Source organism: Prosopis cineraria, unplaced genomic scaffold (assembly GCF_029017545.1).
Source record: "Prosopis cineraria cultivar Desert tree isolate PC_DT_omini unplaced genomic scaffold, ASM2901754v1 PC11, whole genome shotgun sequence".
NCBI classification, from domain to species: Eukaryota; Viridiplantae; Streptophyta; class Magnoliopsida; order Fabales; family Fabaceae; genus Prosopis; species Prosopis cineraria.
The window spans coordinates 43,796,684-43,868,772 of NW_026555342.1; the positions used below are offsets into that span (position 1 = coordinate 43,796,684).

General features: G+C 29.7%; 2 protein-coding genes and 1 pseudogene across 3 annotated transcripts in view; 1 reads left to right on the forward strand and 2 right to left on the reverse strand.

Moving 5' to 3' along the window:
- The window catches only part of LOC129287165 (probable disease resistance protein At1g61300), a 4,618-nt gene extending 3,701 nt beyond the window's left edge, over positions 1–917 (reverse strand). The window contains 1 exon segment of the mRNA XM_054923337.1: positions 1–917. This exon segment is cut by the window's left edge and continues 1,448 nt beyond it. Within this exon segment, the coding sequence (XP_054779312.1) occupies positions 1–823 (823 nt within the window). The 5' untranslated portion in view covers positions 824–917.
- Positions 918–14,853: 13,936 nt separating this feature from the next.
- LOC129286533 (probable disease resistance protein At5g63020) lies at positions 14,854–17,528 on the reverse strand (annotated as a pseudogene).
- Positions 17,529–53,817: 36,289 nt separating this feature from the next.
- LOC129286014 (MACPF domain-containing protein NSL1-like) lies at positions 53,818–59,916 on the forward strand. Of its 2 annotated transcripts, none has more exons than XM_054922050.1 (7): positions 53,818–54,375; positions 54,741–54,979; positions 55,774–55,969; positions 56,653–56,736; positions 56,869–57,052; positions 57,721–57,893; positions 58,915–59,916. In XM_054922050.1, the coding sequence occupies exons 1-7, from the start codon at positions 54,073–54,075 to the stop codon at positions 59,599–59,601; spliced, it is 1,866 nt and encodes a 621-aa protein (XP_054778025.1). In that variant the 5' UTR covers positions 53,818–54,072; the 3' UTR covers positions 59,602–59,916. The 2 variants fall into 2 exon arrangements, with proteins under 2 accessions (XP_054778025.1, XP_054778026.1); XM_054922051.1 differs by having other exon boundaries at positions 54,190–54,331.
- Positions 59,917–72,089: the final 12,173 nt, after the last annotated feature.

Below are 72,089 nucleotides of genomic sequence, written 5' to 3' on the forward strand. Positions count from 1 at the left end.
CCCCCAATTTCAACAGATCAATTCTTTTCCACACATCATCTAATAACAACACAAAGTTTTTCTTCTTTAAGATATTGTACAACAAAAGAGCCCTTCCTTCCACCGTGTTGTTATCCCAATTATCATCTAGGACATGCAATTTCTTCCAAATGTCCTCTTGAATTTTTACAAGATCTGCATCTTTAGACGCCACAACCCAAATGATTACACTTTGTTTTTTGGTTGAAAGGACCTCATTGTTGAATTTTCTAAGTAGAGTGGTTTTGCCCACCCCGCCCATTCCATACAAGCCAATGATGCCCACTTGATTGTCCTCAAAACACGAACGTAGCTCCTCAAATGTTGACTCTATACCCACAGCCTTATCCACAGGAAGTTCATCAAACCGATCATGAGCAAACTTCTCTGCTACGACACTAAATTGCCCTTTGCTTATAATATCATTGACGTCATTCAACTTCTTGGTAACCACCTTATAGAGCTTGTATCTGGCTCGACAATTCTTGGGACAGCGACCTCCAAAGCACTTAGATTGCATTGCTTGATCACCTTCATGCAGAATGGTCTGGACTTCTTCTAGAAGGTCTTCAACTTTGCCCATCCAATCCTTTACCACATTCAAAACCATCAGCTCCGGATCTGGATCTTGTTGTGCTGTTTCTACCTTCATCTTGACGTCAAGGTACATGCTATTGAGTTGATTTGAAGCATTTCTCAAAGAGTTGAGCTCCTCTCCAAGCTTGCGTATTGATTTTACTCGTTTGTCGCAATAACCACACAAACAAGTTAGGATCTCAAAGACTGGATTAATGAAGTCAGCCATGTTTTGTTGGATGCACCAAATTGAAAAAGTACTGAAGATCGAAATTGAGAAGGAGAGTATAGAAATGCAATGAGTAATGTTTGAGGTTGGCGTAGAGAAATGTTTGACTATCTCCTGTGGGATTAGTTTCACTCTTATGTTTTATTTTTCACAATTAAATTGAAAGCCCCAACCATGGAAAAATTACAATAATTTACATTACTTACGAATTATACAAAATAGTTTTGCCATTATTTGTCTAAAACACCGCTACATAATTTCTATCAATTTTATTTGAATTGATGGTTAGCCTTGCTTGTAAAAGAAAATCATATTTCTATATATAAAATTAATTGATCATTCAATTACTTTTATGAAATTGAATATATATGGATATATTAAATCTAATTCTCCTAAATCATAAGAAATTGAAAGTGTGTTACACTTGTTTATAATTTATATATATATATATATATATAATATGATTTCATTTAATTATTTTTATATTTTATATTGGTAATTTATTTTTGACAATTTTATTTTAATATTTTGGCCTCCCTGCTGTGCTTTATGTGTTGTTTTATCATATTGGTGTCTTGTCTCTTCTTTTTATAATTTGAACGCGTACGTTGAAAGGATGTTTGAATGTCGTGTAGGGCAATGAAGTTGGGACGCCCAACATGAGAAAAAGCGAAAAACGACAATTAAGGATGGACAATGCCAATAATAAACTTTGAACTATTAAAATCTTACTATAATTTTTGCTTATAATAAATTAATTTTTATTGATGGACTTAAATCACAACATATTTTTATAAATTTTTAATTAATACTATAAAATTTTTTAAGTATTTTTTTGTTAATTTTTTAAATGATGCCAAAAAATAATAAGTAATTGGTTTTCATAATCAACTTTCATAAATTCTTAATTAACATTATAAATAATTCTAAATATATTTTATAAATTTTTTAAATAATTTATTTATATATTAAAAGTAAAAAATTATAAGTAATTGACTTGTGACTTGTAATTAACTATCATAAATTTTTAATTAATGTTATACGTAAATTTAAATATATTTTCATGATTTTTTATGATGTATGATAGGGCTGTGCAAAGAATTAGATGACACAAGATTTTGACTTAACCCAAAGTTTGGTCTCTTTTGTAAAAAAGATTAGGTTAGACAATCCATAGTTCAGCCTCATCTAGTGATAACTCAAAAATTAACAGGACCAAACTTGATTTATAAGATTGGGAGACTGATCTTGTTAGTTCAATACTCACTTATTTTTTTTTTTTTACTTTTTCTCCATAAGAAGCAACAATTTATTTTAACTTAATAAACTCAATTAAGATAATAAGATCACTTATAATCATAATAAATTTAAAATAATTTTTAATAAGAAAAAGATATCTCAATTACAATCTAAATAATTTAAATTTATAACTTTAACAAAAGCAATATTCAACGAACTTCAACAATATTATATTATAACAACAATTTAAAAACAAACTCAACAAATCTTCATGCAATTATTTTCTTGACATAATTTACATTTGAAGCATTTGTTAAAAATAAATTAATTATAATTATATTAAATAAATTAATAAAATTAAATTAAATTAAGTAATTTAAATACTCAATCTTCTATTTAGTTTAACCTAAAAAATAGTCTGATTTTTTTAATATTTTTAGTTTTAAAGGATCAATATTTAAAAAAACCGAACAAGATAAGATCATCTTTAGTTCGACTTAATCGGATGTGACACGAGGATTTTTGTACAGGCATAATGCATGGGTTGGCCACCCTGCTTCATGTACTGCTTTATCATATTGGCGTGTCGTCTCTTCTTTTTATAATTTGAACGTTGAAAAGATGTCCAAATGCCATGTACGACAATGAAGTTGGAGGACCCAACGCTAGGAAAATCAGTCTGACTCCTATTTCTATATATTTTATTCGTGTTTTGTTTGGACCAACTCAGTATTTTTATGGTTATTTTTAAATTTAAAAGAATTAATGTTATCACTAAACACAAAACATGATTAAAGTAGATTAACCAAGAGTTATATGTTTCCAATATTAAATTATTTAGAAAGCACTTCAAGTATTTACTAATTAGTGTGTATTTAGTTTTTAATTTGTCAAAAGTTAGTTTGATAAAAGTTCATTTAATAAAAGTTAATTTAAAAAAATCACTTGCTGTAATGAAATTTGTGTTTTAATATATTTTATTAAAAGTCAGTTTGACAAACTAAAAATTGTTTGAATTAATAAAAATTTGAGCTTTTAAAATATACTTTTGAATATGCAATAACTAAAAAGGACATTGATTTATGATAATTAATAATTTTTATTATACAATGTAATATATTAAAAATGTTTAAAAAATGCAAGGATAAAAATATAAAATTTAATATTGGAATAAATTATGTAATCATTTTACTATTTATGTATTTTACTTATTTATTTATTATTTATTTTATTATTTATTATTTACTATTTATGCATTTTATTTATTTATTAATTTTCAATCTATAAAACCTTTTCGTTTTGATTTGTTTCCTAGTGCTTTTATTTTTCCTTCCGTCAGAGATTAATATTTTGGGTGTGGAGGTGAAAAAGCCAAGCCTTTGAAAAAACTCAAGTCTGGTAAAAAAATGAGGAGTTCAAGTGAAGATGGGAATGAATTAGTGAAGACAAAGGCGGTTGCACGGTAAGAATAAGAAAATAATTGAGGATATTATAGTCAAATATAGAATTAGGTATCAATCTTTAATGCTTCATATCTACGTTTTTGTTTCAAAAGCTACCCAATAAAACTTTCAAAATTTTATGTTTCAGCTGGGTTGAAAAGTCATTTTAAAAAGTACATGTACTCTTATAAAATTATTCCAAACAACATTTTACATTTCAAAAGAAAAAAATTACTTTTGAAATGCAAAACGGTAATTACCCAAATGGTGCCTTACTTTATATGCTGAGAGAAAGTACTTTTTTTATAGATGATTCATTTATAGATAATGTAATTATCTGTGAGATAGTTTTAGCTGATTTAAATATAAAATTAAAAAGAGCATGCAATAGTTTTCTCAACCTTGCCAACATTAACACTAAACTTATTAGCAAGCTTATAATTAAGAATTAAATTACATTTTTGATCCTATACTTTTCTTTGAGGAGAGTTAAGCAGCTTGTATTAATAAGTTAAATATTTTTTAAAATTATTTTTAAAAGAAGCAAAAATTTCCTTTCGTTTTAAACTATTGAGGTCATTTTTTCTAATATTTTCAATAGGAATTCATACATGAACTTTTTTTCCTTAATTTTATTGATTGTGCGAAGGTGTACATATACTAGACTCCTCTCTGCTCACATGTGATGGGATAATCGGATCAATATGAAAAGCAAGGTATTTTCGCCCGAAAAGCAATGCAATAATGGCTGCCAGCTTTCATAGAGCATGCCTTGTTAAAAGTGTATAAATTAGATTTCCCCTTCACTTTAAACGCATGCATCAATAATTTCCTCTATATTAAAGTGAAGGAGGAATCTCTTCATTCAAAAAAAAAAAAGTTAATAAGTCAATAAAATTTTGAATTCTTGTTCGAAAATTACCGTAAATTCTAAACTCTTAATATATATAAAATAAATTTTAAATTTTTAAATTTATAATAAATAAATTCTAATCATTAACTTTTTTAATATTATTACTGGTTACATGGATACTATAATAGTCATGGTTAAATTTGTAAGAAAATAAATTCTGAACAATACCTGTGTAAACAGTAAAAGTGTTAAAAAGTTAACTGTCAAAGTTTATTTTGTTATGAATTTAAAAGTTTAAAATTTATTTTATATATTTTAAGAGTTCAGCGTTCACAACGAATTTTGAGCAAGAGTTCAGAGTTCTATTCACTCATTGACTCTTAAAAAAAAGAGTCTCATAATAAAAATATTTTGAAACTTTTTTTTCAAGAGCGCCTAATATCATAAAATTTTTTACTTTGAAAGTTTCAAAAATAAAACATTTTTGCCCATTGTTAAATATAGGAAACATTGATCATTAATTGAAATTTGATAGGGCATTTTACAATTTTACCCTTCTTCGTTATTGCATTTTTCGATCTCAAATATAGTGAATGGCCTAAATCTACTCATTCAATAAGTACCTCAAATATAGTTATTGAATATTAACAATGCTTAAGAGCTAATAAAATATATTTCTTTTCAAAAGTTCAAAACAATCCTTATAATCAAAGAATTTTTTTACATATAAACAATGATCTTGAAAATTTTGAGATTTGGTGACAAAATACTTTATCACCGTTCAGTTAAATTATCACATTACATAAGATAATCATTGAATGAGTGTAACTTAATTAAGGCACTTACTGAATCTAAATTCCAAGTGGTATATTGATCGGTTTCAACAATGAAGTCCCAAAAACATGTGGCTCACGGCTGTCACTTATACCACAGCCAATAACCATCACAATATAACATACTAAGTTCATACTGAAACTTGTACCATATTCATTTCTGACTTTGATTTTTCATTATAAATAATTTGTAAGCTCCGATTTTACTTTGAAATCAAATTTTTTCAAATTGTCTAAAGTTTTTGTTTTTTTCCTTCGATCCCAACTAATACTCATAATTTTCTTTGTATAATTACTTAGCGCACACTAACTGACACAGGAGCAAAAAAAAGAAAAAAAAAACCTCAAAATGTCATATATTTTTAACTCGCAAGCTTGTAGACATTGTCTAGCACATTAATTCATTACTTTAAAGCCACCATCATACTTATTTATTTGCCTTTCTTTCTTTTTATTTATTCTGTCATTTTTTTAATTGAAATCAAATAAATTCTTATTCTGTCATTTTATATTCACAATAATATAATAATAAATTAATAATTTAACATATAAAGTTGTAATTTATTATTATACTATTACGAATATAAAAAAAAATTTGTGATTATTTAAACTAAATTTGTGAATTATTTTATTTTTAACAAGGATAATTTAACCATTTATATAAATTCAATAATGACAGAAAATTGTTATAAAATTGTTATTTTAATTTTAATAAAAATATATAAATAAATTTGACCTATTAAGATTTGATCTAAACAGTTTAAAACTAAAATATTTTATGTAAACTCATGATAATAAGTTTATCAAAAATTAAATCTAACCTTTGAAGGGCTTCGATTTAGCCATGAAGAAAGGAAAATGAGAGAAATGAAGAGGAAAAAAAAAAATGAGACACCCTGATTCGGTGATAAACGTAGACGATGGATCTGAACACTGTGAATGATACCTTGGCACCGTTGAATTTTTATGAGCATTAATTTGGTGTGCCCGTTGGAGTATCCCCTCCGCTCGGAACTCTGCGAACGGCTAGAGCCGGAAATAAGGGTCGGGTCTGAAGGGTCGGGCCTGAAAGTCCTGTTTAAATAAGGGTTCGGGCTTTAAAAATAAATTTTTTTTAAAGTAATCGGGCTTGAGGGCTTGGCCCTGATAAGCCCTGTAAAATAGGGCTCGGGCCCGGGCTGCCCTTCAAGCCCTGTTATATTATTTTTATTATTATTTTTTTTAGTAAAACACGTGTTTAAAATCAATGACCTGCTCACCTGATCCTACACACATTATATTATTATTAATTTTAATTTATTCTAAAATTAATTTAATCTAATTTAATAAATATGAGTGTATAGTATAAAGTTTATGATATTTTTTATTTTTCTATAATTATTATGTTTGTATATTTATAAAAAAAATGAACTATTTTTTAAATGAAGATTTAAATTTTATTACTAAACTTCTAATGTATGTTATTTAATTTTTAAAAAATTATGATGATTTTAATTTTTTTAATTTTAAAATATTTTAATTTATTTATAATGTTTAATTTTATTTTAATTTTTTTATTTTTTAAGAAAGGGCTTACGGGCCTGGCCCTGAGCCCTGAGTATGAGGGCCGGGCTTGAGAAATGGGGGTCAAAATGGGAAACCGAGCTTTAGGGCTCAGGCCCTAAAGGGCCGAGCCCATAAGGGCCAGGCCCTTAAGGGCCGGGCCCGCCCGTATTCCCAGCTCTACGAACGGCTCGGTGTCGGTGCACTGTGGCGCTCAGCACCTAAACTGTGCCGTTTCACAGTTATTATTATTTTTTTTTTGAAATCACAAAATTGTTATTGTAATAGTAAATAAAATTAAATAAATAAATAAATAAATTTAACATGTTAAAATTTAACCTGAATAGTTTTAATACATGCTGAAACAGTTTAGAACTATAATAAAATTAGAACTGTAATTAAAAATATTTTATAACTATTTTTTAAATTTTATTGATTATGCATAGGTATCCATTTATTAAAGATAATTTTATTCATGGCATGGTCGAGTACAAAATGTTGAGTCTACATTTTGGTTTAAATTCACCTTACATTTTCTCTTGTAGTTAATATTACAAAAATATTGCAAAAATATAATTAATACGATATTAAGTATCTTATATTAAAGATTTAAAAATTCTTTTAAAATATGCTCTATAATAGGCACGCGGAGAGAGTAGATTTCATCCATTTTCATTCAAAAATGATACATTAATCATTGGAGTTGATGATATACATTCAACTGAAACTTACCATTGCAATCCATCATAACATATATAAAAGAAAATAGTTACCCCATATAATATATATATATATATATATATGGTACTGTTTATGGGGACAAGTATTGAAACTCCAAGACAATAGTGCTGTAACAATATCCTTAAAAGGTACTTGAAAGGATACATAATAATACAAACTGACAGGATATAGCAAGCAAGCACAGGCATTACCCACACACTTATTTCAAGAAATTTTATTTTCAACATAGAGCCTCGTGTAAAATCTTAGACTCCTTCTGCAATATGATTTAGAATGATCCATCCCTGCATGCAAAGTTTAGCGGGAGAAACAAAAAACTAATTAGTGAAGGCTCCCCATAAATTAAAAATGTACATATTGCAGCACATGCGAGTAATTAATCCTTTTAAATTGTTTTTTCTAGATTATATAAAGCAATAAGTTTGTTATTGAACAGTTTCTTTTGGCCAAAATGAAAGATATCGTAAAAACAAAATGTCCCAATACAACTACAAATTAATAAACTCGGGATGGATCCTCAAAATTAAATTTGGTAAATGTGAACTACTCCATTTCTTATTGTAAGGGCATCTTCTAGGGGGGAAAATTGATGGTCTTTAATACTTCTTTTGTTAAAAAATGTAAGGTATTTTTAATCAAATATCACCCTTTAATAAAGTCTATCTACTTTCAAACTAACCCTATCTTTTCATATTTACTCCTATTAAATATCCTATAATAAATATAAAGTTACTATTAATAGGGATACTTTTGTGAAAAAGGTAATGATTACACCTCGAAAGACTAAAAATGTCTTACATTTTTTAACATTTAATTTTTCAAAAAATGTCTTATATTTTTAAACAGAGGAAGTATAAAATAATTTATGGGGTTTGATTTTTTTTTTCAATATTACAGCTCTATTTAAACCCATCAATTGAGAGAATCTAATGCAAATTTTTTTAAAAAGAAATCATTTAGATATGGATAAAATAGAAAGTTTATTGTATTTTCAGACAAACTAAATGATTTAACCACTTTTTATTGATTTCTATGAGATGGTTAACATTATCTTATAATAGACATTGGAGAGAATATACTTACTAAATGTATCCAAAAGATAATAAAAGTTCATTGAAACAAAGCAACTAACAAGAAACTTAATGAACAGTACACTGCTCATTGATCTCAGCTCTACATATAAAATTAATTGATCATTCAATTACTTTTATGAAATTGAATATATATAGATATATTCAATTTAATTCTTCTAAATCATAAGGTATTTTAGCTAAAGCGGGGGCGCGTGTTTTTACTTTTTACACAAAAAATTGAAAGTGTGTTACACTTGTTCAAAATTTTTATACATGTTTGTATGATATGATTTCATTTAATTATTTTTATGTTTTAGATTGATAATTCACTTTTGACAATTTTATTTTAATATTTTGGCCTCCCTACTCTGCTTTATGTGTCGTTTTATCATATTGATGTCTTGGCCCAGTGACTCTTCTTTTCATAATTTGGACGCGTACGTTGAAAAGGATGTATGAATGGATGCAGGGCAATGAAGTTGGAATGCCTGACATTAGAAAAATGGGAAAATGACAATTATAGGATGGAGAAGAACACTAACCATAATCATAGACTTTAAACTGTTAAAATCTCATTATAGTCTTTATCTTTTATTGATAGGCTTAAATCATAATAAATTTTTATAAATTCTCAATTAATATTATAAAAATTTTAAAGTATTTTTTATTAATTTTTAAAGTGACAACAAAAAATTACAATTAATTAATTTTCACAACTGACTCTTATCAATTTTTAACTACTATTATAAATAATTTTAAATATATTTTATAAATTTTTAAATAATTTATCTATCTATTAAAAATAAAAAATATAAGTAATTGAAAAACGATTTATAATTAATTCTCATAAATTTTAAATTAATATTATAAATAAATTTAAATAAATTTTCTTAATTTTCTATGGTGTATGGTTGGCCTCCCCACTTTATGTATTGCTTTATCATGTTGGTGTCTCGTCTCTTCTTTTTATAATCTGAATGTTGAAAAGCATGTCCAAGTGCCATGTAGGACAATGAAGTTGGAGGACCCAACATTAGAAAAATCTGTGTCACTCCTATTTCCACATATTTTATTCTTGTTTTATTTGGACTAACAACTCGGGATTTTTATGGTTATTTTTCAAATTAAAAGATTTAATGTTACTGAACACAAAACATGATTAAAGTATATGAACCTAGAGTTATATATTTCCAATATTAAATTATTTAGGAAGCATTTCTCTAATTCTATATAAAAGTATTTACTAGTTACTTTATAAGCGAGAACAAGTTTTCTTTATAGATAATTAATTTATGGATAATTTAATTATCTGTGAGATAGTTTTAGGTGATGTACATATAAAAGTAAAAAGAGCATACAATAATTGAGGTTTTCTAATACCCAGTTGGTGCCAGCTTTCATTTTTTATTTTATTTATTTATTTTTTTGCCCATTTTATTTGGCCGGCGTTTTTCTGTCATTCAACTTCTCCAGGTTTTAAGAAAGTTCATGCCGATACGGCAATTTGAACGGATGGGTTGGTTTCAATACCTCTTCATGATTTTTATGGTGGGGCCTCGTCTTCTTGTTTTTATTATAATAAAAATATTCCCTTTGATAATGTCCTTGTTCTAGCATGTTTTATTTATAACAAGAAAAGTTTTAAATTTTATTAAATTTATTCACAAAAAAACAAATCAAAGATATTTTTTACTTTACCCATATTAAATTAAAATTCTTTTCTGAATTCTTTGAGTCTAGTTACTTGATTTTTCTTTTGTCCTTGAACTTTTTTGTCATTCTTTTTTCACCACCATGTTTGATCTCAACCTTGCAAATATTAACACTAAACTTATTATCAAGCTTATAATTAAGGGTTATCTTACATTTTTCTTCTCATACTTTCCTTCGAGAAATACTAAAGATACTGTACTAATAAGTTGAATATTTTTTTAAAATTATTTTTAATAGGAGTAAAAATTTCCTTCTATTTTCTATTGAGGTCTTTTTTTTTTTCATTAGAAATTCAAACATGAATTTTTTTTTTCCTTAATTTTATTGATTGTGCATAGGTGTACATATATTGGAGTCCTTTCTGCTCACATGTGATGGGATAACCAGATCAATATGAAAAGCATGGTGTTTCTGCCTGAAATTCAATGCAATAATGGCTGCCGGCTTTCATAGAGCATACTTCGTTAAAAAGTGTATAAATTAGATTTCCCCTTCGCTCTACACGCATGCATCAATAATTTCCTATATATTAAAGTGAAGGAGGAATCTCTGAAAAAAAAAACAAAAAAAAGTGAAGAAGGAATCTTTTCATTAAAAAAAAAGGTTAAATGTTAAAAATGTTCTGAAATTTTTTTCCATAAGTGCCTAACATCTTAAATTTTTCTTGAAACACTTTTGTTCTAAAATTTTAAAAAACAGAATATTTTTGCTCCAATGTTAAACATGGAGAAGGTTGATTGTTAACTAAAGTTTGATCAGGACATTTTATAATTTTACCCTCTTTCGTTTCTACATTTTTCGGTCTTCATTTTCATTCATTGAAAGAAGATAAGTTAAAGGATTTATTGAAGAACGAAATCAAAGACCAAACACAAAAGAAAGGAGGGAAAATTTTTTTTAAAAAAAATTCTTGATCAAATTTCAGTTAAAGATCAACGTTTGCAATTTTTAACAGTAAGATGAAAATGCTTTGTTTTTTAAAATTAGGGGAAAAAATGCTTTAAAAAAAGTTTAGGATACTAGGCATACTTGAAAAAATTTTTTTAAGGTATTTTTGCTCTTTAATCCAAAAAAAAAAAACAAACTGAAAGGAGGATTGGAGGAATCTAATTATGCAAATTAGCATGCTCTATGAAAGTATTTGCAATCTGTTCATATTCATTCCTATATACATTCATACGTAGTTCCTAGACAGCATTGAAATCAAGTTCTATAATTAACCACTGCTTAGCATATAATATAGATTCCTTAGTGTGTGTATTTCTGCTAATTTCTGACAAGATTCATTTAGTGTTGTTCTAAAAAATTCATGTCAAGCCATCAAGGATTGACCATATTGAGTCAAATAAAATTGAACATTCCTTAATGCTTATCCTTAACAATTCTTATTGTTCCAATGCGAATAAATATGATTATGGATATTGAAATTAAGATAAGAATAATCTAATCTATGGATACAAATAAAGTGACGCGGATAAACCCCAAATAATCTAATCTATCGATTCAAATAAAGTGATTGCATAAAACCATATTTTTATGCAGTGGGTCCGGTATTGAGCCACCTGTCCCAACAAAGGCTCCAAAAATGTTCAGCTTTGTGGATGCCAAGGAAAATGTTAAAATGTCCAGAAGACACGCCAGTATATTGAGTTGTCACTGGAGCCAAACTTCGTACAGAGGGAGGCAAAATCTCCATCAAGGCCAGATTTTCATTGTTATCTACTGTATGTCAAGAGATTTCATGCTTGCTTGAGAAGACAAATATCTTGTTGTACAGTTTGATACTTTGTAAATCTGACTTGTACCTTCATTTATTATTAATCAATTCCCATATTGGTCCTTCAGTTGCAGGTCATGATTCCTTGTTTTCTAATGAATTCTTGCATGAACAAAACTCTGTATCTGTCTATTCTATTGAAACTAGTTAGTTTTTGCTTGGTGCTGCCATTAGGCTTCCTTATGAATCATTTGGATGTTGGGTCGTATTGGAAGTTTAGCATTTTGATATGATTGGCAAAATAGAGAAGGATAAAAGTTAAAAAGGGAATTAACTTATACGAACCTTGGTTGGAGTTTTCACAGTAGATACACAATATTTTTCTGAGAGAAAAGGGGGGGGGGGGAGGGAGAGAGAGAGAGGAGGAGAGAAAAAGCCTTTCGTTACACACCAAAAATTTAACAGCTAGTTCCCATATTTCACGATTACCTTGCAGCTCATAACTCGAAATTATTTAAGTAAAATAACTTACCCAATTTGTGGACCGCATTCAACCAACATATATATATATATATATATATCAATTGTTGGACTGGTAATAGTTTCATATTCACATAATTAGCACTTGAAATTGAGAAAATCAACATCACAAGGGTGGAAGAAGGGAACCACTACTTGATGGCCAAAATGAGAGTAGAGAGGCTTGTGGGTTTGGTTAATGGAAAAGAAAAATTAGAACAAAAGCATGAATGTAATCGTGAAAGACTAAAGACTTACTAGTTAAGATGTCAATCATTTTGATTCAAAAATTAGATATTAATCATTGGAGTAGTCGATGATATATATTCAAATGAAACCTAACATTGCAATAAATCCATCATAACATGAAATGAAAATACTTACCATCTCACAATACTGTTTATGGGTAAACAGTGTTGTGAAACTCCAAAACCATAGTATTATAGTATCAGTAAAAAGTATTTGAAGGACACATAACAAATACATTCTGAGAGAATATATCAACACATACAACAACATTTACTCATTATTAACAGAAAAGAAATTTTGTCTTCAATATACACTCTGTTTTTGACGAGCAAAGAAAATATCTGACACCTCTTGCAACATGATTTAGAATGATTCATCCCTGCATGCAAAGTGTAGTGGGGGGGGGGGGGGGAATTAATTAGTGATGGCTCCTATTTAAAAAGAAACAAGAAGAAGGATGTTGCAACATATAAACACAAGTAGTTAATCTTTTGAGGATAAATCCAAAGTAGAGAATATGTGAATTTCATGAAATATATCTTTTTTGAGAATGAGATATAGAAAGATAGATGGATATATATATATATATAGAGAGAGAGAGAGAGAGATTATGTTTTATAAGAAAAAAAATAAAAAGTATTGAAGAATAAAAAATTTAAAGAAATTTATGAACCTCAACTTCAAAAAATTTGATTCTATAAATCAATAAATTTGTTTTGGACTGATTAATGCTCATTACTCTTTTCTAAATTATCTCTTATGTATTGCTTTTCAAATTAAAATAGTGTTTTATTATTTTTATCTATAGTTGAATAGGTGTTTAATTTTCTTATAAAAAAAAGTTGATGGAATTTTTTTGAAAAACATAAGCAAGAATTGTGCGCATAAATTATTTACTAAAATTCGCATTAAGCTCTTTCCAAAATGAAATAAAAGAAACGGCCCATACAAAAAAGTCCAAGTTGAAACAAACTCAAAGGAGACAAAGCCCACTATTACTAACCTACAAAGAATGGGCCTAAATAAATAACCTTCAAAGACTATAACTTAAACAATTCAGTGGAGCACAAACAAATTAAATGTCAAAAAAATATTCACAAATTTTACTGTTTCACTTTATTTATTTATTCAGTTCTATGCTAGTCTACAAAGAATATGTGCAGCTAAGCATCACAATATCAAAATTTTCTTATTTTCTGTTCTTTAGTTAAATATTCAACAAATTTTAAAAAGTCTAAAACGTCAGTTAGACGCAAAATTACAAATAAAATTTCATGAATTTTATCTTTTTAAGAGAGAGAGAGAATTTATTTTTTATAATAAAATAATAAAATGAAAAATATTGGAAAAAAAAAGTTTACAGAAATTTATGAATCCCAACTTCAAAAAATTTGATTCTATAAATCAATAAATTTGCCAGTTGAATGCTCAGTAGTCTCTTCTAAATTATCTCTAATGTGTTGCTTTTCAAATTACAATGGTGTTTTATTATTTTTATAAAAAAGTTGATTGAATTTTTTTTATGGAATTAAAATTGTTTACTAAAAATTCCTAGTAATCATTTTCCAAAATTAAACAAAAGAAACAGCCCATACAAAAAAGCCCAAGTGGAGACAAAACAAACGATGCAAAGCCCACTATCAAAAACCCACAAAGAATGGGCCTAAATAAATAACCATCAAAGAGTATCAAGTAAAATCAGGCCCAAAAACCAAAAACAAAAGACTATAAAAGTAAACAACATAATGGAGCACCAAACAGATTAAATGTCAAAAAATTATTTACAATTTTTACTATTCCACTTTATTTATTTTTGCAGTTCTATACTAGTCTACAAAGAAGACATGAGCAGGTAAAGATCATAATATCAAAATTTTCTAACTTAATATACTTTAGTTAAATATTCAACGAAGTTTAAAACGTTTAAAAAGTCAATTAGAGGAAACACTACAAATAAAATGTTGGGAAAATAGATTCTTCAAAAATATAATAATCGCATGATAAATATTTATATGCATGCACCGCTTGGATCGATGAGAAAGCATTAACATTTATATGGAGTTGAGAATAACTTTAAAACTTACCTGATGGTGATGACTACTTGGGAGAAATCATTGGTGCGGTCATTTAAGTTTTAAAAAAAGTTGTTTGGCGGCTTCGTCTTCCCATTGCAATTGATCCAACCAATCATATTCTCCCATGAAGGTCTTAAGATTTTTCAATGCACTTTGAGAATTAAATGGAAGCTTCTTCAGATTGGGGCAGTTGTCTACTTCAATATACTTCAAACAAGGAAATTGTAATGGCATTCTACAAATACTCCTCATGTTGCTCAGACTTTGCAGCCGAAGAAGAATGAGACTAGAAAAAAGATTACTTTTAACTCTCTCTGAGTCAACATTCCCAAAGTCTTCTGTTATAACTTCCTCCAATGAATTACATTCCTGTAAATAAAGGAATTCAAGGTTTGGAGCATGTATAAGCCAATTTAAGTTAAATATAGTATCACACCCCCGAAGACCCAAACAGCGAAGGTTGATTGTACATTCGTGCCCCCAAGATGATACCCTTGGAATATTTTCTGCTTTAGAATCCTCTGATACTATGAGACCAACAACGTATAATAATTCAAGATGCTCCATGTTTACAAGTGATGAGAACAAGTCGTGGAGTGAGCTTGCATCAGGTTCAAATCCAACCACCAAATGATACATGCGCATTTGCAATTTTGAGGAGGTCAATATTTTTTGAAGAGAGGGGCGGCTATAGATAGAAATGCATATATCTTGAAGGTGGTCTAAGCCTTCTAACTCATCCAACAACATATTTTCATCAATCACTCCACCTCTAAGAAGTGATTCCAAACTAAAAACTTGAAGAGATGACAAACTGGGTATAACTTCCCTTGGCAATTCAAGGTGTTCATCAATTTCATCCAACAACAAGTTCCTCAACTTCTTCAAATTCTTCAACTTCTTTGGCATTTTTGCTATGCAAGTAAAGGATAGGTTCATATGTTCCAAGTTTATGAAGTCCCCGATTGTTGATGGCAGACTTCTGATTCCCCTATTACATGACAAGTCTAGCACTCTAATAGCACTTGGGAGGACAAATATCTCAGTCGGAAAGTCTTGTACCAGAGTATCCCGCAAAAGCATAGTGTTGAGATTAGGGCAATGAGGTTTTTGGGAGAAATTTTGAGTGATATCAACCTTGCCCCACAGAGATAACCTTTCTACCTCATTCCACTTGGCATGATTGTATGCTTCAAGGTCTCTAGTATTGGAACAATCTTTTACAAAGAATCTTGTCTTCTTCCCATGATCACATGCTATCCAAAGAGCCATGTCTCTTATCACATCGTGCATCTTAAGTTTATTTTCTTCATCACCATTTTCCAACAAGCAAGCATACTTCAAGCTTGATATTATATCTTCTCCTTCCTTACGTGCTTCATATATATTATCATTATATTCAGCCAAAAATCCCTCTGCTTTCCATAGTAAAATAAGCTCTTCTTTTTCAATTTCATAATCCTCAGGGAATAGAACACAATACAACAAACAATTTTTGTGGGTATCACTTGGCAATCTATCATAACTAAATCCAAGCATGTGATAGACATCGTCAGCCATACTTGAGACCATTGAGGGATGACTCCTCAAAACTTCCATGGCACGCTTCCATTCTTTGGGATTCACCTTATTAGCCATGGCACGCCCAACATAACAAAAAGCAAGTAGCAACCCTTTACACTCATCCACCACTTGTTTTGCAAGATTTAATATATGATGTCCTTCAAGAGTAGTTTCACCCACTTTTTTTTTGAATAACTCAAATGCCTTATCTGGTGCGAGGCAATTTACCCTTATGATTCTTTGTGCATCCATTTGGCCACATACCTTTACGGACCAAGTAGTGAATATTATCTTACATTTAGGATAATTATTAGGGGAAGGAACCCCTAATTTCAACAGATCAATTCTTTCCCGCACATCATCTAATAACAACACAAAGTTTTTCTTCTTTAAGGAACTGTACAAAAAAAGAGCTTTACCATCCATCGTCCATTCATCCCAATTATCATCTTGGACACGTAATTTCTTTCAAATGCCTTCTTGAATTTTTCTTGGATCTGCATCTTTAGACGCCACAACCTAGATAATTACACTTTGTGTTTTTGTTGAAAGGAACTCATTATTGAATTTTCTAAGTAAAGTGGTTTTGCCCACCCCACCCATTCCATACAAGCCAATGATGCCCACTTGATTGTTCTCAAAACACGAACGTAGCTCCTCAAATGTTGACTCTATACCCACAGCCTTATCCACAGGAAGTTCATCAAACCGATCATGAGCAAATTTCTCTGCTACAACACCAAATTGCCCTTTGCTTATAATATCATCGACGTCATTCAACTTCTTGGTAACCACCTTATGGGGCTTGTATCTAGCTCGACAATTCTTGGGACAGCGACCTCCAAAGCACTTAGATTGCATTGCTTGATCACCTTCACGCAGAATGGTCTGGACTTCTTCTAGAAGGTCTTCAACTTTGCCCATCCAATTCTTTACCACATTCAAAACCATTAGCTCCAGATCTGGATCTTGTTGTGCTGTTTCTACCTTCATCTTGACGTCAAGGTACATGCTATTGAGTTGATTTGAAGCATTTCTCAAAGAGTTGAGCTCCTCTCCAGGCTTGCGTATTGATTCTACTCGTTTGGCGCAATAACCATACAAACAAGTTATGATCTCGAAGACCGGAGTAATGAAGTCAGCCATGTTTTTGTTGGATGCACCAAATTGAAGAAGTACTAAAGATCGAAATTGAGAAGGAGAATATAGAAATGCGACGAGTAATGTTTAGGGTTGGCGCAGAGAAATGTTTGACTATATCCTGTGAGATTAGTTCCACTATTATGTTTTATTTTTCACAATTAAATTGGAAGCCCCAACCATAGAAAAATTACGGTAATTTACATTACTTACAAATTATACAAAATAGTTTTGCCATAATTTTCTAAAACACCGCTACATAACTTCTATCAATTTTATTTGAATTGATGGTTAGCCTTACTTGTAAAAGAAAATCATATTTCTATATATAAAATTAATTGATCATTCAATTACTTTTATGAAATTGAATATATATAGATATATTAAATCTAATTCTCCTAAATCATAATTATTTGTAGTTGACGCAAGAAATTGAAAGTATGTTACACTTGTTCATAATTTATATATATATATATATAATATGATTTCATTCAATTATTTTTATATTTTATATTGATAATTCACTTTTGACAATATTATTTTAATATTATTCTCATTATTATCAATAAATTAAAGATTTAACCAGAATGTGTGTGTGTGTAACCAACAATTACATCACAAAAAACCGAGACTGAAGCAAAGCATAGTTCTTTTTTCTCCTCTCTCAGTAACGCAAAGCATATTTCTTCATTAAAAGAATTAAATATGTTGCTTTAGCATCTTTTCATTTATTGAACAAAACATATTCGCTTTTATGCTCGCTTCATTGTCGCTCCCTTGCTTTATTCTTTGCTGCTGCTGCTTCTCGTGTTTTTTATTTTTTGGGTGAGCTTTATTCCTTACTTTTATTTTTTAATTGCTTAAATGTATCCTTCTATTAAAAGTAATCATGATCAAGGTACCATCGGGTATAGAATGTAAGCATACCTTCTAAAGAGAATCCAAAGTTTAGTTCCTCACGTTGTCAGTAACTAGATCATTTCACTGAATCCAATCCTACTTGATTTCTTACTTTTGCTATTACTATTTGCCAGTAGCAAGAAAGAATACAAAGTAAGGACTAATATATGAAGGATGGTTTGTTTTAAAAAAATTACTTTAAGGTTCCTCATAACATATAAATACTTCAAGCTTTGTTGACAACTTAATAGAAAATGAAAACTAAATAAAGTTGTGATGGACAAATAATGCATGGGTTTAAAAATGCTTAACATTTCATTGTATTTCTTGCGTTTTAGGTATTTTTCTAGTTATATTTTGTTTGTTTCAAAAGGACTCAATTTTAATGTATACAAAAAAGTTCCCTCTGTGCTAGGTGCGTGTGGGTGAGAGTTCTCTCCGTGCTCTGGCACGTGTGAGTGTTAGTTGAGTGCAACAGTTTTTTGGCGGGAAAGTGGTGGTGGAGCGAGCCGGTGATCGGAGGCATAGCAGTAACTGGTGTCTATCTGTGGTAGAGGTGAGTGACGACGACGATGACGGCATCGTCGTCAGTTGTCAATGATGATCTGGATAACATTGTTGTTGAGCCATTGATATGGAGTTTTGAGGATTCGTCGAGAACCTTGATTGGAAAGATTATCTCAGATAAGGAGATTAATAAACCAACGGTGGAATCGGTGGTAAGGAAAGCTTGGAATATGTCGTCTGGTTTAGATGTTGTTAATATTAAGAAGAACGCTTTTCTTTTCAAATTCACTGATGAAGTGGAATGCAATCGAATCCTAAGAGGGCGACCATGGCCTATTAATGGTCACTTATTGAATCTTCAAGAGCGGAAGAGGTACATGTTAGTTGAGAGTTACGATTTTGGTTTTTTACCTTGTTAGATTCAGATTCATAATATGCCGCTAGAAGCTATGTATCTTAAGAATGCAATTTGTATTAGTTGGCGTGTGGGTGAAGTGGTGATGGCAGAGGATCCAAGATATAATGGCAGATTGTTAAGAAGTTATTTACAGGTGCGAGTGATTTTGGATCTGAGGAAGCCTCTTATGACTGGTTTTTGGATTCTTAAGCCTAATAATGATCGGGCTTGGGCATTTGTGAGGTTTGAGAAGTTATAGAGCTTTTGTTTTTATTGAGGTAAAATTGGCCATGATTTTCGAGGTTATGGTGTAGAGAGGTTAATGTCAATTATTAATCCTCATGAACCTAGATATAGAGCTTGGCTTTCTACTAGTCAAGTAAGGACTTGGGAGGAAGCTCTAAATGTAGTTAAGGATGGTTGGTCAGAAATTAATTTGAAGTGGTAGAGACAAATGAAAAGAAGATCCAAGGATGATGGTGGGAGTGAGGTTAGTCTTCGAAATCCTTTTTTTTTTGTTATAAATGATGATATATTTGTTATAAAATCTAAAAATAGATCAGTAGAGCAGCATCAGATGGGACGAAGTAGAAATGCTATGTTAGATGAGAATTCTGATCCAGATGAGACATTTTGGTGTGAGTCTTGTGGTTTGAAGGGAGACTGTCCTCAAAGTGCACATTGCAATTATCCTGGGTTACTAGATACCGGAACTCATGATGTTAGTCCTAGTTGTACTAATGCTTCTAAGAAGTTGCATCGTCAGGAGGTGGTGGAAGATTCTAGAGTAGCTCAGAATTTGGATTCTACTCCGGAGTTGATTAATCCTCTGTATGATGATTTGGCTATGAAGACAATTGTTCCTTATGTTGGTAAGGAGATAGTGGAGGTGGCTGATTGTATTAGTAAGCTACAGTTGAAAAGGAATGCTGATGATTTGGTTGAAGCTGAGTGTAGTAAAAGGAGAAAGGTTATGGTAGATGTATAGAATTCAAAGCCATCTATTTCTTCTTATGCTGAAAATTTGAGGAAAACTAAAGCTAGGATGAGGAGGAGCATGTTGAAAAAAGAGCGAAGAGGTAGAATGGATGATTGTGAAGTGGCTGAGTGCTTACCTCAAGCTCAGGATTCTGGGAATGATGGTCATATTGGTTTTGTTATTGGTGCAAGTAGCAAAAAAGGAAGGAAGTTGGTGAAAACTGAAGGCATGGGTGGCTGGCCTGTAACAGCCCCTATAATGCCATGAGGTTAATTTCTTGGAATTGTCAAGGTTTAGGTAGATCCTTGACGGTCAATAACTTGAGGGATTTGGTGTGGAGATATAATCCCTTTATTATCTACCTTATGGAAACTAAGATGAAAAGGAGGACAGCTGTGAGAATTATGAGAAGATGTGGGATGGTTAATGATATGTATATTGAACCTAAGGGACTTTCTAGAGGTTTGGCTATTTGGTGGAATAATGATGTGGTTTTGAATGTTATTTTCAGTTCTAAGAATTTGGTACATGTTGATTTAACTACTGTCGAGGATAATGTGCCTCAGTTTATTACTTTTATCTATGGTTCACCAGAGGAAAGGGAAAGGAATGTGGTGTGGAATCAATTAAGGAGATTAGCTATTGGTGTGACTGGTTCTTGGCTGGTAGTTAGTGATTTTAATGACTTGTTAAGTCAATTTGAGAAGGAGGGAGGTAGGCCAAGGGCTTTGAGAAGAATTCTGAATTTTCAGAGTCTTTCATCTGACTGCAATATTATGGATCTAGAGTTTAAAGGCTCTAAATTCACATGGTGCAATGGGAGGTAAGGGGAGGCTTTTGTAAGGGAAAGGATTGATAGGGCTCTTGGTAATGTGGAGTTTAGAGAATTTTTTGAGAAAGCTATGGTGTTTCATACAAAACCTAATGGTTCAGATCATCATGTAATTGCTGTGGATTGTTGTTATTATGATGAAAAACACCATGAGCTTTTAAATTTGAGCTAAACTGGATCACTTATGCTGATTACAATAGAGTTGTGAGGGATGGGTGGAACAGTGTGAATGGTATTATGGATTCTGGGTTTTGTGACTTAGTGAGAAGGCTGATTGCTTGCAAAGAGGCTCTGGTTAAGTGGAGTAGGCTTGTTTTTCCTAATAACAAGAGGCTGATTGATGAATTAAGAAGGAAATTGACTAACTATCTAAATGAGCCTTTAACTGAAGCAAGCGTGAAGGAGGTAGAGGAGATTATGGGTGAAATTGAAGCTGCTTGGTATAGAGAAGAAGTTTACTGGTGGCAAAGATCCAGAATTAGCTGGTTGAATTTTGGTGATAGGAATACAAGGTTCTTTCACAATACGGTTATACAGAGAAGGTAAAGAAATAAGGTTTTGAAGTTGAAAAATGAGGCTAGTCAATGGATAAAGGATAGAAAGGAGATTGATGATGCTTTCTCTAGATTTTATAAGTCTCTCTTTACTGCTTCTGATAGTCAAAATTTAGATGAAGTGCTGTGATATGTCAAGGAAGTTGTATCTAATGATGATAATAGAAGATTGACATATGCAGTGATTGAATATGAAATTGAGGAAGCAGTATTCAGTTTGAGTTCTAATAAAGCCCCTGGTCCTAATGAATTTTCTACTTTATTTTATCAATCTTCTTGGCCTGAAGTGAGGAAGGAAGTCTGCAAGATGGTAATGGATTTTTTAGTAACAAGGATGGTCTTGATGTTATTAATGCTACTAATGTTGTTCTTATTCTTAAGGTTGACAAACTTGAGGATGTTGGTCATTTTAGACCTATTGGTCTTTGCAATGTTTCTTATAAGATCATTGCTAAAATCTTGACTAGTAGAATGAGTTATTAATGGATAAAATAATTTCTGCCTTTCAAAGGGCCTTTATTGTTGGTCGTTTAATTCAAGACAATGTTATTATAGCTTATGAAGCCTTCCATTATTTGAGGAATAAGAAGGATGGTGGTAAATGGGAGTTTGCTTTGAAGATTGATATGAATAAAGCATATGATAAAGTGGAATGGGATGTTTTAAAGGTTGTAATGTTGAAAATGGGGTTTTGTGAAAGTTGGGTTGCATGGTTGATGAAGTACATTACCTCTGTTCAGTTTTATCTTCAAGTTTCTAGTAGAGAGGTTGCTTGCTTTGATCCTGGATGTGGTGTGAGGCAAGGAGATCTATTATCTCCTTATCTCTTTATTATTGCTGTTGAAGTGCTTTCTTTAATGATTTAGTATCATGTGGAAAAGAATGAGTTAAGGGGCATTAAACTTGCACGTGGAGCTCCAATCTTGTCACATTGTCTTTTTGCGGATGATGCTTTGCTCTTTTTGAATACTAATAAAATTAATTGTCAGGTTATTAAGAGGATTTTGGAGACTTATTGTATAGCTTCTAGGCAGAAAATCAATTATGATAAGTCATGCTTGTTCTTTTCAAAAAATACCTCACATGACAAGAGAGTGGAAGTGTCTAAATTGATGGGAGTTCAGTTTTCTGACCAACCTGGAAAATACCTCAGCTTGCCAATTGTTTAGGGAAGATCAAAGGCGGCTGCACTTGCTTTTGTAAAGGACAAAATTGGTTTGAAGTTATAGGGCTAGAGACAAAAAATGCTAACTTTTGTTGGGAAAGAAGTGCTGATTAAAGCTATGGCAAATTCTATCCTAATTTATCCTATGACTTGCTTTTCTTTTCCTAAGAAAGCTTGTAAGGATATTGACAGGTTAATTGTTGACTTTTGGTGGTGTAAGGGTGGTGGAGGGAGGTATTCATTGGAAAAATTGGATTTCTCTTGCTAGTCCTAAAGCTGATGGGGGAATGGGGTTTAGAGATTTGAAGTGCTTTAATAAGGCTTTACTTGCCAAGACAGTGTGGAGAATTCTGATTAGCCCTAATGATATATGATGTAAGTTGTTGAAAAGCATTTATATTTTCAAGTGTGATTTTTGGCAAGCTAAGAAGGGTGGAAGGGCTTCTTGGTGTTGGTCCAGTATACTCGAAGGTAGGGATTTATTGAAGGAGGAATTTTGTTGGAAAATTGGTGATGGTATGAGTGTAAGGGTTTTGGAAAGCTATTGGATCCCTAGACTTGTGTCTCATAGACTGAAGGCTGATGCAAGGAATGATGAAGAGAGGAAGTTGAGGGTCTCTAACCTCATTTGTGATGGGAGGTGAAAACTTGATGCCATTAAAGATAGAATTTTTGACAGGGAGAAAGGAGCTATTATGAAGATTCCTCTTCCTTCTAGATATTCTGTTGATTCTTGTATTTGGTTGGCTAACAAAGATGGTGGTTATACTGTGAAATCAGGTTATATGGTGGCTAAGAGGGAAGTTGAGGACATATTTGCCAAGTCTGATATGGGTCGTAGTTGTTCTTATCAGATTTCATCAAAATTATGGAAGGCTATTTGGAAGATTTCCATTACATCTAAGGTTCAACATTTCTTATGGAGGGTTTTTAATAGAGCACTTGCTGTAAAAAGTGCGTTGTATAAGAGGAAGTGTGTTAGGGATCCTATATGTCCAGTTTGTGGGGAAGAAGTTGAATTAGTAGAGCACTTACTCTTCTTATTTCCTTGGGTGAAGAAATGTTTGGTTTGGATGCTCTTTGGGTATCCATTTCAATAATGAAAGGGTAGTTGTTGTAGAGAAGTGGCTTGAAGAAATGTTGATTGACTGCAAAAGCATTGATGAATATGGTAAATCTATGTTGGTTACCATGTGTTGGTGGATTTAGAAAAGTAGATGTAATTGGGTGTTTAATGATGAGAAGGTTAATGCTAAGAGGGTGATTAATTTAGTGCATGCACAAACTAAGGAATTTTGGAAAGTTAAGGAAGCGAAGAGGAAATCTGATAGGAAATTAGTTCTTGTCAATTCTGCTTGTTCTAAAAAGTAGATAGATCCGGAGGAAGGGTGTGTTAAAATGAACTGTGATGGTTCATTTGATATGGGTTCTAAGAAGGCGAGAATTGGGGTTATTTGTAGGGCAATGATGGTGTGTTTTTTAGGGGCTTTGCCAAGTCAGTTGTTGCTAATTCTTCCTTTATGGCTGAAGGTTTGGCATTGACAGAGGCTATGTTATTGAGAGAACGGTTTGTTGAGGTTCATGTTTGTTTTGAGGTTGACTGTGAAGTGCTGTACAAGGCTGTGATGCAAGGATCTACTCAAGGGTGTAACTGGCAGTGTAAAGATTTGCTGCATGATCTCTTTGACCTAAAGCGTATTATGCAAGATGTTTCTTTCTCCTTGGTTTCTATACTAGGAAATAGAGCTGCAGATTTTTTAGCAGTTGGTGGAAAAAAGAGGATGTTCCAAGCTACTTGGCTGGAGTCTGCACTATCCTTTTTGTTCAATATCCTGCATAATGATACTGATGGGATTGAAAGTTCCAGATTCATGAAAGTAGGTATTGGTTAATTTTAGTTTGTTTTGTTCTTAGCTTGTTTTGTTATATTTGTATTCTATGTGTAATTTTTGATTGGTTATAAATAGAATTGTCTCGTATTTGGCCCCAAAAAAAGACTCAATTTTTATTTAATGAGAATGAAATGGTTTTTAGCAAAATACAAAATAGACAGATCTTTATTTGCAAGTTTTCTTGGAGAAAATTTAAATTTAAAAGGAAATTGAAAAAGAAATTTGCTAAATCTGAACAAATATATATATAAAAATCTAGATAAACATTATACGCGCACTCTTGTTAAGCACTTTAAAAAGGCAATTAAACAAGGGTAATAGGGATTTTCATTTGAGAGAATCTCATCCAGAGCCCCCAAGGAAAAAAAAAAGAGAAAATTGCATTTAGATACCACAAAAAAAAGTTTATTACCCCGAATAAATTTCACAAAATACTCTTGAATCCTAAATCATGTGCATTAACAACTTGATTGGGCATTGACAATTGAGCAATGATAATTTACAATTTATAAAGGAAAATGATAACTTATTATAGCAAGTTGTAAATAATCGTTGCTCAGTTGTCCATGCTCTTAGTCAAGTTATCAATGAGTATGATTTGAGACTTGAAAGTATTTTGTAAAATTTATGGAATCTCTCGATAATAAATTTTTTTCTGTGGGACCTGAATGTATTTTTTTCAAAAAAAAAAAGAAGAAGCACTTATGGCCTAATGTGTTTTGAAATTAGTTTGCAAGACCAAAGGTCTTTTTTGCAAAAATGTTTTAGAGTGAAAGGACATAATTGCCTTAGTGAGAAAAGACAACCAGTATAAGTTTAAATTTTTATAACTACATGTTCATGAATTTACAATTTTATATTCACATATTAATAAGTAATTATTCATTGAAAGTGAAATTTTTGTTTAGAGTTGACAAGTTTGTCTTGACCAAATTTAATAAATTTATGATTTAAAGTTTGAATATTTATAGGTACATGTACATTTATTCACAAGTCAAAGTATAGCATTTATGACTTCATATATTCAAAATTAAAGTTCATCATGACAGCAAGTTCATATTTTTACAACTAGATATTCACAAGTTCACAACTTTAGATTTACATATTAATAAATAATTGTCCATTGGTAGTGAAATTCTTCTTTAGGGTTGACAAGTTCCTTTTGGCTAACTTAATAAATTTATAACTTACAGTTTGAATATTTACAAATACATGTTTTTTTACTCACAAGTCAAAGTACATAATTTATTACTTTATATATTCAAAACTAAAGTTCATCATTACAGCAAGTTCAAATTTTTACAATTAGATGTTCATAAATTTATAATTTTAAATTCATATATTAAAAAATAATTGTTCATTGGTAGTAAATCTAAAGTTCTTTTTTTTCATTAAGGAAAATTTTATTTTTTCTTCCTAAAATATACTCCTTTTGGTCCTATTTATAAATTATTTATACAAATCTCATTAATATCAATACAACAAAAGTACAAAAAATAAAATTTAATAAAATTACAAATATTACTCTCAAAAAGTAAATAAACTATATAATATTATTTTTTTATTTTTTTCTCTTACTTTTTAAGAATAGTTTAGATATTTTATTTAAAATAAAATATTACTATCAATTTAATAATTTATAAAGTGAATTATTTTATCCTTTTAAAAGGTGATTAATAAAGTGAACTGAGGGAATATTTAAAAAAAAAGCATTTGACATTGCAAAATTATTTTAGAATAATATAATTTTTTATTTTTTGGCAGGCATAGATGAGATTCTCCCTTTTTGAGGAAAATCCCCACTCCTCACGCTGAGCCTAGATCCATCCCTAAATATAGGTCAGCTTGAATAATCCTAAACATGAAGAACGGGATTAGCTGCAACTATTACCATACTTTTTTTTTTTTTTTAATATATGCTGGTGAATCAGGTATGATGATCTTTATAAACTAATTTTATAATTTTATATAGACAATTAAAATATTTATTATATTTAGCTAGATACTTTTCATTTGATTTATTTTATTTAAAAATGTTATAAATATTAAAATAACTAAAACATTATTTTACACTATTGTATTCTATGAAGTAACTAGATTTTTATACCAGTGCATCTACGTGGGATATTAGCCCTCAGTTTCAATACAAAAAAATAATGAAAAGGAGAAATTTTTTGATGAATTTCATTATTTTAAAAAGACTAAAACGCATAAAATTTCTCTCAACTTTAAAACAGTTGTACAAACACCTTTTACCTTTAAAAATTTAAAATTAACCCCTAACTTTTAATTTTATTTTTCAAATCCCCTATTGTTAATTATGTTATTTTTTCATGGGGGTTAAAATGTCATTCAACTAAAAAATATTATTAAACAAATATATTATATTGTATAACTATTTATGGTAAATTTCTTATATTTTTTGAATAATTAAGGCATTGATAACAAAAAAATATTGTTATCATTGTATAAAGTTTTAAATATTTATGTTTATATTAGTTTTATCCATTTTTTTGTTAATTTTATTTTTTTAAAAATATAAATTTTTATTTATATTCTCATATTAGATTAATGTAATGCACATGGCTAAAATATTTAAAATTTTAAATATTATCATGTTAGATTAATTTATATTTTAATACTAGAAAACTATGCACTATTGATAACCAAAAAAAAAGATAAAACTAACATAAAAGTAAATATTTAAAATTTTATATTATAAATATTATATTATGGATATCCATAACTCATAACCCTAAAAATTCCTTTATCTTTAATGTACTCATAAATGGCATGAAAGAAGTAGGGCTGCATAAAGGACTGGACGGCACTGGACTTCACCCTAACCCGAAGTCCGGTCTCTTTCATGAAAAAGACTGGGTTAGGCAACCCGTAGTCCAGTCTTGTCCAGTGATAACCTGAAGATTAACAGGACCGGACTTGGTCCATAGGACTGGAAGACTGGTCCTGTCAGTCCAGTACTCACTTAGCTTTTTTTCCCTCTTTTTATTCTATGAGAGGCAATAATCCATTCCAACATAATAAACTCAATTAAGATAGTAAAAATACTTATAATAATAATAAATCCATAATAATTTCTAACAATAAGAAAAAAAATATTTTTGTTATAGTCTAAATTATTTAAATTTATAAACTTTAATAAAAACAGTACTCAAAAAATTCAACAACACTATATTACAATAACAATTTAGAAACAAACTTAATAAATCTTTATGCAATTATCTCCTTAGCATCAATTACACTTTAAACATTTGTCAAAAATAAATTAATTATAATTATAATAAAAAAAATTAATAGGACTGGACTGGACCAAGTGGTCCGGATGCCTGGTTTCTTGTCCAGTCCAACCCGAAAAAATAGTCTGGTCTTTTTAGTCCTTTTGGTCCTGAAGGATCAGTGACTATACAGACCGAACAAGACTGAGACCATCTCGGGTTGGACTGGACCAGACAGGACTGGGAGACTTTTGCACAGCCCTAAAAAGAAGTTTCTTACTTTTAATAGCTTATAACCTTTAAAGGTTACATAATGCACCATTATATACCACGTTATATCTTTGTAACATTCTTAAATGATTGAAGGCTTATAAATAAAGGTCATGTCTAAAACATATGTATACTAATGAATAAGAATTCTCCTCCTTTATTTTCTCTTCATTTATTGTATTGTCTTGTCTTTCTTTACTCTTTATATTTACTATATTTTACAACAATATGGTGATAATAACATTTGTTTTGGCTATTACCAATGCCTCAACTATCTAAAAAATATAAGAAATTAATTAGCCATAGTTCTACAATATAATATCTTATTTAATATCATTTTTTAGTTGAATGACATTTTAACCCTTATGAAAAAGTAACATAATTAACAATAGGGGGTTTTGAAAAATAAAATTAAAGATTGGGCAGTTAATTTTAAACTTTTAAAAATGAGGGGTGTTATATATAACTGTCTTAAAATTTAAGGAGGTTTTATATATTTTAACCTTAAAAATAGAATGAGTGGGGTTGGTAATTTTCAATACAATATTTGTCATCCGTATAGTAATATGATTATGAATTATTTTATTTGACAGTAGAATTCTCGCCCATTTAATTGACAAAATAGGAAATGTTGGTAATAATTATAAGCTATAAATAAAAAAAATTTTAAACCAAAATATTAACAATATGATTCTATTTTTTAAAAAAATTAAGATTTTAACTAATTTTTTCTTGAAAAACATAAATTAATAACAATGACTTGTATTATTATTTAGAGAGATATTACAAATAAAAAATTACAACTACAAAATTTATTAGGTATAATTACGTTGAAGTTTTATAAAAGAAAATTAATTATTATAAAGTTTATTAATAATTAAACTAAGACAAATGTGTTGTCAATAGCTAATAGCTTTAATTTAGTTGTTAGTAGACCTTACAGTGATTAATTCTCTTATGTAAAACCTAGGTGTAATTCTACCAATTTATTATCTTAATAGTTATTTTATTTAAAAATAATATGTTATTACATATTTTAATAAAAACATGATTTAAAAAATGAATATTATTGATTTTTAGAAAATAGAATTTTAATATTGTGCCATTAACCGTAACCTATAGCAAAAGCAACATTATTTATATAGTGTTTTTATTAAAAAATATTATAAAAAGGAAAATTTACTGTTGATCTATAAGATAATTTTGACGGTAAATACAAAGGATTTAGATTAAGATTAAGGACTTATTTCTCTAAGATTAAAAAATAAGTAATTTTTAGATAGTTTAAAGATTCTATAAAGAGAGGTTTATTTTGTAGAAATTTTATAAAAAGAAGATAATATTTTATGTTTGGTTGCAATAAAAAAAAGTGATTATTAGTTAGTTATTTTTAAATTTTATAATATCTTCCTTATTTTTGTTTTATAAAAATAATTTATTATTATATTATTTAAAAAAATTATTTTATTTTCATTTATCCTGCCTCTTTAAAACACTCTATTTCATCTATCATATTAGATTATTTTCAGGAGCTACTAAAAGAAACTTCTTAAAATAATCATAAATATATTTTTTTTATCCTGATTATTTTCAAAAGTTCAAACAAACATCTTATAAACTCACAAAATAGATTTTTTCTAAAAAATGTAATTTTTTTCATGAAATAACCTAAAACAAATGAGCCCTAAGATAAGATTAAGATTATAAAAACTGAAATAACAAAAACAGCATAGTTTATTTTTATATTGGGTTAAAGTATATTCTTCATGTACTTTCTTTTGAGAAGTATTGGGCATCATGTACTAATAAGTGTAACATTGTTTCCTCGAAGCTATCTTTCAAATGAGTAAAAATCCCCTCCATTAGTAAATTATAGAAAATTATATGTAAAGATATGTAAATAATAATAATAACCATAATATTTTCAAATCAATTATAAAAAATGATGAAAATTAATAATGATTAAGTCCTTTAAATATTTTAGGTTATTCTCTTTAATTTTTTTGATTAACAAACAGTCTTTTTCTAAAACATTGTACCACCCAAATTTAATATTTTAATATTTTATAACTTCATATTAAAAAGGAGGAAATAAACCCCTAACTAAGTGGATAAAATTAATATTATTTTGTTGACTTTGTAACTCCTTTTTCTAATTTTAAAATTGGAAACATATTTTTTTTTTGGCAGTACAGAGGCGAGCAAAATCTTGAGAGAAACAAAGCAAAAACTAGAGCTTGACGGGCTCAACCTGCCTATCAAATAGTGGAAGGTAAGTTGGCAAAAATGATTTCGTTTATATGTGAGTCAATTGACTCGCATTACATAATTTAAACTCCCAATAAGCTAATATATTAAAAAAAAAAAAGAAAGAAGAAGAAGACTCCTTCTCATTTACATTCAGCAATTAGCTTCACTCATCATTAACATCAACTTGTCTGATATAATTAAATGATGTTATTTAGTGTATATCTATTATATGTTCTCCTATTTTTAATAATACAAGTATACAAACAAATAACCATGCACTATGCATCAAAAGAAGAGAAGCTTTAAAGTACAGTACATGTAAAAAAAATATGTTTACATCCTTGCATATTTGAAGGATTCTATTGTGTTATATAAAACGCGCACAACATATATGTGATAATAATTAAGATTATTTTATGCTTATGAAAATAATTGTTAAAATTATTGGACGACGCTCCACAGCTGAGCGAATGATGTAACAAATTAAAATATAGACGATAGGCATTATGTTTGTTTGTCGTGAAGCAAATATTTATTTTAAATTGTATTAATGTATTTAAAATTTGTAATGAATTTTTTAATGATCTAAAAGGAGTTTTATTATTATTTGAATAATTAATTTTTAAAAAAATGAAAAAGAGGTGAATTCATAATTTTCAAAATTAATGTGTGTGTGTATTTAACTGGTGTTTAGCTCACCAACCCAGCCCTGCGAATTGCAAGCGGAGTAGAAATATAACTCGTCAGAATGTAGGTTATGGCAACTTGTTATGCACAACTTGTAATTTACAATTGAACTTATATTATCGGCTCTAATAAAAACTAAAAACAAACCAAGCTAATTAAGCAGAAACGGGGGGCACAAGATGCCGATCATCCCAAACAATTTAGGCGCAACTGGGTAGGATACTAGAAATCCATTGAACATTAAATAAATCTAAATGCGCGTTTCCAGCTAGAGAATCCACACAGAGAAGAACATTACGTGGGGACTGTCTAATCTGAACTTCCCATTGGTCATGGAAAAGGTCACGAACATTAGACAAGACCCCACGAGGTGGGTGATCTGTCGAAATATCACGAGACATGAGAAATATTGAAAACATATTACATTGTATAAAAATCTTAATTAAAAGCAAATGGCACTTTAATTTTAAATATTTATTAATTTAATTGTTAGTTAATTAAAAAAATTATAGAGAACTACGTGAAAAATTTAAAAGAGTTAATCAATATTAATTTTTTAAAAGAACATTTTCATAATAAATATTAAATAAGGAGAATTTCATTTAAAGATATGGGAAAAAACAAATTTTCTGACGGGTCCTAAAAGATTCTAAAACCCCAGTTCAGTCCTCAGGGGTTAAATTAAAAATAAGTTAAATGTGAAAAAGATAAAAATACCCTTAGTTTAAATATTAAAAAAAAAACCGCCAACCACCGTCGTTAAAGTACCGTCATCGGTGATTAGAGCCTCGTCAGCAATGATAGCCACTAAACCTCTATCATCAGAACTCTGGCCACTGGCTGGACCACCACCAACGATGGCTGGAGAATTATGGAAAATTTCATTCTCCAAATGAGGCCAAAGTAGGTGTAGAGCTCATGATCCCTTGGCTCACTAAAAAGCCTTAGACCACCAAGCCACTCAACTCATTTTATCATATGGTGCATAAAATTATATATATAATAAACTTTATTTTCAAACCACTTGATTATTACGTTAATTATTAATCGTGTAACTTTACTTGTTAATATATTAACATGACTTATTAATTACTTAACTTTCCTTGTTAACCCTATGACTCCCGTAATAGAACTAAATTACTTGTTAATCGCGTAACTATACTTGTTAATACCTTAACAAGACTTGTGAATTACTTAATATTCGTTATTAAGTCCGTAACCCCTATAATATAACTACATTACTTGTTAATCACGTAATTGTACTTATTAATACCTTAACGACTTGTTAATTACTTGAATGTACTTGCCAAATTTATAACTCTTTCAACTGAACTGCATCACTTGTTAATCATATAACTTTACTTGCTAATTATGTAACAATACTTGTTAATTGTATAACTTGACTTGTTAATTACACAACTTTACTTGTTAATTTTGTGACTCCCTCAAAATTATTTGTATAATAAATCTTATTTTCAAACCTCTTGAGTATTATGACAAGAAACATACTTTTTAAAAGCCTAATATAGCTTATCATTTCTTCAATTTTAATGTTAATATTATATTTGTTTTTAGGGTATTGCTTTCTCTCTCTCTCTCTCTCTCTATATATATATATATATATATGCTTATATAATTGATTATCTAGTTTGATGAATATTGACAAGGGAGACTCGACTATCGTCGCTTTCGTTATTTGTCAAACTCAATTTTTTATGTAAATTATATGTTCATTTAACAAGTGATAACAGATAATTAACAAATATTGTTGCGGAATTAACAAGTAAAGTTATACAATTAATAAGTAATTTAGTTGCTTTTTCGAAACAATAGTTAAACAAGTCTTGTTAGGTATTAACAAGTCAAGTTGCACAATTACAAATATTGTTGCGTAATTAGTAAGTAAAGTTACATGATTAACAAGTAATACAGTTCAATTGAAGGAATTATGGATTTGATAAGTACATTCAAGTAATTAATAAATTCTGTTAAGGTATTAACAAGTATAGTTATACGATTAACAAGTAATATAGTTTTGTTATGGGAGTCACGAACTTAACAAGAAAAATTAAGTAATTCACAAGTCCTATTAAGGTATTAGTATGTATGGTTATGCAATTAACAAGTAATTAGTTTTGTTGCGGGAGTCATAGGGTTAACAAGAAAAGTTAAGTAATTAATAAGTTCTGTTAAGGTATTAACTAGTAAAGATATGAGATTAATAAATAATGTAATAATCAAGTGGTTCAAAAATAAGGTTTATTATATATATAATTTTATGCACTATATGATTGAATTAATGGGTTGAGTGACTTGGTAGTTCAAAGTTTTTTAGTGAGCTAAGAGGTCATGGGTTCTACACCTACCTTGGCCACCTTTGAAGAATTAAATTATTCATAATTCTCTAACCACCATTGACGGCGGTCCAGCTGATGGCCAGAGCTCCGATGACGAAGGTTCTCCGATGACAATGGCTAGTGTTTTTTTTATATATTTGAACTGCATGTATTTTCGCTTTTTCTACATTTAACTTATTTTTAATTTAATCCCTAAGGGCTAAACTGAGATTTTAAAATCTTTTGAGACCTACCAGAAAATATATTTCTTTTCAGGTCCTTAAATGAAATTCTCCCTATTAAATATTTTAATATCTATTTAATTTTATTTTAACAAAATTTTAGAGTTGCCAACACTCATAAAAAAAGAGTTCAGGGTACCAAAGGATATACTATGTTATTAGAAAATGACAAAATTAATAGATCATTAATGGAGAAAGATTTTTGTTTCTCTAAAAAATAATTTAGGAGGAAGAATGTTTCATTTAATAGTTCGGAATGTCTAATATTTTTTTTGAAAAAAAATACAGGGAGAAAATATACTATGAGTTTTTTATATTTTGAAAAAAAAAAATTCCTAGGTAATGAATGACGTTGAATATCTTTTCAGGGAAAAAGAAAAGCTTTTTCAAGACGCACATTCTACTCCTCTCCTTTCATTTTTGGTAATTAAGTTCATGGGGTGTAACATCGCACCATATATCTAAAAGGTCCAGCCGTACATAAAAAATTGTTGACCTTATAACTACAATGTTTTAAAAGCTGAACCAATTGTTAAATTAGAAAGATAAGTATGTCTCAATTTTTATAGTCTAACTAGTTAGATTAATAGTGTGGTCAAACTAATGACATAATTATTAAACAAATACCCTTCATTTATTAATTTTGTTTGAGATACAGAAGCATTAATTGTTAATTTTCTTATTTCACTTATTAATTTACTACTATGAATTATAAATTATATGACTTGTCCTCTCAAAATAATCATACAAGACTTGAATATAAATTGTTCAATTAGTTTGTCAAATAAGCAGTAATATTAATTATTAATTTGCTAATTTTACTTTCTAATTTACTAATATAAGTTAAATTAATAAGTAAAGTTAGCAAATTAATAATTAAAATTGCTGCTTGTTTCACAAACTGATTGAACAACTAATATTTAAGTAATATTTAAGTCTTGTATGATTATTAACAGGTCAAGTTATATAATTTACAACTTATATTAGTAAATTAATAAGTGATGTAAAAAAATTAACAATTCATGATTTTGCAAATCAGACAAATTTAATAAGTGAAAGGTATTTTAATCTTTTCACTGTTGAAATTATTTTTTTTTTCAATCTTCCTAGATTGAACTAAAATTTTAAATTTTTTTAGGACCTGTTAACAATTAAGTTATATGTCCTGGCCTTAATTGAAATTCTCCCCTACTAAAATGGTGTTGCAGTTTCGTTTTACTTTTGCATTCATTATAATAATTGTCTCTAAACAAAATAAAGCCTTCATTCTCATGAAAGTGTCTGTGTGTGTTTTCTTTCTATATTTAGTTTCAAAGAGAATGATCAATAAGAACTTTGTAAAAGTATTAATATTAAATTAAGATTTTTTAATAATAATGTTTTCAAATTTTAATATTTCTTTTATCATGTTTCAGTACTAAAGTTCCTAATTTAACATTAATATTCTTATAAGGTTCTTATTTGTCATTCTCTCTTAATTTTAATCTCAATTACTAATACTGAAATAAATTAGAAAGACATTAAGAATGGATGATCCTCCTATTATAAAACTACCAATAAAGTATATATATTTCCTTATATAAAGCTTGCCAATAAAGTTTAAGAATGGATGATCCTCCTTTTATAAAACTACCAATAAAATTGCTCCAATTGATCCTTACGAGATAAACGCACCTGGCTAATAAAATTTGGCCATCAAGATGACAATCATCTCCTGATTGAAGGGTATAAATGACATAGGATTTAAAGTGAAGGAAATCTTGCTGCTTCATATTGCATGACCTCAAAGAGCAGTGATAGATCCAAAACATAACTCATGGGGCCAAAATTAGTTTCCCCCCTTTTTTCCAAGTGAAAAATAAGAAAATTCATTAAAAAAAGTTTGTAATGTTAAACATAATGACTTGTGACATGATGTTTAGCTTAAATTTTGATAATGACAAATATAGATGAGTTAATTATACTTATGTCTAATTATTTTCACATATATAATAGTTAACTATAATTATGGAACAAATACTTTAAAATGTTTTTGCTTCTGTTGTTATATATTACATGAGATTTGAAAAAAGGATTTGTGTGTATCAAAGTTATTTTATACTATTATATTTTTTTCTTATCTTAAATTGATTCTATATTCAAGAGTATTTATAGTATTATTTTTCACAACTTGGATATACGCATATTGATAATTGGACTAACCATTTTATAATATATCATTTAAGATTGTTCAAAGTGAAGATGAGAGTAAGTGTAAAGAGGAACAAAGTTGAAGTTATCATTTGCATGCTACACTCATGATTGAAGAACATAAAGATAAAAAAAAGGATGATTCAAGAAGAGCTTAAGAAGAATAAAGACATTGATACAAGCTTGAACGCACCTTAGAAGCCTTGGACTTAATACGTATAATATCATTAGACTAGGAGTCTTTATGTTAAACTTATTAATTTAGATATGAAGGATTGGCTCAAGATATTTAAAATCAAAACATGCATTTTACCTCTTAAGAGAAAGAGTAAGATATATTTTTCTATAATCATGATTTTCATCTCTGGTCATATATATCTCACCAATTTTTAAATGTTTTGATTACTAACTTCATAAAGTTTTTAAAATTGTTCTATTTACTCAAAATAGAGTTAAGGTAAAAAAGTCATAAATATTTGAAGTCTAAGTTTTAAAATGTGAATTGTGCAGAAAAATAGTTTGGACCTTTAATCATGTTTCATATCATATCTGTCACGTCTCGAAAAATGAGAGTGACCGGCACAGAATATGAACCATATCATACATCCCTTAAGCGCTAAAAAGAATTCTTCATATTACTAAAACATAATTATGTTTATATTAAATTATAACATGCGTGATCATTTTCATAGAAGCTTCCTTATTTTTGTAGAAATTTCAGCAGAACTTCCCTTGTAAATAGGACCATATCGAAAATTTTACAACAAAACGTTCAATCAAAAAATCACAATAACCAGGAGCTTTGCTCCTTCCAGCCAATAGACAAAATATATAACAAAATAAGGACCCTAACTATAGTCTATGTGGAGCACCTAATTATATTTTTCATAATATGATACATAAATTTCATATTTGTATCAATAGAAGATATTTACAAAAGAAATCTACACATAATTCAGTAAAAGAAGTCCTTTAGTGATCAGCAGGACGTATAGCCTTAGCTACGCTATCTGAGATCAAAAATAACTTTCCAATGAATAACGTCTCAACCATAACATTTTTCAAAATCAAAATTAATAGCTACATGTTAACCTCTAGAAGTTCATGTTATTTCATCACATTTTCCTTAGATTCTAATCCATTTTGGTTCAATTGTATATGTTTTTATTACCCAAATTAGGAAAATGTACATTTTATTTTGGGCTTGTGTTCTTAGCTTTAATTTGATATTTTTAGCCTAATTTCATGTTATTTTGATTGAAGTTTTGATTAGAAGCATTTTTGGAGCTTTGTGGATGTTTTTAGAAGGCTTTTGGATGAAGAAATCAATAGCAAAATGAATGATTTTCGTTTGCTATAAAAACAGTGCAAAATTGCCAAAGTCGCCCCAAAGTCGTGACTTTTGTTCGAAACTTTCGCCGCTGTCAGAAAAACGTTGCGTTTCATTTATCAAAAAGTAGTTGGCTAGGATACATATAAGCTGAGAGCTCGACCCAAAATGCATTCTTGAGACTTTTAGACACTTTTGGAGCTTGCTTGTGCTAGGGTTTGGGCATTGGAAGAGTTGGGATCAAGAGATTGAAGCTTTGAAGACATTTGGAGCTCATTTTCTTCGATTTTTCTATTCCTCTTCCCTTTCCTCTCTTGTAATCTGAAATGGGTCCACTTATTTTGTATATTTGTAGCTCGTGGATGATTATGAGTGGCTAAACCCTTTGTTCTAAGATTATTTGAAACCCTCGTATGCATTAACACTATATTTTTTCTCTCTTTTTGTGATTAATGATATATATGTGTTTATTTTACTCTTTCCTTAATGCTTCTACATGATTGGCCACCATTTAGATGTTGGGTTCACTTAATTGATGCTTGAGAGGGCTAGGTTAAGTGTAGAATTTAGGTAATATTGTGCAAGAACTTGATATTTGCATATTGAATGGATGGTTTTGCTAGTAAGATAGAGATATACTTGCTAGCCTTGCATGGCCACATTAGGGTTGATGTTTAAAATTGAGTTTTATTAATTGTAACAGGAGATTGGGCAATTAATTTAACTAAACACTTGTTCATGACTTGAGAGAGCTTGTCCAAGTATTTTTAGAACCCTAAGTTAGCACTTATTTTCATTGAAAGCATTTATGAGAGGAGGTAATTTTTATGTTATAAAATGCAACGGGGATAAATAATCCTAGGTCCTAAATTATATTGAAAGTTTATGAATCACTCACTTTTCTTTATTTTCTAGTGTTAGTTTCATTTACAAAATCATTTCACCTAACTATGTGTAGTTCAACTTGATCAAATTTGCTTAGTCTTTTGCTTGATTATAGTTTTCTAAACAAATCCTCGAGGGAACGATACTCTACTCATTTTATATTACTTGCTACGACTTGTACACTTACGGTAAGCAACACTGCAACATTTATATAAATTAAAAAAAGACAATTCAATGTAAGAAAATTTTGTAAACTTGGACTAAAAATTCTATATAACTTCAACATCAATAAACTTTAAATTTATAATGACAAAACAACCTTAAAATTGGATCTTGACAAGTCAAAACGATGGAATAAATAAATAAGAACAACAATATTTACCAATTTAAAACCAATGAATATAAAATCACCAATTAATTGAAAATACATATTTTTTTTGGGAATTTATCAGAGCAATTCACAAATGTGGACACACAGTCCACAATGGTAAATATTCAAACACGGCTTATGTCATGAAAATAAACGTGGACACATAGTCCACGATGGTAAGTAACCAAACGTAGCCGAAGGCACGAAACAAACGTGGACACACAATCCACGAGGATAATGCTAACTAAACGCAGCTTGAAGCCACAAAACAAACGTGAATACGATGCTCACAAATAACCATCCCTCCATTCTACGTGTGTTGGCCATTGCACGGGGCTAGCACCTCCTATAAGCACCCTGCTAGCTAGGTGCACCATGGCGCGTCAAAAGCTAACGGAAATGCCATTAGTGACCAATGTTCTATATAAAATTTCCTTCAAATTCGTCTCCAAACATGCGAGAAAATCCTCACTTTCAAGGTACAGTTCTCATTCTTAAAATCAAACTCGCATGAATACTTTTAAGTATTAAAAACTCGCCAGAATAAAATTTCATATCCAATACTCATTCTTGCATTTATTGAATAATCAAAAATTTTAAAGTCGAACTCACATGAATCATTCTCTGTATCAATTTAATATTTGATAAAATAAAAATCTCATAATTAAAGTCTGAACGTAATTTAATTGATCAAATAACATTTCAAATTTGATAAAGCTAATTTCTCAAAATAAAGCAAAGTTAATCAACAAATATCAAATAATCACATTAATGCTATTAAAATGATTTTCAAAAAAACATAATATTTTAGTAAAGGAAATTTTGATTGAAAAAAAAAATTAGTTGGGACACTATCCACTTACTTGTAAAAATTTTAAGTGCATAACTTACTTCCAAACTAGTGCTAAAGGTCAATGCTTTGTCTTAAAATTCCTAATATTCAAATAGTATCATTGTTACTTCACCAATCATGCTTTACTACCTAAAATATTTAAATCCAAAACAATTTAGAGAAATAAAAGAAAGAAAACTTTCACTTTTATCTTTTTCAACATTGCATCAAATATCTCAATGATATTCCAAAAATGAATATCAAATTAGCTCTTAAATTGCGAACTCAAATATCTCTCCCAACAACCTCTAATTTCTTCTTTAACTTTCATCACAAAGAACAAGTGCTTAACATGATTGTCTCATCAATGATGGCATATTTGTCATATATATTTGTCACTTTATTTCAAAATCTTCCTCTTAATGCTCAATCAAGTTTTTTTTCTCATTAACTCCCTTTCCAAAGGTTTCCTTCTATCTATAATTAATCTATTCACCTCCCAACACCCATCAAAGAGAATAATTATCTTCTAATGATAGTTTATTTAATCAACAATATTCTCATCATATATATATATATATATCATACCATTATAGAGCAAAAATCCCTCTTGATCATCTTGTCAAATACCTTGTGGCCATTAAACTTCAAATCATTACCAAGCTTCTTCCTATACAGTTCTCCTTCCCAAAATTCTCCAACATAAATATATAAATATATCAACTTCCCAAGTTTCATTCCTTTGACAAAATCAATATAAATTTTGACATAGCTCAAGTGCACACTAAATCACCTTCATTGGACTAAAATTCAACTTAGTTCCATAACCCTTTCTTCCACAAACATGTGTAGCAGAGGAAGAAGGAAAATTCATAATATTTCATGACCTCAAGCCAAAATCACACGCACATAGCAAAGAGAATAAAGATCGAAGTTCCTCACCTCAAGTAGCCAATGAAACACAAGCAAGGAAGAAGAAGATAGATTATATGGCTGAACAGGGGAAGAATTCTGGCCACTCAAAATCGAGGAAGACGAAGTCGACTGCATCGAAGAGGGAAGAAGAAGAACTTGTGGGATGATCCTCCAACTCCAGTGGATCAAGCTCCTCACGCACTTATCGGAAGTGCACCGTCGACAGTAGAGGAGGCAGAACAAAGAATGAAATAGAAATAAAATCTTAAAGCACCCATACACAGCAACACGGACAGAACTCACGCACCTATTGACAGTGAGTTGACCGGCGGAGGAGGAAGATTGGAGAATGCCGGTGACTAGATAGGATTGGAGAAGAACAGAGGCGGTGATCTCTCTCTATATTTTTTTTCTAGATTTCTCTCTCTCTTTCTCGCATCTGGTGGTTCCCGAAAGTGAAATGGGAATGGGAATAAAAAGATGATCAAGGAGAATTGTAAAAATTACAATAAAAAGCACAAGGAAAAATTACAAGAAATGACACAACTAAATTATGAGAAATGGCACAAATTTTTGTTTATTTAAAACAAAACAAAATTGAATTTTTGCTTAGTAGAATTCGAACTCTGGACCTTCAAAAAATATTACTAGCAGGAGTTTCAATAATTAACCACTCTCCACTTATTATAAAATTAATTTAAAATTTAGGATCATTACAATATCTCTCATTACATAGATTATTTTAATGTGAAACATATCTTATTTGAAAATAAACTTCAACAACTTTTCAATGATAGTTTATTTTTAAAAATAAAGTTTTATTGAAAAAGATATGAACTTTAGAAGTTGGGTGTTGAGATATTGATTTTACACAGCATTTAGTTTTATTGAGTAAGTTAGGACATTATGAAATTATGTGTAGTGAACTCACAAAATCACGCTAGAGAGCAGCTGAAATGCACGCGTGATTTAGCATTAGTATTCAAATCACGTGTGAAACCACTTTGTACGCACACATGAAAATGCACCTAGAAGCCTATTTTTGCATTGAATAGCCTCTATAAGCAAAATTACGCATGAAGTACCTTGTACACAATCGTGAAATGATCTCCGAAAACTTATCTTTTATTTTTTAGCTACTATGGTCCAAATCACCTGTGGATATGCTTTGGTCCCTTGCATGATTTGTCTTCTGGGCACTACAACATGTTTTTTTTTATTAGCATTGGTTGCTCACAAGATTTTGCACCTGTACATATATAACTTCAAAACACGCTTGAGGCTTCAAAACACGCGTGATATGACATCTTTACTTGAGAAACCTCCAAAACACGAGTGAATCTGCCTTGGTTCCTCACAAGATTTTACACCAACGGCTATAATCACTATGCAACATCTATAAATGGTCATTTTGTATCTCTAACATTTATTTCACTTCATGAATTATAAATTTGACATTCCAAATTGATCTTAACATGATACTAATTTTAAAAATTATCAAGCTATGAAATTCATGCACATATTACTGTTATTATACAAAATCATTGTTCTTGAGCCAAAATTATCTATATCTTCATCTTTTAAATATTAGTGCTTCATTGCACTAAGCATTATTCTTAGAGAGAGTTTCAATTGAGTAATTCACATACTCAAAACCTTTATAAAGGTGAGGCAAAAATTTTTCTTGGAATCAAGAGAAGTTGTTCTCTTGGGAATAGAAGCTCACTAGTAAAATGAGTTGTTGTAAAGGCTCACAAGTGCCTAAACTGAATTTGTGGATATATTGAGGTGGCAAGCATCCACTTAAGCTTGTGTTATAGTAAAGAAATATCAAGTAGTTGCTTGAAAACTGAATGTAGGCTCAAGAGGAGGAGCTGAATTAGGATAAATCATTGTTTACAATTTCTCATTCCTTAACTTTTTATATTTCCAACAATCTTAGTTAATGCTATGTTTTTGTGTATAAAATTGAATTTGGTATATCTACTTACTCTTATTCAAACTTTTACTTTGAAGTTATTTTTACACATATTGAGCTTGTGAAGAATAATTTTAGCATTCTTATACACAAATTTTAGAATTCAAATTTCTCTAAACTTTCCTTTGAACATAGTTTTGCTGAAAAATTTTAAAAAACTAAAATTTTTTATAAACACCCAATTCATTCTCTTTTAGGTGTGTTGCCATATCTAACATGTAATAGGGCTGCACAAAATATTGGACTTTGGCTTAACTCAAAATATGGTTTCTTTCATGAAAAAGGCTAGGTTAGGCAACCTATAGTTGGGTCTAGTTCAATTGTAATTTAAAAATTAATAGGACTAGACTTAGTTCCTAGAACTATGAGATTAGTCTCGGTAGTCCATACTCACCTAGTTTTTTTTTTCTTTTTTCTTGTTTGAGAGATAATGATTTATTTCATTTTAATAAACTCAATTAAGATAATAAAAATTTTATAATCATAAAAAAATCCATAAAAATTTCTAACAACAACAACATGAAAAAATATTTCAATTTCAATCCAAGAGATTCAAATTCATAACTTCAATAACATCAATAACAACATTCAACAAATTTCAGCAATATGTCTAATATATATTAGAATAATAATTTAGCAGCAAACTAAATTAAAATTATATTAAATAAAAAAGTGAAATGTGAATGAATAAAGCATTGCATTCAAACTTTAAACTATTTAAATATATTAAAAATAATTAAAATTATACTAAAATAATTTCATATGACCGAACTAAACCAAGTGATCAGAGAGCTTGGTCTCCTATTCTATCCAACCTGAAAAGTTAGTTTAATCTTTTTTATCTCTTTAGTCCTTTAGACCAATTTTTTTACTGGACCATATCAAACCAAATTTATTCGAATTATTGGATTGGATAGAATAACCTAACTTTTGTGCAGCCTTTGTTTGTAACATGGGAGAGCACCCCTCCATGTCTCCCAGATCTCACTGTTTAAGAGTCAAGAGTATAAATGGCAAATCAAACGAGTACAAAGTATCATTTCTTGCCATCGATCATGCTCCGTTCAAGCTCAAACGAAGCTGAGGCAAACACCCGGGGCGGACTGAGGTTCCCCTGATTTTTTTTTTTATTTTTTTACTATGTTTAATGGGATATAGTTTTGCTGAGGACAAAATAAAAGAAGGGCATGGGTTTCTAGAGAAGAAAATTAATGTTTTGGCCCTTGAATTTTCAGTTTTAACTTTTATTTTAATAGTTTTACTGTGCATTCCTCACCTCCTACACTTGCCGATGTTGCCTTTTCACTTGATAAAATAAATCTCTACTTCAACATCAATTATTTTTATTTATCTCTCCTTATTTTTATAGGTAGTACATTATTAAATTTTTTTAATTTTTATCGTCAACCATTTTTTTTACATTATAAAAGTGTGAATTTTTATAGGATAAGAATTAGACATTTAGCATTCTATACTTAATATACTTTTATCTAATTAAATCAAAGAAGGTGAATTTAAATATGTCAATAATAATAATAATAAGAGTTTGTTATGAAATAAATAATTTATAAATAATTACAGTATTTACTTAATTGAAAACAAGTATATTAAGATATAAGTTTTTCTTTCTTCATAATTAACTTTTTTCTTGAATTTTTGGTAAAATTTATTATTGAAAATTTTCAATGTTAATATATTGATAATAGTAAAGATGATATTTTTCCTTTTGATTTTTTAAGTTTACAAATGATTTATTATTTTAAAAATTTTATCAACTCTATTATAAAATTATTTTTAATTAAAAATAAAAAAATTTAAATAACATAAAATTGGCCCCCCACACTTATTGCTCTGGTTCCACCACTGACAAACGCCATGCATGACTCTGCTTCTCTACTTGACTTAAACCTTAACCCATGCATTGATGAATGTGTTGGTCATCCTCTCACGGAAACACCACCATATGGAGAAGTTGAGCACAACCATGTTATAAAATAGATTGAAGGAATTAAATATAGTATAGAATTATCTAGTTATAAATGATTAGTAAATTATTTTGTAGTTTAGTTGGCTATAAGAATAATACTATGACTAATAAGTTACATTATTTTTGGTTCCTTCAATGACGTTACTTACCTGTTTCGTAGAGACGGGATTTTAATGAATTCAATTTTTTAAAAAAAGGTTTAGTAAAGTTATAAAAATTTAATAAGGAAATACTCTTTTTATTTAAAAATATAAGACATTTTTATTTAAATCTCATTCTTAAATAAAATAATTATTTGTCTTCAAACTAACACTCTTTTCATATTTACCACTATTTAAGGTATTTTACTCTAGAATAAATATAAAGTGTTTTATTTGTTAGGAACACTTTTGAATAAGAGGTAATGATTATACTTTAAAATACTAAAAATTCACGCATTATATTTTTGAACATTCAAACCCTTAAAAAACGCTTTATATTTTTTAGTGAAAGGAGTAAAAAGAGTGAGAAAAATAAGTTAAATATTTTAGGATTAAAAGATAATTTGACCCTTAAACTATAGATCCAAGATTGGTTGGGATTCTAAACTTATTTTTTATATAATATTCTTTCTCAACTTTTATAAATGAGGCAATGTAATTCCTTATGATTAATAAAATTTAATTTTGATTGTTAGTTGATAAAAAAAAATAAAATAATTATAGAAAAGGACTCCAAATTATAAATAAGCACCAAAAGTTTTCATGATTTTTTTTTTTTTGGAAGTTTTGAGATGCTTTATGTGATATTTCGATCTAGCTGCCACAGCTACAACATTCTTTTCGTGGTCTTAAAAAAAAAAAAAAAAAAGAAAGCCACAGTATTCTTTTCGTCTGCCTCCTTTTGACGTGATTTCTCTTGTTTGCTGAGACAAGGGGAACCCATGTACATTCCAGACGGGAGATGGGTGTCTCTATTTTTTTTTTTTATTTTTTTTAATTCTCACTATTTAAATTATTTTATTAAATAATTTTTTAATAATAAAATTAATAAATGGTAGGGATTAAAAAAATGGAGGAAAATAGAGGGGGGAAAATGACGAGATCCCTTGCCCCATTCGAGACAGTCCCAGAAACAATATTTATTTACATGTAAAATAATATTTTAATTATATACTTTATGTAGAATGATAATAATTTTATAATAATTAAATTGAAACTGTTGAAAAGCTTTAATCTAAATTAGGATCTAACTGTCATGCTCATCAATGTGATAAGGTCTAGAAAATTTAAATTTTGATCAAAATGATCTGGATTTAAAGTATTATTTTATTTTATATTTGTTAAAATAAAAATTTTAAAAATTTTAAAATAATTTTAATAAATTTTTTATTTTTAATCTCATTTAGATTCAATTTGAAGAGTCTAATTTAATATTAAAATCTTTATAATTGCTATCTGTTAGGAGTGTTTAACTTGTACTTATCTTGATTAATCTGATTTTGTTCTAGTCATATCAAGACGGTCTTGTCCCAGTTTGAAAACAATCAGGACAAAACTTTGTGAGACAGGACAGAAAAGGTGTTCGAGACGGGATGGCCCTCATCCCGTCCCGTCTCAAATATTATATATATTATTTTTTATTTTAAAAATATACATTAAATATATTAATTATATTAATATAGGTTATACTTATATTAATTATATCAATTATAATTTTAATACATGAAATTCTTATTTAAAACTAAATTTTTTTATATTGATAATTTTAATAACATAAAATAAGCAGTATATAATAATACCTTTCTTTATGATATATTAATTATATTAACACAATTTATTCTTATATTTATTTATTTCATAACCTTTGTTTATAGTAATTAACTTAGCATGTGTCAACTAAAAAAGAAGAATAATGACTTAATATTGTGCTTAATATTGTGCTTAATTTGCCTATTGTTGTTGCTTTTATAGCTCAGAGATAACTTGTAATTGCTATCATAATATTATATACTTGTAGTTGTTGTAATTGATATAATTCAATAATTAATTTTAAATTATTGTGAATTAGTACTCGTGTTATTTTAATTTTAAACTTAATAAATTATATGATTTAAAATTTTAATTATCCATACCTTTTTTTCCAAATTGTTTGATTTATATGATGTTGTGCTTGGCTTGTTTGTTGTTGTTGCTTTCAAATTGTGTTGTTTTGATCCCGTTCTAATTCCTAATGAGAAGGGACGACTTTCGAGATGGGACATGTTAAAAATTTAGTCCCGATCTTTTTTAGGTGCAAGACACGGGATAAGGATGTCTCGGTCTTGTCCTGTCTCGTAAACACCCCTATAGACCATCCAGATATACTTTTCATAGTTGAGATTTAATATAATATTAAATTTAGACTTTATAGAGTACATCTGGATAGAAAATATATAGTAATTATAAAAATTTTAATATTAAATTGGACTCTTCAAATTAAATTTATACCAAATTAAAAGTTTAAAATTTTTTTAAAGTTATTTTATAATTTTTATTTTAATAAATACAAAATAAAAATATATAATAATATTTTAAATTTAAACCATTTAAATTAAATTTTGAATGGTCTAAGGGGATGAGCACTGTAGACGGATCCGGAGTTGGCTCCCCTCAAAGGTGCGAAAGCTGGATCATCCAGATTTTTTGTTTTTTATTTTAAATTTTTTAAAGTAAAAAAATTATATAAATTTTAATTTTGTAATAAATTTGTTTACCTGTTTATATAATCAAAATTTAAATTAAATGATCCATATTTAATATCAAATATCTTATAAATTAACTTTTTAAATATATTTTGAATAATATAGGTTCAATATTAAATTTTTTTATCATTTTTATGAATTAAATATGAACTATTCATATTAAATTTAAATTATACAAATTGATAGACAGATTTATTAAAATTTATATATTTTTTTATTTTAAAATATATAAAATAAAAATAAAAATATTAAATAAAAATTATTTAAATTTATATTTAGACGATCCAGATATAATAGAGGGGAGGAGGAAACCGAGTCCCCTAATTGCCGTGAAATGTGATAACGAGACAAAAGGAGGCAAATTGAGAGCAAGGCAAAGGCATGAGAGCGTAGGGGTGCTGGACGACGCCACGTGAAGGTGGCAGAGGAGAGAGAGAAGAAGCTTAATGGGATGGCTTTATTGTGTGAGCCCATCTGACATGTAGCTTGCCACCTTGATAGCTCAAAATTGATAAGGATTACCATCGACATTTAAAATGAGAATTTAAATTTAAAAAATGACAGACACAATAATTAATATGATTATAAAAAATATATTTATACTAAAAAAAAATCAATGGTCAATATTAAGGAAGGGTAACATTAACAAAGGCCAAAAAAATATATTTAGGATGCTAACTGTGATTGTAAAAATTTCGGGAGCAAATTTATACATTAATCTTATAATTAAATTTACACTATTTTTACAATAAAAAAGTCTTCAAGAATTTGAACTTCAAAAATATCATGCAAGCAATGGCTCGAGATCAACCAACTTGTAACTTGTGAGTTCAAACGAAATTCACTAGCTAGGAGCTGGTTGAAAAGCAGTGGGAGAGACTCTCCCTCTGCAAAGGTTTGATGCCTACTACTTCGCGTTTGTTCCAATGTTGTCAACGTTTCTTCCTTCAATTTTTCTTAATAAAAGATCAATTTTATTAAAATAAAACAATTACATAAAAAGACCCAAACCAGTTGAGGTTAATTTAGATTCAGAGTACTGTAGGCTATAACAGAAGAAAAACAAGAGACAACAGTAAGAACAAGAACATAACAAGTTAACAATTGAACACCAACTCCCAAACAGGTGGCAACTAAAATTTTTGAATCCACTAATGCAAGTGTTGCGTCCAACTTGAACTTGTTTGTGCGTGTTTGGATAAGGATTATAATTGATTTTTAGGTAAAAAAATTGATTTTCCAATCTATTACCCAAACATCAATTTCCCAAAAAAATTAATTTTTTTTTCAAAAAATCAATTATAATCCAAAGCTCCAAGATTCAGCTTCTGCGTGTTTTGTCACAAAGTTATATGAGAAAATTACAAGAAAGGTCCAAAAAAAATTATAAAAAAAGCATAAAATTTAATAAAAATAAAACCAAACTCTCTTCTCTTCTTTTTTTTTTCTCTATAAAATTTAAACTTTAGATCTTCAAAAAAGTTATTAGCATAAGTTTTTGTCAACCACCACTCTCCACTTAGCACTTACTATAAAACTAATTTAAATAAAATATTAATTGGTAGAGGATGTGTTGCTAAAATTTCTACACAATACTTAACATTTTTGTTAGATATGACTTATATTTATAATGTCATTAGAGATAAACTTGTACATTATTATCTTTATTAGTTATTGTAAAGTTGATGTTTGGTATTTAAGAATTAAATCTTTCTCTTTTATTAAATTTATTTGATCTAAGATATATTAAGTTATTTATTTATGTAAATTAAAATTGTTAATATTAATATAATTTAAATTTTTATAATTAATCATATATATAATTTAAATAATATATTTTACTTTTTAAATATTATATACAAATTTATCAATAATTTAATTTTAAAAAGTAATGTCTTTTATGATAATTTATACAGATAAAATTAATTTTAAATAAATTATTTAAATATTTTTAATTTTATTAATATCAATTTTAAAAAAATAATATCTAAATAGATTACGTTATAACATAATTAATTATGATTAAAATTTATCATTTAATTAATTATTTTTATAATCTATTATATCTAATTAAAATCTAAATAGGCACTTTGTTTTGTTGATCTCCTTAGCTTTGGAAAAACTCTATTCTATTAGTTGCATGATCTAGTGTTGAATATAGAGTGAAATAGTGCATCGTTGCTCATTTCTACGACGGAGGCAAGGCACCTCAAGTTTCTTCCTTCAATTGATCCTAACCACAGAAAGTTTCGTCAACTTCATCATATTTTTCAAAAGTGGCGGATATAAGAAGAATACATGCCTCGAAGCTTCAATCTTCAATCACTTTTTATTGGCAACTTGCAGGTCAAGTATCGGTGGTGCAATATTTTAATTTCAAGGTCATTTGTTTTAATTTTTTTTTCCCCCTACGAGCAAGATTTGAAGTTCATTCTTCAGCAAGGATCGTGGATGTCGCAAGGATTTAGTCTCGCTCTGTTTCCTTGGCAATGTGAGAAGCAATAAGCTTTGCTTTTCAAGTTTTAAGGTCTGGATTAGATTTTACGGCATACCAATGGAATATTTCTCGAATGAAACTGCATCTTTGATTGGTAATATGGTGGGTTGGATATTCATTCAAATCGACCAACAAAATGGGGACCAATTTTGTAGCCTTAGATTTCAAGTTCTTATTGCAGAATCTGGAGTTATGATGAGTCAGCTATGTCAGTTTAAGTTAAATAATGGTGAACCAATGAATGTTCATATTATTTTTGAACAGATGGGTCGTGCATGTTCAATGTGCTTGGGTATGTTGGTCATAATTTCAAATTTTTGTGATGGTGCTCGCTCTACAAGGGTTCAGTCTAATAAATGTTAAAAAATTTATTCTATTACTTTTGGTCTAGTTGGGATTGCAATGGAGTTTGGTTTGAGAACATTTAATTTCCATTTGCAAAGGTGGGAAGGAGGCAAAGTTTTCAGGCTGAGGAAGTGAAGGCAGAGTCATTATATTTATCAAAGACACTTTGAATGGGACATGTTCTTTTTACTCCATTTCTTCTTGCATATAAGGTGCTTTTTAAAGTTTATTTTGTTTCAAGATATAAAAGATGTTTTGATATTTTTGAATCATTAGACAATTTTATCCTTGTCTTGAAAAATGGGAGAGATATTAATTGTGTTGTTTTATCAACCAACTACCATGATATAAATTGTGATATTATTAAGGGTAAAACTGACAAAATCATTACAATTTTATGTGATTTCAATTAAATAATAAAATTTTATATTGATATGATGAATTCAGTTAACAACACCTTATATACAAGGATGGAGGAAGTATGCATGAAGGTCATGATGTGTTTTAGTCCCAACTAAACACATTGTGCAGCAGATGAAGGCTTCTTTCATTTCATATCATTATTTTCTTTGATTCTATTTATAAGACCCTTTCAACATGTTTTATCAGAATCAAGGAGAACCTTAAATATCATTAACTATATCTAAAAATTTAATAAGTTTTTTACTTTATCCTTAAACCTTATATATACTTTAAAAGTAAAATATTATAACATTTAATAACTTTCTCATTATTTAATAAGGATAAAGGGGTAAAGGTGGATACAATAATTATTAGGATGTTCTAGAAATAGAACAAGGAAAAAAAAAATGCTCTCTCTATCTCATAAATAAGACCAAACAAGTATTTTCTCTCCACCATTGCAACATTTCAAACATAGCCCTCTTGTGGATATGAAATTAATGCATCTTCAATCTTTACCCTGCAAATATCAACAAATGGCAGGGGATGTTTCTTTTAAGGTGATTAGCTACATTTGACATATACTCATGCAAAATAGTGTTACTCCCTCTCAATCACGAGTTTATTTTGCTAGTCCTTCTTCTACTATTCCTTTTGCCAATAATAATAATGATCTCAGTTCCAGTTTAGGTTATGTTCAAGCCACTACTTGTGTTCACATATGCAACATAAATTCATTGAAGCTGCTGGTTTTTATAGCTTTAACGTAGGTTCTAGGAAAAAACTTTGTTTGCCAACATGATCTATGAATGGATCTAAGTTTATTGGAAGCCACTCAGAGACCCAAATTGCAGTTTTGTTTGTTTGGTTGTTTTGTGTTTCATGTTTCATGTGCTCATTCTTGTTGGCTGGTTCTTGGAATGCCTTCAACTCTTCATTGTTCTGTTGGCGACGACAATGGAGCTTCCATTCCTCGGGAATCGTCTTCATGCTTCCACTCTGTCAGCTCCATGGTGGGTTCTAATAGTAACATTTCTTGCCTAGCTTTTTTACTGGGTCCTATTGGCTGTCACTCGCATCTTTTTCGAATAGTTGGTTAGTTGATTATCTTTTTATTGAAGTCATGGATGTCATTTGTTGCTTTTTTGTGAGAAAAATAACTTTAGCTCCTACACATTTGTGTTTTATTATTGGCCCTTATTATTGGTCCTCTTGGCAGTCACTTTTTTCTTTGTGTTTTAAGTCCATATATTTTTATTTTTTAATGTTTTAGGTTTCTCTATAAATAAAATGTAGGAACCTTGGAGGAACCTAAAACACTAAAAAATTAAAAGCATACGGATCTAAAACACTAAAAAAAAGTGTAAAAATTAATAACAAAATGTAAGTAAAGTGCAAAGATCTAAAGTTATGTTTTTTTTTAATAATGAAAAGTTTAGGCAAGTTGGATGTCAGGATTCACGAGAATTAAAATATGTTTCTAAACTTAGAGAAAGTTTATAGGTCATGTTTGGTATGATAGAAGAGTTTTTGAAGGAATTGAAATCAAAATCAGAATTGAAATATAATTGAGTTTTAAAAGTGTGTTTGATATGATGATAAAATTTTGATATAATTTTAATAAGTATTGATACTAAAAATAAAAAAAAAGTATCATTTTCTTCAAAAACTAAAATAGTGTTGATGAGGGTGATATTGAGGAAAAAAAATGGACTCGATCAACAGTGACTTAATTCCATGGAGTTGATGATAGAATCAAATTATAGGACTTTTGATTGAATCAGGATTCCAAAAAATCATGATTATTTCATATCAAACATACTCTCAAATGAATTTCATATTTAAATCCATTTCCAACTTTAGAATTCCCAAATACCAAACATAGTAATAAAAATACTTACAAATTATTTATTAATAAGATCTTTATATTGGCAACCAAATTTGAATATACAAACTCAGAAATGTTAAGTTTGTTGTTGCCAATGTATAATGTTATTGATTTTTTTTCCTTGTACTTTTAAGTAATGGATTTTTTTCTTTTTGGTATAAGTAGTGGATTGTTTGTTGGGCTTTGGTTTTTCTTATTGGTATAGTGGGTTTTTTGTTTTTGAAGCTTTCATTGTGTTGGGCTTGAGGTGATAGTATTCCTATTTCCTTGGGCTTTTAGGATGTAATCTCCTTAGTTTGTTGTTAATAAAGTTTGCTTCTTTTATTCTGAAAAGAAAAACCAGTAACTTGCTATTGTAATTTTGTTCTAATTTTATAATGCGTTATTCTATTACTCAACGGATGTTTCGCATTTGGAGTTTTCATTTGGCATGTTGACCTATCAGGAAAGTCATTTTCATAACCCCGAGTACTTACAAATTAAAATTTCATTTTTTAAAAAATAATGGTAGTAAAAAAATACGCAATAAAAAATAGGTGACTTTGAGATACGTATTCCAATATTTTTTTTAATGAACAAGGAGTTTCTTCTACGGTATAAGCTATTCATTAACTTTTATATATTGTTATATACAAGTTTTTCCAAACTTTTTTTTTGGAAGTACATAGTATTATATTAAAAATATAATTTTTATGCTTTAGATTTATTTATTTGTTGACATTGATATTCTGTAATATAAAAAAAAAAAATTGGGACCAAATATACAGTAGTCTTTATATGTTTGTGCGAACCCGGCCTAACCCCCCCCTTTTTTTTTGGTGTGATTATATAGTAGATTGATTTACTTTAAACTTGATTGGTGGGGCATAATCTTAAGGGTTGACCTGTACTTTTTTTAGAGAAGCTAGATAATCTGTACTGATATGTAAGGTATTTTTTTTTAAATTATTTTTTTAAGAAATAAGAAAATTCTTTGTTGACCCTTTCCTTTAATGTTAATTTATTTTAATTTTTTTTAAACATAACACGTTGAAGTCATGTTAAAGTATTAATAATTTAAATTAATTTTAAAAAATTATAAATAATTTATAAATTGTGTGGTTGGATATTTGTAAATAATAATAATAATATACAGATAATATTTTATTTACAAAATTTATATACTTAATCTTATAAACATGTACTTGTTTTTAATTAAAATAAGATATGTATATCATTTATAAATTATTTATTTTATAATAAATTTTATCATTAATATTATTAATACATTAAAATTTACTCGTTTTGATTTTTCTGAATAAAAGTAGATTAAATGTATAAGATAAAGGACCTAAGTGTTGCTTGGGTTTATTTTACAAATCATTTTACATAATGTTGGAAGTAATTAAAATATTTATTAAAAATACTCCTAACAAAAATAAAAATTACTTAATGGCATTAATTTGGTTAATATTAAAATCAATTTTATTAGCTAATTAGATTAGATGAGGATAATTAATCAATATTAAGTTAACATCACGGGCAATAATTAATTCGTTAATTAGTCAATTATATGCGCAGCATTTGAACACGTTGTTCAACTGGTTAACTGGTTCTCATCGTTCCACGACATGCTGCCACGAGTACGATTAGAGCAAGTAGTTCTAGTTGCCGCCGTGTACTTCTCCCTCGTTCACACTCTTGTATTTGTTATCTACCTCAATTCTTCAAAGGTCCCATCTTTGAATTCAACCCTGTCACTGTCCGTTTCGGAGTTGCCCGTCGCAGAAGCAAGAAACAATGAACAAAATCCCCCACCGAAAAGAAAATAGGGCAGTAGCCTGGTCCATCGAAGACCTTCGAAAGCTCTTCTTGTGGAACTCCACAGATCCAAGACTTGTTCAATGGGGTCGTTTGTTAAACCTCTTGCTTTTATTGCCCCTAACAACCACATGATGGAGAAGCCAGAAGAAGACTAATACTATGCAGTATTGTTATTGTAACTTCGGAGAGTTCAAAGGAGCATTGGGTATGGGCAGTGTGGCTGACTTGGATCCCCAATCGGCGGCGGAGAAAGCCGTCTCTGTTATTGGGCTTGGATATGATCTCTGCAAAGATATACGATTCTCTTGTTGCAAGAGCGAGAGGTTGATCGAGATTGATCAGAAGCAGATGAGGGACGTCGTTTTCCCCGGTGGGGTTGTCGTTCCCGACGTTCCCAACTCCATCAAGTGCGATAAAGGTGAGCGCACCAGATTTCGCTCCGATTTGCTGACGTTTAATCAGGTGATTAAGATTCTTGTTTTCACATATTTTTTGTGTATCAATTCACTGTAGTTCACTGTTGTGTTCTGCTGCCCATGAATGGTTGTGTATCTGAAGGGTGGAAGCTATTTGATATCAACAGATTAGCAATATCCAAAATCACTATTCCTTCTGCTATCTGATATGCATTTGAATATTGTTTATGTTAAAATTCCTGTTGAGTATGTTGCAAACTTATCCTTTTCTTTTAGGGCGAATTTGTGTTCGTTTTTCCCCCACTATGGAACTAAAATCATGAGTGAATATTGGGAAACTATTGATGGATTTAATGAAAGTACAAGGCATCAAGTGGAGTTTACAATTTCTCTGTATCTGGTATATTGCAGATGTCTGAGCAATTCAATCAAGAACTGTCTTTGTTGGGGAAAATACCATCTGGACTATTCAATGTCATGTTTGACATGAAACATTGCTGGTCAAAGGATGCATCGTCCACAAAAGCCCTTGCTCTTGATGGCTGGTTTATAACATTGTATACCATTGAGATAGACAAAACTCATATGACTCTCTCTGAAAAAGTGATTAAGGAAGTTCCTTCTTCATGGAATCCTGCTGCACTTGCTGGGTAAGCACTACTGTTATCATTCCCTCCCTCCTTTCATCTCCAAAAGTCCTAGTATTGGTGATGACAATGATGATAAATAATACAGAATGAGGTCACACTAAGAAGACATGGGACATTAAGAAGGTCTCTGTTGCTCTCTTAGTGAAATTACTATCTATGCATATGAGTTAGATGTACTGATGTCATGAACACTCACTATCAATTTTTCCCTTAGAGGTAGTTGCTGACATTATAGTGGAAGACTATTTTATGTGTGACTTCTATATAAATCATTTAGAAGCTGAAAGGTGAATTTGCAAGGCAGCAAGCTTATTATAGCTTCAAGGTTTAAGTAACAATCATGTGGAGGAACAGTGAATTTAATTGTTTCAATTTACTAACTTGCATTATAATTTTATTTTAATGTTATAATGGTGATTTCAGCAGCGTACGTGAATCATGTATGAATTAAATTTACAGAGAAGATCTTTTGCATTTAATCATGAAGCATTCTAGAATGGAAGGGTGTGTTTTGTCTTTGTATTAAACAACGTATAAAGACTAGCATTTATCCTTGAAGGAACTAAATCATAGGTAGTATCATAATTTATAAGCTTTCCCTTTGTTCTTAATTAATGTATTATATATGGGATAAACAACCATGGTTTTCAGTTAAGATTCTGGTTGACTAATTGAAGATTCCTACTGTATTTGGATGTGTTTAAATTGGCTTGGTTTATTTTGTATAAAAATATGAATGGTCTTTCTGTTAGTTAGATTTTTAACTGTGAACCACATAAAACATGACTTCTCAGGTTCATTGAAAAATATGGAACTCATATTGTTGTCGGGGTGAAGATGGGGGGTAAGGATGTGGTTCACATGAAGCAGTTAAGAAATTCAGATCTGCAGTCCACTGAACTGCAGAAACTGCTCAAGCAATTAGCTGATGAGAGGTTTTCTGAGAACGCAAACGTAAGTTATCGTGGCGAGATATCAGGAAATCTAAAGGTAATAGATGGGACTCTAAATTTTCTGCATCCTATTTTGATACTCAGATCTTAAAATTAATACGCTTTGGTATGATGAAGTAAGGATTAGAATTTTAGAGGTTCTCAAGTTGCTATACCATGCTGGAATAGTTAATTATGAATTTATGATAATTTTGATGTTTGTGAGCGATGGCATTTTTGCCACTGTAAATCAATGTTTCATTCACTATTTTAAAATATGAGGGAGGCCATATCAGGTTAAATTGGAGCTCATGTTTCCTGTTCTACTTAGTAATTGCTTATTCATTTCGAATTATGCATCAATTTTTTATTGGCTCTTACAGCTTGCAACACTATATGTCTTTGAAGTTTGATTATTTTAAAATTTTTTTTCATCAGGTGAAGAGGTCAAATAATCTTTTTAAGAGTTCATGATTCTAGAACTAGAACTCATTTGAAATAATTCTGTTTTGCAGATATTTCAAGTTAATATGGCTTAGTTTACCATATGCTTAATCTCTTGATGTAATTGTGTAATACAAGATGCAAAGAAGTGGGAATTCATATTAAATTTTACATTTTCTGTTATTTGTAATTATAATAACAAGGGGATTAGAAAATCTACAAATATGTAAAACTTGAAAACTTTGGAAATCCTAACAACTGGTTCATACCTAAGTGCATTTGAGTTCATCTATGCAGGATGATCATGCTAACCTTTGGTCGGCTCAGAGGCCTTTTCATGCTGCTGGTAGGCCAATTGTAAAAAGTCACTCCAAGAATGATGTTAGTATTTGCCAATTTTTTTAATTTTATAACAAGCATTTGCCAAAAATTTCATTGCGTGCATTTGCACACCTTGTTAGTGTCCTGTCCTTCATCTCACAGATTTGAACATTTATATTTTTTTGAATGCAGGATATTGTGAGCATTTCAGTTCGAAGGGGAGGTATCGATACTGGCCAATCTTATAACCAGTGGCTCTCAACCATATCACAATCACCTAATGTCATATCAATGTCATTTGTGCCCCTTACTATGCTGTTGAACTCTAGCCCTGGCAATGGATTTTTGAGTCATGCAGTGAATTTGTACCTGAGATGTGAGTAGATAACCATATTATGATGACTTTGGTTTATCTCCTTCCATTTATTGGCTTCTTTTAAATGTTTGAGTTGTAATTTCTACTGGTTAAAGTTAGGGTAGCCAATTTTCTGAGGTGCGTGAAGTATGTGAAGAATTCAGTTTGGATCCTTTGCATTTAAGGAATAAATGTACAGTGTGCAATTGGAGTGAGATAGATTGAAGGCTATGGATCGGAGTAGCTTGCAACATTGGAAATTGGAGAGAGAAGTTTCTAACATTGAAAAATTGAGTCTTTCTCTCTCCAATGGCAACCTGTGAAGATCTGCAAAGGATCCATTTTCGAGTCAGACTTTCTGAACTACTGTAGCATCTATCTATGCTGTGCAGAAAATTTATCACCCTGAGTCTGTTACAAACTCATGGTTCTTTAAGTTTTGACTCATTTGAAAGCTATGTTTTGGAGCTTTATTTTACATCTTGTTCTTTTGTCATATGACAATTTTTGATGCAGATGTCATTTGTTTTTATAGATGCTGATATTATTCCCTTTGATGAAGCGTAGGCATTTGATATGTGTGTGTAAATGGAAAATCATTATATAACTTGACTTGATCTTGCTCTTATTATGAATTCAAATACCATTCTTATCTGGTACAAATGTTTGACTTTTCATGCATCAAGCAGATAAACCTCCAATAGAAGAGCTTCATCAATTCCTTGAATATCAGTTGCCTCGACAGTGGGCTCCTGTCTATGGTGATCTGCCTCTCGGATTCGGTGCTGGACATAGAAGGAACATGTTGCCCTCACTGAAGTTCAGTCTCACGGGGCCCAAGCTTTATGTTAATACTGCAAAGGTAATCAACATATTCAATGATCAGAATATTTTTTTGATTAGTTAGTAATTTGGTCTGATCTTCGCAAAATTGAAATCTGTCACTTTTTACCAAGTAATAGGCGTCTCTTCAATGCAAAGCACGAGTATCATTACTGTAAGAGTTAAAGGGTATAAACCTGCCTTTTATTGGAAGGAAAAACGTAATGTTTTGTTCAATGTTAAGCTCTTTTATCTCCAATGACAATGATCTTAAACCTACCTTATATATGATCCTTAGAATTTTGGTCTGTATGCCCAGTTTTTGTTTTGCTTTGTCTAATTGTAGAATAATGTTAGAGGCATTTGGTGCACAAGATCTTGACTTTGACATTTTGGATGTCAGTCAATATCCAACATACTTGTGTTACACTATTATCAAAACCATGTCATTTCCAAATGCCATAGCAGCACACTTTTTAGATAATATCTCAATCTACTAAAAAATCACAGGGATCTCCCATCTAAGTTCTCTAGACCTCGTTCACTTTTGAGAACTTCTAGTTGTGCCATTTTTATATGCTAATTTTCAATTGCCATGCCAAACAAGAGTATTTAAATACCATGATCTTATACCTTGCCTAGGTACATATCAGCGTACCAAATGTCTCCTATGGTTTGATTGTCACTAAATAAGATTTTTAAACTATTTTTGGAAATCATGAATGCTTAATTTGTGTGTACTTAACTAAGAACTGTCTCTCTGAAATAACCCTTTTCTAGTTTTCTTTATCTGGATTTCTTTTGGCTAGGGAGAGACATTGAAAGTACTACTAAGTATTCATTTTAAAAGCATGCACTCTGTAAATTTTATGTTTTCACAGTAATCCATTATTAATGTGTCACACCAGTGATTCTGTGAACAGTTTATGTTTGCTTTTCAAATTATCAAAATACCTATGTTGAACTTGGCTTTTCCTGTTGTTAGGTGCATTAGTTGTCTTATATAAGCAATATATTAAAGGCCAAAAAACTTAATTGTTACTTTGTTCTGTAATTTGCAGGTTGACTCTAAAAATCGACCTGTAACCGGTATCCGACTACACTTGGAAGGCAAGAAAAGTGATCAACTCGCAATCCATCTCCTACATCTCTCAGAACTTCCTGGTATCCTTAAAATCTCAGATGACCATAAGCATGAACCTAATGATGAAGAAGTTGCACGTGGCTACTATGAACCGGTGAAGTGTCGGCTGTTTTCACACGTGTGCACAGCACCATTGCAGTACAACAGCTCCCATATAGATGAGCCCGCAGCTATTGTAACAAAGGCCTGGTTGGAGGTCAAGTCGATGGGAATGAAGAAAGTCCTTTTCTTGAAGCTTGGATTCTCAGCAGTTGCTTCAGCTACAATCCGCCGATCAGAATGGAACGGGACTTCTACTGGAACTAAAAAATCAGGGTTTTTCTCAGCATTGATTAGCACAAGGCTTAGCAAGGAAGTGCCTTCTCCTGTGAAGCCAGCAAAAGTGGATGTGAATTCAGCAGTTTACCAAGGTAGCCCTCCTGTGCCAACTAGAGCTATGAAAATGCTGAGCCTTGTGGACACAAATGAAACTACCCGTGGTCCCGAGGATTTGCCAGGTTACTGGGTGGTCACCGGAGCAAGGCTTTGCGTCGACAATGGCAGAATCTCAATAAAGGCAAAGTATTCATTGTTGACTATCAAATCAAATGATGTACTGATATGAATGTTAGGAGAAGGAATAAGGTGGAGTTCTTTGTCTCTGTTGTAATGTAAATACGATTAGTTGTATCATTTATTCAGAGTTAGATTCATTATATCTCATCTCGTGCAAAGTGCCTTGGATGAGAGGATTTTTTGTTAGAATAGCTTACATGTGATTGGGGGAGTCTACAATGCTGAGGAGGTTATTGTCAATTGGATTTCCGAGTGAGATAAACAAGTAAATCAGAGTGGATTTTGTGTATTTGCATGTAATATGAAACGAGCTACACTGTAAAGGACTTGTGAAAAGCGGTGCTTCCTATAACTTTTATAGCCATCTTGAATTGCCATTATAGTTCATTTCAAAGTTTTAGATTATATTTGAATGCATGAGGATTTGAATTTGAACCAAATTTTTTATTTAGGCACTTAAAAATTTGTGGATTTGGATTTCATTTAAATTTAAATTCAATTTTTATCCTAATTTTTTTGTAATTCAAATACTTTCTGAACTCTTGTTATTTGAAATCTCGTCTAAGCTTCCCTTTCTTGCATTTAAGATCGTTGCTTCTATTCTTGCCTCTTGCTCTCTCATGTAAGTTTAATCTTCCGCTTCCACTTAAATCTTTTGCTAGCTTTTCTTTAGCCTCACTTCGATTCGTCTACCCTTACATCATCACTACTTTTTTTAGGCTCTTCCCTTATCTTAGCTTGTCTCTCTTAATATCTATGTTTCACTTTAGTCAGTTTCATTTGTTCCCCAAGTATGTTTTTGGACTGGGTGAATGTATGTGAACTAATTTTTAGATTTACATTGTATTTGAGCTAGTCCCTCAATTGTTTTTCTGGTTTGATCCAGGGCTTAATCAATTTATGTTTTCTACTCTAATGCTTAATGAAAAATGTGTAACGAGCATAAGCCCACAGAAAAAATACATCCTAAAAGACTAACATGTTGGGTGGGAGAGCTCCTCACACTTATAAACTACACACTACTTGTGAGACTCATCAACATGGGACTTATGATAATGCCACCTCATCAAAAGCCGATGTTCCTAGTGACTCCACTCCATGGTACCTCACTTAACCTCCTGCCTATCAAAATCCTCGATGGGTAGCCCTTTCAATGACATTGACTTCTCAATGAAAGCACCAGTGTAATGAGCACAAGCTCAAAGAGAAAACTCATATCAAAAACCTAGCCTGTTGACACAGATGTGGTAATCAAAGCGAGCCTGGCCTTTATGAGCTTAGCCCATATGAGCTCGGCCCTTAAGGGCTTAGGCCCTAAAGCCTAATTATCCAAAATTTGACTTATTTTTGAGGCCCGGCTCTTGTTTATAGGGCTCAGGGTCAAGCCCTTAAGCCCTCTTTCCCCAAAAAATATAACATTTTAATTTAAATAAAATATTCTAAAATTCAATATAAAACAAATTAAAGTCTCATATAAAATTAGATAAAGATTTACAATTTTAAATTTAAAATGAAGATTAAAATCTTCCACCAATGTAAATTGCAATCCTCCTCATCATCATTTAAAAATAAAATATTAGATCTCTTAGATGTAAGTCCAATTGTTGAAGATATAGGTGCAAATTTAATGTCATTTATCTCTACAATTTCTTCTTCATCACCTATAATAAATGAAAACCAAATTGTGTAATTATCAGTCAAATGTATATATGTATATCTATATATAAGATAACCCAACTTGAAGGGCTGCCTGGGCCCGAGCCCTTTTCTACAGGGCTTATCAAAGCTAGGCCCTCAAGCTCGATTACTTTAAGAAAAATTTAATTTCTAAAGCCCAAAACCTTATTTAAATAGGGTCTCCAAGTCCGACCCTTTAAACTCAATCCTTATTCCTGGCTCTAGTTGAGTGGAGAGCCTCTCACACTTATAAACCCCACGTCACTTGTGAGACTTCTCGATGTGAGACTCGTGACATAATGCTTCATACATGTCAATGAGTTAACATTTTGAATATTATTTTTGTGCTATTTTTGGAATTTTAGTTGCACATTCTATTTTGGTTGTATATTTACTCTCTATCTATTAAATCCTTGGATATTAGTGTGCTTCTACTTGATTAAATAGGTTGATTGTATTTGTTTCTCTAGTTTCATTTCCTATTTAGTTTCTATGTTGCCATTTCTTAAGACAAAGCCCTTTTATGTCTCTGAAGGTATCTCTTTCTCTATCAAGGATATGAATAATGTGCTAATAACTACAAAACCCATTTATATAGTCTTATTGAATAAATTTAAATTGAGTTAAATTAATATTGTTTTATTTTCTTATTATAAAAACTACCCATTTACTCACGGGATTTAAATTTAAGAAGAATTTCAATAAGGATAAGAGATGTAACATAATTACTAGTGGATGTTAGATATGGCAACACATCTAAGAAAGGGATGAATTGGGTGTTTATAAAATTTTTGGTTCTTTTAAACCTTTTTCATCAAAACAGTGTATAAGGAAAAGTTTAAACAAATTCAAGTACTAAACTCTTATTGTAAGAATGTTAAAGTAATTTTCACAAGCTCAATATGTATGAAATTAATTTCTAAGAAGAAGTTTAAGTAAGAGAATGTAAATATATCAAACTCAATTTAGTACACTAAAACATAGCATAAGCTAAGGTTGCTAAAAATATAAAGAGCTAAAGGAAGAGAGTGTGCAAATTATGATTTATCCTGGTTCAGCTCCACCACTTGAGCCTACGTCCAATCTCCAAGTAACTACTTGAAATTTCTTTACTATAACATAAGCTTAAGTAGGTGCTTGTCACCATAGTATAACCATAAATTTAGTTTGGATACTTGTGAACCTTTACAACAACTCACTCTATTAGTGAGTTTCTTTTCTCAAGAAACAACCTCTCTTAATTATAAGAAAAATCCTTCCCTTACCTTTACAATGATTTTGAATATGTGAATCACTCAATTGAAACATTTTCTGAGAGCAATGTTGATTACAATAAAGCTCTAATATTCAAATGATAAAGATATAAATGATATTGGCTCAAGAACAATTATTTTTATAAAATAAGAGTAATATAAAGATGAATTTTATAATTGATGATTTTGAGCTTAATCTCCTATTAAGATAAATTTGGAGTGTTATATTTATAGTCTATGGAGTGAAATAGGTATTAGAAATATAATATGACTGTTTATAGCCATTGCACAATGACTATAGTTGTTGATGACGTTTTAAGCTTGAAATGAACCCATTCATGCTTGAATTGGAGCTAGCTATTTTCTTCTTAGTTCACTAGTGACATTTCAAGTGTGAATGCTAATGGCTCTCAAGCTTGAAATGGATGGCAGAAGCTTTTAACTTCCATGTGTGATGTTTCAAGCTTGAATTGGTTTATTTCAAGCTTGAAATGGCAGCACATTGTTTCACTAATGACGTTTCAAGCATGGACATTAGCATTTTCAAGCATGATTTATAAGATGTAAACTTCAAACCATTGTGTGACAAATCAAGCTTGAATGCTCTTCACTCTCAAGCGTAAAATGGTTGGTAGAAACTCCAAGCTTCATATATGTGACAATTCACGCGTGGATGCTATGTGCTTTCAAGTTTGAATTGGATTATATAAGTTATTCAATAAAAAATAAGGCTTTAGATGATATTTCACGCGTGTATAAAAAATGATGTACGCTTGAATTGGATCATATAAACTATTGAGTGAAAACAAGGCTCTTAGAGGCTGATTTACGTGTGGATGGGAAGTGATTCACACTTGAATTGGATATTGAAGCATTTTAAGGATGTTTCACGCATGTATTGGAGGGCTCCACTGCACAAAACTTCTAAGGCTATAACTTAATAAAACTCTAAATTTAACAAATTACATATCGTTGGAAAGATTGTGAAGTTTATTTTTCAATAAAAGAAGTTTCACACTTAAATTTGATATAAATTTTGAGATATGATCAAAAGAGTGACTAAATATCAACTCTAAATACTGCACAAAATCAATATCTCAATACTCAACTTCTAAAATTTATATCTTTCTCAATAGTACTTTATTTAAATGAATTATAATAGAAAAGATGTTGGAGTCTATTTTCAAATGAGATATATTTTATATTAAAATGATCTATGTAGTGAAAAATATGACTAAAAATATAAGCAAAGGTTAAATATGATTTTTTGCACAATTCGCATTTCAAATCTTAGATTTCAAGTGTTTAAAACTTTTTCAACTTAACTCCTTTTTAAATAAATAGAACAACTTTAAAAATTTCATGGAGTTAATAATCAAAACATTAAAAATCTTATGAGATATATATGATCAAGGATGAAAAATATAATTGTAGAAAAATATATCTCACTCTTTCTCTTGAGAGTTAAAATGCGTGTTTTGATTTAAAATATTTTGAGCCAATATTGCATAACTAAATCAATAAATTTAATATAAAGACTTCCAACCTAATGATATTATATCCATCAAGTCTGAGGCTTTCAAGATGCATTCAAATTTGTATGAATGTTTTCGATCTTCTTAAGCTTTGTTTTAGATCATTCTTCTCTTTTTCTTTATGTTCTTCAATCATGATTGTAGCATGCAAATGATGATTTAGTTTCTTCCTCTTCATGCTCACCCTCATCTTCACTTTGAATAACCTTTGGATATAAAGTTACTTTAAGATAAAAAAAATATGATAATATAAAATAATTTTTATGCATTTAAATCATTTTTCCAAACTTCATATAATATGAAATAATATAAGTAAAAGCAGTTTTATAGTTATAGTTAACTATTATATATATATATATATGAAAACAATTAGGCATGAGTGCATAGTTAACTTTTCTATATTTGTTATCATTTAAATTTAAACTAAACATAATATCATAATTCATTATGTTTGGCAGTGGTTCCTAAAAAGTTTTAAAATTTAGTTCAGTCCAAGGTAATAAAAGTGAAAGTAATTTCAATTATTAAAAGACTAAAGTACCCTCAACTTGTTATATAGAATCACTAATTGTTAATTTTTTTACTTCACTTATTAATTTACTAATATGAGTTGCAAATTATATGAGTTGACATGTCAATAATTATATAAAACTAGATATTAATTGTTCAATCATAAGCAACAATATCAATTATTAAATTGCTAACTAATGTTATTATTTGTCTGACAAACAGATGTAATTTACAACTGATATTAATAAATTAATGAATTCTGCTTAACAAGTAAAGAGTAAATTAGTCCTTTTACAATTGAAATTATTTTTACTTTTATCCCTTGGACTAAATTAAAATTTTAAAATTTTTTGACACCCATTAGTAATTATATCACATTTTTTATTCTTATTTAAAATTTTTTCTTAAATTTATACGACTAAGAAGCTACATGAATGTAAATTTAAAAAACTCGAATAGATGCATACAAAAAAAAAAAAAAAACTTGAATAGATGTTGTAACTGGCGTATTATTTTGGAGTGAAAATACTGGAAACAGCCACGTTTGCAAAATTCCTTTCATTGGATAATCCAAATTTAAAACTTAGCCCTCACTATCATTTTAATTTTATTATGAAACAACAATAATTTTTTAAACAAAATCATACGTGGCAACATGAAATTACACCATTTGAAGAGGACACTTGTCATCCACGTGTACAGATTGTTATTCTTCTGCTACAGATAGAAGATAAGGTTGGGCCAATTTGATATAAAAGGGTCCTGTGAGCTGCCCTGCAGCCTTTCTAATTTGATGTATAAATCTAAACTTATTTACAAATGCTACCTTCATTCAAAATATAAAAGTATTTTTGGTGGATTGAATAATTAAATATATAAAATATTTTTAATTTTTTAAAATATAATTATTATTTTCTTAAAGGTACCTCTATTAAGTAAATTATTTTATATTTTTTTAAGCACTACTAGAAAAATCAAATTTAACGAGGGATAAATATCTCGCTAAATGCTATTTTTATCCTAATTAAATTAATTTTAATAAGAGATTTTGTCTCTCGTTAAATTTATAGCTAAAAAGAACTCACTAAATTTAGCGAAAGATCATAATTTATTAAGGGATTCAGTCCCTCACTAATATTGTTTAAAATTCAATAATTTTAATGAGGGATTAGTCTCTCACTAATCCCTTACTAAATTTACCTATATTTAAAAACAGTGACATCATGTGTGCGTCATCTTGTGATATATCACTAATAACCTTGTGCCTCGTCACCTAACATCTCGTGCCTCGTCACCCACCACATATGCAATAACTCATGACATGTTATTGTACATCTTGCGCCATATCACTTGTCCCTTACAATGTTATATATTCATTATATTTATACTAAAGCTATGACTTGAATCTTTAACCTCATATCTTTTAAGCCTTATATTTTTCTTCTTTATCAGTTAAACTAAAAGGCACTTGCAGTCATTATATAAAAAATTAAATATATATTATTTAACTACATAAACATATCAAATAATATAGTATAAAAATACACACATATATACATATTAAATTTTATTTTCAATTATTAATATGTTAAAAATATTTATATTTTATTTAAATTATTTTTTATATTATATTTTTAATAAAATATTATTTTATTAATGAAGATCGACTTAAAATAAAAAAAATATTAAATAATAAATAATTTTATTATGAATATTTTAGTTAATTTTTAAATTTAAATTTTATTTTTAAATGAAAATAATTAAATATATAATTAAAAGTTATTGTCAAAAATTATTTTTTCCTTGCAGTAATTTGCTAGCAATAGAATCCCTCGCTAATTCTCTTATTTTAAAAAGGGATTGATAGTCCCTCGCTAATTCTTTTATTTTTAGAGGGATTAACAGTCCCTCACTAATTTTAAGTCAAGTTACGAAATTATCATCTCTCACTAATTTTCTCGCTAATTTGGTATTTTAGAGAGAAATAGGTGACTTCTTGCTAAATTCTCTCATTAATTTGTATTTTTTTAGTAGTGAGGGTGAAATACCCTATTAAATAGAGGTAAATATAAAAAGATGTGATTAGTTTAAAGACAAGTAATTACTTTATTGAATGGTGAGATTTAATTAAAAATACCTTATATTCTTTAATGGGGGAGTATATATTAATTCATAAAATCTAAAGTTATTTGATATATTGGCCATGACAATTGGATGTTTTATACAATTGAAAAAAAATCAAGTATGATTTATAATACCTTTTGTTTTATACCTTAAAGTTATTTGATTTCTCATTGGCGTATGATTTTAAGATTGCCAACACTTGTTTCAAGAAGAGAGATGAGCATCTCATCACTTACAAAAGTTGAGCCTCAAGGTCACAGATTGATTTTCTTTTAGTTAGGAACACAGATAGAAGACTTTGTAAAAATTGTAAGGTGATCCCCGGAGATGCTGTAACGACACAACATAGGGTCCTAGTCCTTGATGTGTGTATTATGAGTAAAATTCAAAAACGTCGACAAGTAGTAACACCAAGGATTAGGTGGTGGCAATTAAAAGGTGAGAAGCAAGATATTTTCAAGCGAAATCTTTTGGATAAAGGAATTTGAAAATCTCAGGGAAGTGCTAACATCATATGGGAGGATATGGCTAAAAAGATACGGGAGGTTGCAAAAGTAGTTTTGGGAGAATCGAAAAGTTCTGGTCCGAGAGATAAGGAGTTTTGGTGGTAGAATAATAGTGTACAGGACAAAATTAAGTATAAGAAGAACTGTTTTAAAGCCATACATTTGTGTAACAATGAGAAAAATTGGGAGAGATACCGTATGGCTAAGAAGGAAACTAAGAGAGCTGTGGGTGAAGCTCGTTCTAAAGCTTTTGAAGAATTTTATAAGAACCTTGAGACGAAGGAAGGAGAGCAAAATATTTATAAGATTGCCAAGAGTAAGGAAAGAAAATCAAGAGATCAAGAACAGGTAAGGTGTATTAAGGATGAAGAGGGAAGAATTTTAGTTACAGATGATGAAATTAAAAATAGATGGGAGACTTACTTTTCTAAACTTTTCAATGATGGAGAGGATTCATCTAGTAACTTGGAGGATTTAGTAACTGGTGAAGGAGAACAAAATTTGTCATTCTATCGAATAATATGTGATAAGGAGGTAAAGGAAGCTCTTAAGAAAATGGCAAATGGTAGAGCCAATGGACCTGATTGTATATCTATCGAAGCGTGGAAATGTTTAGGTGAAGAAGGAGTGAGATGGTTAACTAAGTTATTTAATGTGATTTTACGGTCCAAGAAAATGCCTGATGAGTGGAGGAGAAGTACATTAATTCTTATTTATAAAAATAAAGGAGATATTCAGAATTGTACTAACTATAGAGGGATTAAACTCATGAGCCACACAATGAAATTGTGGGAGAAAGTAATTGAGCACAGGTTGAGATTGGAGACAAGTATTTCTAAGAATCAATTTGGTTTTATGCCAGGTAGATCAACTACAGAGGCGATTTATCTACTAAGAGGATTAATGGAAAAGTATCATTGTAAATATAAAGATCTACACATGGTTTTTATTGATTTGAAAAAAGCTTATGACCGTATACCAAGAGAAGTGCTTTGGAAAGCGTTGGAAAAAAAGGGAGTACGGATTGCTTATATTAAAGCCATACAAGATATGTATGAGGGGGTAAAAACTAATATAAGAACACCTAGTGGTCAAATAAAGGATTTTCCTATAAAATTGGACTACATCAGGGATCATCTCTGAGTCCTTATTTGTTCAACTTGATTTTAAATGTTTTGACAGAACATATTTAAGAGGAAATTCGGAAATGTATGCTCTTCGCGGATGATATAGTTCTTATAGCAAAGACAAGAGAAGAGGTTAATTGTAAACTTGAGTTATGGAGGAGGACATTGGAGTCGAAAGGTTTTCGTCTGAGTAGAAGTAAGACGGAATATTTATATTATAAATTTGGTAAAGGAATATTCGATAATAATTTGGAAGTGAAATTGGGAGATCAAATTATACCTCAAGTGAAAAAGTTTAGATATTTGGGAGCCATTATTCAAAATGATGGCGAAATCAGTGGAGATATTTCACATAGAATTCAAGCTGGGTGGTTTAATTGGAGAAAAGCTAAAGGAATTATTTGTGACCGTAAGGTGCCTAATAAACTTAAAGGAAAGTTTTATCGCACTGCTATCAGACCGGCAATGTTATATAGTAGTGAATGCTGGGCTCTAACGGGACAGCAAGAGCATAAAGTTGGAGTAGCAGAGATGAGAATGTTACGATAGATGTGCGGACATACACGTAAAGATAAAATTCAAAATGAGCACGTACATGAAAAAGTGAGGGTGGCACCTATTGAAGAAAAAATAGTAGAAAATCGGTTGAGATGGTTTGGGCATGTACAAAGAAGACCAAGGGAGGCACCAGTGAGAAGAGTGGAACATATAACTTTGAGTCCGATTAAGAGAGGTAGAGGAAGGCCTAAGAGAACACTCTTGGAAGTTGTTGAACGCGATCTCTTAATTAATAATATTCCTAAAAGCTTGATAAATAATAGAGCACAATAGCGTCTTGCAATCCATGTAACCGACCCCACCTAGTGGGATAAAGGCTTGTTGTTGTTGTTATACAATTGAAAAAAAAAAATTAAAGTTGGCATGGTAAAAAGAATCAACAAAATTCGCGGTATAAGTTAAGATATATTTTTCTTTGAATTAAAATAATACTATTCAAGAAAAGTAGGAACAAAAAAAAATGAAGCTAGAAATTTCGATCCTTCAATATCTTTTAATTAATTTTGAACAAGTGTCATCAAATCTCATTTAAGCTTTTAATCTAATAGAAAATATTTTACCCAAAACAATATAATAATATAATAAAATATAATATAATAAAACAAGAAAAACATAATTATTTTAACTAAGTTATCCTTGACAAATAGGATTGACTTAAAAAATCTTCAAATATTTTTTTTAAAAAAATTGAATTCATTATATATAAAAGTTTGTAAACCAAGTTATTGAGAAATAGAAATCAATACTGAGGAGAAGATGGGAGAAAGAAAAGTGATGAATAAGTATTACCATCCCAACTTTGATCCCTCAAAATTACTAAAGTTTCGAAAACCCAAAAATCAACAAATCAGAGTTCTCATGCACGATGCTCCACATGATGATTCGATGTAATACTTGTGAAAATTACATCTTTCAACGAACTAAGTTCAATTCTCAAATAAATATGCCTTGACTCATTAATTAATTTCTTTGTTTTTTCTTCTCTTTAGTTTCATGATTAATTAGTTGTTGTGATGATCTCTTAAATTGAGATATTAGATTTAAAACAATTTCGATATACATAATATAATATATATAATAATATATAATAAAATATCTAATATTTTTAGCATATAGAATTATAGATGTTTAGTTAGTTTTTTATTGACATAGACTGTTGATTTATAATATTAACAATGCTGTATTAATCTTTTGCTGACACATCTTGGAATTAAGATATTCAGATTTTACTTTAAATGCACCAAGTGTTTGTCTGAAATTATAATGAAAACAGACCCAGAAAATGAAGATTATGCTGCACTTGATGAGCTAAAGTCATTAAAGGCAAAGCATGAAAAAATGGTACTCCTTACGTCCTAAATTATAAAATTTTTAGATAAAATCTCACATATCAATAAATCTCATTAAATACACCTAATAACTTTATCTTTTCAAAATAAAAATATAAACTTTTAAAAATACTCATCATTTAATATATTAAAAGGAGAAAAGATGAAAATTAATTATAGAGAAAGAAAGAATAATATTGAAATTGATGCATTTAATGAAACCTTAATATATTCAAAGTGTCTTATATTTTAAAATAAAAAAATTGTTGTAATTATTGTGTAAGTGTGTCAAAAGATAAGTCTCATATTGCTCACATGAAAAGAGCTTTAAGGGTATGAGTACCACAAAGTGGAAGTGGGCTATTAAATGATTCAAGATGAGGAGATGTCTCAGCACCTTTTGTGAAATTATTTTGACTAAAATTAAAATATTTATTTTAGAGCAACTTCACCTAAAATTCTTAATTTTTCCATTTTAGAATTTAAATTTTCAAATCATGGCTTTATGTCATTAACCGTCCCTTATATCTCTTCATGATTTTAATGGATATGCTTCATTCAAAATTTGAAACGGTGGCTTTATCCTTTTAATATTTATTTTGATGGGCAACGTTATTTTTTTAATAGGCAAATTAAGTTTGTTCCAACGTACAGAAATGCTGCTCTTTAATGCTATTTTATTGTGTTTAAATGGTGAAATATTGGTGCTTTAATTTTTCAAAATGGTGCTGTCCAGCTAATGCTTATATATAGCAGCGTGCGCATGAGACGGCCAGACGGGTGCGGCTTTTTCAAGTTTCAGCAGCCCCCTTCCTCTCTTGTATTGTGCTTCTTGAATTCAATTTTCCTTAAAATTATTTCTATTATTCTGTCACCTTGTCTAATTTTACAAGAGGAATAATTTTGAAGAGCTCCAACAACTGTGCTGAAATTACTCTTAAGGATAGTGTCCTCAGGCACGACTCAGAACAAATTTTATACTGCTTATACTAATAAAAAATCTTTTAAAAGTGCTCTATAATTTAAAATGAAAGTAGTACAACTAGAGCTATTGTATATTCACCCAAAGTTACAGGAATGCCAAAATAGTCCCCACGTTACAACCAATGGTGAAGCCAAAGAAGCAGTTTCACAAGGTTCAAGAAGTGGTGGGAAGCTCATAAGCCTGTCGGTACCAAGAATTTTTTATTTTTGTTAAGAATGTTAACAAACGAAACAAAAATTAAGGACTTGTTTCGTTTCTATTAATTATATTTAATGCTAGTATATTCTATTAAAATAGTTTAAGTCATTTAGTTAGATGTTTTCTAAACTTATTTATTTATGATTCATCTTCTAATCTTTAGATGTGGGACTTCTTACATGTTCTAATAGTTTTGGTTCTCATTTTTTAATTTTAAAATCTGTTTTGTAATATATTTTCAAAATTATTTTTCAAAACAAAATAAATTGAAAATCTATTTGGTTATATTAATGGTGGAAATTAATAATAAAAGTTAATTAAGGCAGCTATGATTAAAAAAATAAAAAATAAAACGAAAATAACTTGAAGTTATTTTTATTTTATTGTTTTCAAAAACAAAAAATGGAAACAGTTTTGAAAACAATTAAATGAAAAACGCTTAGCCAAACAAGTTTCTAAATTTTTCCTGTTTTTTTTAAAAAAACAGTTTTTATTGCTTTTGTTGTTTGATTCTCTTTCTTGTAATTTGATCAACTATAGTATTCGTCACTTTGTTTTGAATGATGTTTTCCTTTACACTTAGGGGGGAAAAAAGTGTTTCCTTCTTCCTTTTCTTTTTAGTTTTATGTACCAATCGTTGAAACTGGACCTGTAATTAAAACAATTAAAACATTGATTCAAGAATTAATGTTAAAAACATAGTTAAACTACTCATAAATAAAAACATTTTATTAAA

Coding starts and splice junctions, on each gene's coding strand:
- LOC129286014 (XM_054922050.1), top strand. CDS start 54,073: ATGCAGTATTGTTATTGTAACTTCGGAGAGTTCAAAGGAGCATTGGGT. Junction 54,376..54,740: donor ATTTGCTGACGTTTAATCAG/GTGATTAAGATT, acceptor GGTATATTGCAG/ATGTCTGAGCAATTCAATCA. Junction 55,970..56,652: donor AGATATCAGGAAATCTAAAG/GTAATAGATGGG, acceptor TCATCTATGCAG/GATGATCATGCTAACCTTTG.